This window comes from Lepisma saccharinum, chromosome 15, assembly GCF_977018435.1.
Source record: "Lepisma saccharinum chromosome 15, izLepSacc3.1, whole genome shotgun sequence".
Lineage (NCBI taxonomy): Eukaryota > Metazoa > Arthropoda > Insecta > Zygentoma > Lepismatidae > Lepisma > Lepisma saccharinum.
Window position 1 is genome coordinate 11,383,431 of NC_139243.1, and position 60,948 is coordinate 11,444,378.

Here is a 60,948-nt window from a genome sequence, read left to right on the forward strand (position 1 = left end):
GATTGTTAACGATACTTTGGACTGGACGGACCACATCAATGCACAATGTAAAAAAGCATATTTTATTCTGAGAAACCTCTACTGTTTCCAAGATCAACTACCTGAAGAATGTAAACTTAGACTACTTCAATCTTTAATTTTTCCACTATTTGATTATTGTGACACTATGTATGGGTCCAAACTATAATGTGAATGTTAACATAAGGTTGCATTTAAGTAAACAATAATAATAATAATTTGAAGATATTAATAAAATCCCAATAGTTACAGTTATCCAGGCCAAAAGTATATCTGATGCATGCATTTTGTGCAATTTGAATTTTTCTGCAGAGTTTTTTTTGCAAGTTTGAACCCATACATAGTGTCACAATAATCAAATAGTGGAAAAATTAAAGATTGAACTAGTCTAAGTTTACATTCTGCAGGTAGTTGATCTTGGAAACAGTAGAGGTTTCTCAGAATAAAATATGCTTTTTTACATTGTGCATTGATGTGGTCCGTCCAGTCCAAAGTATCGTTAACAATCAAGCCTAGATTTTTTGCTGAATTTTTACATGGAATGGCTTCACTATTAATTTTAAGTTGAATTGGCTCACCAACAGATTTTTTTTGCAATTGTTTCTTTCCAATTAGCATATAAAGTGATTTTTCAGGGTTTTTCTTAAGTCAGTTTGATATACACCATGTGTAATATTTAAATCTGTGTTGAGTGAGGAAATACTTATTTCTAGCGCTGTACGTAGTCGAAAAATACAGACATCCTACATTCTAGTTAAACTCTAGTCCCCCATTTGTCTTGTATTTTTGGTTATTTTATATTAATTGTCTTTACATTAGCCATCTGCTGTGATCTTAGCTTGCGTTAATTTGAAGAAAACCCTTAAAAGTTTTCAACGCCATCTCCTGGTGGGGACTTGCGGACCTCCTGGAGAGAAACTGAAGGTAAGGCGCTGTGCGCTCTCCCTAACGACGAGTATCAGAACTACGAAGAGTGCTCAGAAAACTAGCGGTGCTCAGTCAAGCGTGGTGAAGGGTGACGGCCGTAAGCGGGATTTCTCTGGGTATAAAATTATCTTCTCTGTGGTATTGGTAAATTTTATATCGGTATCAGCCAAAATTTCACACGGCCCATTCCTAGAATATGGATGGATATTCTTGAGAAAACGAAGACTAATTGATCGTTACTAAGAGCAAACAAGAATCTGTAGAATACAACACCTCTTAATGTGCAAATCTACTAGCTTTTAAAACCTTCTATGGATACCCGTTTTAATAATTTTTAACATGGCCATCTCCACATGTCATCGTTTTAATTTCCTTGAAGAAGCCAAGTGATCTTGGTAAAATATTGGATTCACAGACTGCTTTGGTTATTTTACATCACTTTTCTGCCACTTTTGGCTAAATGTGAAGATGAAAATGAGTGACAAGATGAAACTGATAAAGGGACACGAACAATGAACACCCATGTCCAGGACAGGGTTTGAACCTGGGACCACTGGCATCATAGCATAATGTGATAACCACTCCACCATGCAGTTTGGCTGTAAAATATTGGAGTATGCAAATGGCATAAGCCAGGCTTTAATAAGTTTTTGATGTTAGACTTCCACGTTCCATTACCTTTCTGTGCCAGTCAGCAATATTAAGGCGAAGAGGGACAATTACGCACCAGGCATGCATTTATTCCAATATTGTCGGAATGAGCAATGCTACTAAAAAGATCTCCGGCAGAAATGAAGAGTATGAATTTCTCCCCATGTGGCAAGTGGAAGCGGTTTCCTAAGTTGATTATTAAGCCTTATACGATTTTTGAAAAATATGATGAAAAATATGATGAATTAGTATTTACCGAATCCCATGTATTCCTTATGGGACATCAAATTCAACTTCAAGTTACGGCTCATCAAATGGGAGTTTCGACTTTCCCTACTGCTATGACATAGTTCTACGTGTCCTTTTTCCGTCCATGTACTTTTCTACGTCATCGGATGTTTGATATTCCCGAGAGAATGAATAAAATAATGGTCCCATAAGCCTAGTGCATTTCTCCTTGCCTCCTACGGCCATCCTGGCAGTGTTGCCAAACCTGATGTGCATAATAGAGCTAAATTTCACCATTAATATAGCTAAAGAGGAGTTTCAAGGAGCTAGATTAACGAAGGCTGCATAAAGTGCCTACTAGGGTAATTTTAGTTGTCAGAGGGGTAGGGGTGCTGCTATTACCGTTAGCTTTAAAGTGATGGCAATTTATTCTTTCTTAGTTTTCACCGCCTAGATTTGGTGGCATCACCCATCTCAATAATCCAATGATGTTAATATAAAATCGAAAATAAAGGGTTCCCGGATAACAAAATTGTCATCTTCATCTTAGCCACAGCGCTATATATAAAAATACATGGGGAGGAAACAAAAGGTGGGTGACGCAGCCTATAGCTATACGAATATCACGTCACGTGCAAAATGTACACTCATGGTAAAGTTGGTATTTTTGGGCCGGAGCTACTGGTGGCATCATGGTGGGGCAGAGGGCGGGTGCCACAGTTCATAGTCAAACGAGTGCACGAAAGAGCCAGATTTGGCTCCAAAAGAGCGAAGTTGGCAACAGTGATCAGCAGCTGCCCCAGCGAGAAAGACCAAGGGGAAATTGTCCCTCCTCGCCTTAACTTACACATTAATTGAGATGTTTCAGAGCACAAGTGGCGTAAGTCCATTCAAGACAGTTTTGTGAAAAAGGCACATTTAAGTAACTTAGTACTGTTTAGGTGTGGGAGCAAAAACAAAGTGGTGCCTCTATCAGCAAATATTTGAAACTTCTAGCACTGAAATATTGATACTTCACATTTAAGTTACACATGTAGCTTCATTTCCATGAAAAGTGGAGTAACGCAAAACAAAATTTGTAAAACTGCATGATAATTTTGGCATAATTCTTACAACCTTTGTGCTCCCCTTGTAAAAAAAAGTCACACTACAGGATATAATCACAAGAAAATTATATAGAGATCTTTATTTTATGGTATATGATAAACAATCTACAAACCACATACAATATTAAAATACTGAATAATTTATTCATACAAAATCATTTTTTTATATAAACTAAATACAAAGAGCAAGCTACAGATCAAATTGCTGAACACTTTCAATTGTCTACTCATTTGAACTGTACATCTTAAAAAATATAACAATTATTAATAAATTGCACTTAATATATTTACAAAAAGTATGGACTTGAATTATTGAATGTACTAATAGCAAGGACACTTGGTGAACATATTTTCACTTTCCAAAGTGGGATGAAAATCACACATATCCATTGTAACTTTCTGTCCACAGTACTCAATTCTTTAACCTTATCATGCTTGTTCAATCGTCACATGATCGTAAGTAACACTCTGAATTCAAAGGGGGTATGGTATAAAAAATGTGTGTTTCCCTAAAAAAAATTATGTACATCTGATAATATTTGTATCTCACTCTACCATGCTTTAAGAGAACTATGATGTATTAATAGCTGTGTAAGCCTATTATGCAGTGAACACAATTGTTGTCTGGAGTTCAGTACAGATCAGTGCAAAAATGCACATGATGATTATGACTGAGTTGATATTACTTACTGGTTGCTATTGATACTTGAACATTGTAACAATTTGAAGAAGCTCAGAATATTCATAAATGTTCATATGTACAGTGGAACGTGAACCCCAATTTTGTGTTCCTAGATTTTTCTTTTTCCTGACTTATACACTTTATTTTCTGGTCTAAATAAAGCAAAGCTTAAAAAAATTTCCATGGATTAAACATTTTCCACTTTATAAGTTTTTGAGCCACAATCTTCTCCACAATACAATTGAGGTTAAATTGATTTTAAATAGCATACATTTGTCAGTCCTGCAACAATCAAGAGTGTTTCCTCCAAGCAGGATCCAAGAGGCCTGCCTACCTCCTTCCTGAATGAGTAATATTAAATTTAAACATTTTGCACTATCATCCTTTAAACTGCCAAAAAAAATACTGGTCATTTTCTTGAAATTTTCAGTATTTTTTTTTTAATATTTTTACTTAATATGTATTTTTAGGTCATTAAATGCCTTGTCCTAATAAATTCAATTTTTTTTCAACAAACTAACCCCTTCACATTTACTACACCTACTACACAATATGTGGAAAAGGACTTTTGTCAAGGTTATGAAAAATATCCTTCAATTTTTTATTGCAAATCTGCTTTCCAAATTTCTTCCCAGAATACACCACGTGATGATGTCAAGTTGAATATCATCCATTGAATCATTAATGCTTTTCTAGTGCCATGGTATCTTGTGCAGATTGCAAAATTAATGATGCACACTTGATAAATATTCTGGGAATTGTGCAAAATAACAATTTATTTTTGCAATTCAAAGAGAGCAATTCTAATGATTTGGTTGTTTCATATGAATCCATGAGCATAAACAAATATAAATTAATATAATAGTCAGGGTGGGAAACTTGCATATTACTATAACAACTGTGAATAAATTTAATATACTACAATATTCAAGCATCAGTATCAATAAAACACAAGCTCTGTTTCAACTAGGTTTCAGTTCAGACCTAAGAACGATAACACATAAAACTACACAAAATTCTTCTCACTTAAAGGTTCAATTTTTTTCACCTGAAAAACTTCGATTTTACTATGCAACGGTGAAGAAATTGCACACATACAGCCAAAAATGTAATGCAGAGAAAACTTATTGTGTAGGTAAACAAATGTTTCTTGTATTTGGAAGTTTTCATTTGCGAAACCATAGTAGATAGAGGCATGCATATTTAATTTAACATGAAATGTGAAATAACACACTTTAATGTTCACTTTTCATGTTTTGACATGTGTGAGGTGTATTTTCTTATCATGTTTTGTCAGGAAATGAACTGCAAAATGCGAAATAAACTTTTAAAACACAAAATTTAGAGTTCACTTACCAAGATGACACTCTCTGAAGCCTGAATTATCCTGGGAGTTATGAAATTCACTGGAAATAGATTAATTTTGTGAAGAATTTATATTTGAGACAAAAATGGGCTCCTTTCCACAGGGTCTACTTTATGCACAGTAAGGTTAATTGGGACTGGACCTACGGTTTAAAGTGGGATCCGAACCACTGTGCCATATGCTTCCACCAGGTATCGAACCCAGGACCCCTTGATTACAAGGCGACAACCAGTGCACCCTTTTCCACAGGAATAAACTTAATACTCTGGTAACTACATAAATGTACTATTAGAAAGAAAATGTTTATTTTGTGTAGTAGGTGTAGTTTTTAAATCAACATTAGTCATATTCTCCATCTTAACACTGAAATGCTATTTTCTACACTGCATTTGATCCCAAAATGTGTCAAATTTTTGTACAGAAATTTTGATTGTTCACCATACATATGTGGCTCTAATAATAGAATTTACAATGAAGGAGAACTTATCAAAATTACTATGTAGTAAATGGCAAGCACATACTGTGCTAACAAAATGGATTTTTCAACCTTTAATCTCTCAAACATTACAGGTTGAGCACATGTATCACAATATACTTCTTCTTGATGTGTGTGGTATAGAGATACACATTCCACAAAGAGCATGAAATAGGAACAATATATCCTCAGAGAAATGTCAACAGAAAAAAATCTCCCTATCTGAATTTATTTCTGATCAACTGTCACGGGGGGAAAAAAATGGCCTTAGCAAATTAGACACAATAGACATACCTTATCCTGCAAATTTAGAAACTAGTCCTCTCCCAGACACTACACCTAACCTTTTCTACATTTATATACTTTACATTACTAATAATACATCATGTGTCTTGCAACACATTGCACAGTGCACTAAAAGTATTGTGATTTGCATGTATCCCTATGCTCTTAAGGTAATGGAAATAACGATTTCTTCTCTTGGTGTTGGTTACGTATCGCACCTCTTCCGATCTGCAAATAGTTCTCAGTGCAGGCAAATAATCTGTGGGCAGGCATTGCATGTCTAGTTGCACGTGAGGTGCCAAATACGAGGCAACACTGGAATGTTCTTCCTGGTACTTGTCTCTCCACCTGAAATAAGAAAATAAATATGTAAATTTTCCCAATCGGTCATTCCACCATTATGCATGTGACATTCATACATAAATGTAACGTTATAGACATGCAATGGAATTAAAATATTCATAATGAACTGATTTCATGGAATTGTGTACTTTGTGGTGTCTGCTAACTAATGAAAAAACTTGAGTATGACGACTAGGGAACGGAACTTTATGTGCTAAAAAACTCAGAAATATTTATTTTTTATGTGTTATAAATGTTAAAAATATGTGATAAAAACAGGAAAATATGTGACAAAAATAGAAAACATTTGATAACAAAAACAAAATATTACATGCATTTTAAACATCTGAAATCAGTTTCTAAATGCTTAACTCTTAGCGAGCTATTTTTTGGAAGAGTTGCAGTGGATCACCATAGTTTTTTCCAAATTCTCCATTGTAAATCTCTGACGATTATCTCTACAAGCATCTTATATTGTGAGAAAGATCGCTCCACGTCACAAGAAACAATTCATGCATATTTGAAGCATGAAATGCCACTAACGCTGAAGTTTTCCAAAGCTTCCTCTTCCTCTATTTCACTTGCCAAAACACGTGCAATTTGGCACAAAGTTTGAAAACCTTGGTTTCTCCCAAAAATTTATGTACATTTAGACATTAGCACTTGTGCGTTAGATCCAGTGGGGGTAATATTTTCCCCCAATAGGATCGTAGGCGAGGTGCCAGTGTGTTCAAAGACAAAACAAACGTAGCACTCTCGATATGAAAGAGGTGCGGAGAATAAACATTTTTCCTTCGAGGAAGCTGAAGTCAATGAGCAATTTTATGTATTTAAAATGAAAATTTGCAAAATATGTATTTACATACGGAAAACTGGAAAATATGTGTTTTTATGTAAAATAAAATTTGCTGTGTTGACATATAAGGCTATGATCAGAATTTTGGCAAAAACGAGGGTCTCTATCTTATCGCAGAAAAAACATTTATTTACCTAAATTTCCATTCCCTAATGATGACATAGCCTAAATGCATGAAAAGCATTAACAAAAATGTGTTACGCTTTAAAAATGTATCAAAATTTGACTTCATTTGTCTGTGAAGCAAATAGGCTACAGATGTTAATATTTTTTGTTGGTAAAATATGCAAATGGTACACATTCATAAACATATAAATCTAAATGCAATAAAAAAATTCATACTGAAATTCCTTCAGCTATCTGGAAATTTTCAATTACAATTATACATTAATAAACATTCTCAAAACGTACCTCTTATCATCATATGAAGGGCAAAACCAGTTGATATCCTTTTCCACGCTAACCATGTCTTTCGAATCACACGATTGTCCCTCACTTTCGATGGCAGCCAACTTGCAGCAACACCTTTTGATCACATTCTCGCCAAGCCAGTGAGACATCCTCGCACTCAACTCGTATTCACTGTACAATTTCTCTTCAACTGTTTCATCGCATGCCATACCTGGCTTCAGGGCCCACTTCCGCAATGGTGGCGTCGGCTCCATATTTTGACTCCCCACACCACCGCTGAGTAAATCTAGCATGCTCAAGTTATCCATTAAACTGTACAAAGAACCCATAGTTTGTTGCTCACGCTTACGTTCCTCCGGAGTTCTGGTCACCTTCTTCTCTTCAGTATCACCTTCACTTTTATTGTCCACTTTGATATCTTCGGTTGGTTTCTCGCAAACCTCATTTGGCTGGCTTGCGGCGGACACATCTTCATCCTCATCCGAATAGATATCCGAGAGAAAACCATTTAACCTGGATTTTGTCTGTGCAGGTCTCTGTACAGGGAACCTAGTGTCTCGTCTTATCGAGAAATTCAGTGAGAGAGGAAGCAAGTTGTGAATGTTGAACCACAAAGATCCCAAATCAAGTGGATACGGAAGATGGCAGGAGTCCTACAAAGATAAAAACTGGAAATAACCTCTGGGACAACAAAGACACTGAATTCAATGATTCAAAGGTCAGTCAAAATTTTATCACTAAACCAGTACACTGACTGTACCTATTATTGGCACATACCTACAGAGATTAATCTGTCCCATCTGTAATATTTAATATTCTCTTACAACCAGGTTGTCTGGTCAGCGGCAATAAACTGGGCAACAGCAGAATTCAGGGGTTCAGAGCACAAGTGGTAGAACTCCAATTTTCATGGAAATGGACTTACATGTATAACTTAGAACTGTGTATCAGCATTTCAGTGCTAGAAGTGCCATATTTACGGGTGTATAATGCGCACTCTAGTTTTTGATGGGGAAAAGTGACAAACAATTATATCTCGTATATAATGCACAATACAATCCAGGTTCAAGAAATGGCTTTCTTAGTTGGAGGTTGTAAAACTGTTGCTATGTCGATCAACAGTGAATGACATCATTCCTATTCTATAGGTTGCTATGTGGACCAAGAGGAGAACATTACATTACAAAGTGAACAATTGTGGCACATGGCCTTTAAACTTTTATAAGTGGTTTTTTGCTCATTTCCTCTTTACATTTTCTAAAAAAACTTTAAAATCTGTGACTAACAAAACATTTATAGGAGGCACATTCAGGACTCTCAAACTAGCAGTTAGCAGCAAATGATTTTGTCCATTAAGGCATTTACACACTCCATATATGCCATATTATTTGCCCAGTAATACAATTTAATTATTTTCTTTTCCCATATCTTTTTTTTCATACAAGTACCATAAAAATCAGAACGTTCCTTCATTTTGTAATAAGCTTATTTCAACCGCATTGCAAACAACTGTCCATCTTGAATGGAATACTGTTGCCATATTCAGAAACGGCAGAATTCAAGCTTTACAACGATATATACAGTGAAACCCCGATATTACGTTCCCGCATTTTATGTTTTCCCGCTTAATATGTTCATCCAGTCAGGCCCCGGCAAAAGGCCATGTTAGATAATAGGACATTCACCTCGATTTTACGTTCGCTCTAACTCCCGTTTCCCGCTTTATGCATTTTCCGAGCGGTGACGATGTCTTAAAATTTGGCAGAAACCTGTTCTGTTGACTACGCGACTTCTCCCTCCTATTTCTTGCTTTTGCAGCTGTTTCATTCACCACACGACCTTGAACTTCCAGATGTTAGGCTTTCGTGTGAGAGGAGCGAGCGAAGAGGCATGGTCAGTGAAAGGTGGGGGGGGGGGGGGGGGGCAGGGTACAACTTGCATTTGGCATACCTTCTTGAGGGACAGGAACGGAAAAACGGCACTTCTTGTATTCCCCATGAAGATGAAATGGACCGATCCTTATGCCGCAGGTTCAGACAACAAGAGCACTGTTGCCAAACCGATACTCTCTAAATGCTGCCTTCCCTAGAGTTTGGACACAATAGGTGTGACAGGTGTCTTCAATTGCCCTTCCCCTCCACAAAAACGCAAGTGGAAAATTGACGAGACTCGATCACCATATGCTTCTTTGCCCACACATTTACTGAATCCTTCCTAGTTGATGGGAACGAAAAAAAAGAGGGGGGGACTTGTTTGTAAAAACCTTTTCCTATCTTCTTGTTTTTTGTAACGTTGAAAATGGAAAAAATTAAGGATTTGCCATACTGGATGACAACTGCACTTTTTCTTCAATGGAAATTCGTTTAGATTCCTAAGGAAATATGATTGGATGTACGAGAGTTCGATTATTTTCAATCTGAAGTTTTTTCACGAAAGCTATATCATTTGGTTATCAGAATGAAGCTGAAAACGCACAAGCTAAAGTGATCATTTTTTTTTTTCTATGGGCAGTTATGGCAATATTTTACTCACTGACGGAAAAATATTTGTGTCAAATCAATTGTGTGGGGGGAGGGGGGGGCAAAGTTGGGATAAATGATTCTTCTACATGAGGCAGAGAATGTTTTCTCTATGCATATTGCGTGACTCGTATGTTGTAAAGTGATGGGGCCAGGAAAAATGAGTGAATAGACGAGGGGTGCGGCAATATTTTCTGAGAGCAGCCAAATTTAGTGCATATCAAAATGTCATTAAAATGCATATTTCAGCCAAAAGAATAAGGGAGCTGCATGGTGCTGATCACATCACCTTCAAATTGGCCCCAAAAAAAATGATATGTGGGGTAAAAGCAGCCGAAGCATGGTGCTGATCACACCATCTCCCACATCCCCCTACCTATATATGCATCACGGCATGGTGCAAAGTGCATGGGAAACTTTACCTTCACCTTTTTCTCATTTGCACGGGGGGGGGGGGGGGGTTGCTTTCTCATGCTCCCTATGGTATCATCATTAGTAGTGTTGGGCGATATATCGCGATATTGAAAAATATCATCCAGGCGATATCAACTAATATACGATATTTTAGCAATATATATTGTGTCGGCAATATATCGTCATATTTGGTGATATATATCATGTTGGCGATATATGTCGGCAATATATCGCCATATTTGGTGATACATTGTCAAGATATTTTAGATATATATATATATCATGTCAGCGATATATCGTCACGTCATGATATTTGGTAATATATATATCATGCAGACAATATATCGCCGATATCACGATATGGAAAAACTATAGTATCATATAATCTGTGACTATATTTTCTTGACAATATATCGCAATATCAAATTTCCGATATCATCCATCCCCAATCACTAGTCTTGTAATTACTGAAAAGTGCCAAGTATTTCTGCCCCGATTTTCTTGCTCTCGTGGAACTGAGTACCCTTACACGAGACATCTTAACCGATTAACATAAAGGTGAAAATACTTTCCTCTGGCATCTAAAATTATGCAGATGCTCTTCAACCTGAATACGTGCATTCAACGAACATAGCGTACTGGAAAAAAAAGATGTCCATCTTCCCCCACATGAGCTCATAACTCCAGCGTTGAGCAGAGCTATGCAGTAATTGAAGGATTCAGCCTCCTTCTCATTCTTTAATCCCCGCATCGGAAATCTTGTTCCTATGTCTGAAGCATTGACATGACAACATGGGAGAACTTCAAGCAGTGATCCTTCTCCCCTCCCCCCACTTTCCTTCTTTTTTTCCGCAACTTAGCCGGCTGGGAATAAGCACACTTCTGATAAAACTTGTTCAGCGCCTCTCCACCCTGTTTTTGTCCTCCCCTCTCCTTCCTCCCTTTACAAACCGGTCGGAGGGATGTATGCGAGCAGCAGGCAGCTGGCAACAGGCGCAAATGTTTTGTCTCGAGGGTCCAGAGCTGTGACTCATTCACTCGGCATCGTTTTGAGTCTTGCCTCGGAAGGTTGTTTTGCTTTGATGATAGGAAAGACGAGCACCAGATACAATTCTTGTTCTTCCATCTGATAAACACCTTGAACAATTAGAGCAGTGCAGGAAGGAAATGCACTTGATGCTAAGAATAATATAATAGCCGCTTTTCTTCGGAACCATTCACATGCTGAAAATAAATCATGCAATATTAAACGTTGACGGGAAGACAAAAAAAAAAGGAAACACGTTATATACTGGGAAACTACTGGTGGAAGGGGTGTTTGCCTCCGCAAGACTTCTAAATCCAATAATAAATCCGTCAATTAACATGGATGTAAACAACAATCAGTGGCATGCCCAAAGGGAGGTGATGGGGGTTTATGGCCCCCTCCCTCTGGCCAGTATTTCTAAAAAAAAAAAGGACGTCAAAGGCAGGTCAAGATGGCAAAGTGACGGCTGACCACTATAAAAAGTATACGTTACCCCCATTAACCCTTTCGAAAATCCTGCGCACGGCACTCATAATTTATTGCGTCTAAAAATGCGCAAGTTTGGCAAAGCTCGTTTTGTTCACTTCATGCTGTTGGGCTGATTGGGACTGGATACATATGCAGCTCAAAGTGGAATCTGAACCATTCTGCACATCTTCAGGACACTTTGATTACAGTATATAAAGATGCTTGGCATCCAGCTATAAATGCCCCCCCTCCAATTACCTGAGACTGCTAAAAATAGCAATTAATTACCAGTTTACAGAGTAAACGGAGATCTCACACGATCAGATGCATAAACTGAACCTAACAGGCAGCAGTTAGAAGCAGTCATCCACCGTTCCTACCCTCAAAAATGGGTCCTGTTAATCCGTCATTGACTTTTACAGCACGTCTTGCTTTGGTCCTTAGAAATTCATTATCATACTTCTTTCCTGTTGTTAAATAATGTTTGATACAATATACCCCCTAGAAAGTCGATTGTGTAGTCATTTCTTACTGACACTTGAGTTTCACCCCTCCCTTATGCTTTCCCGCTTTTTACGTTTCCCGCATTTTACGTTTCTTATTTATGGGCCCCTGAAAAACGTAAAATCGGGGTTTGACTGTAACATGATATGGTTCCGTAAATATTAAAAAATTATTCTGTGCATAATACGCACCACACTTTTTCGGGACAAAAACTTTGGGAAAAAGTGCGCATTATACATGATTTAAATATGGTAAATCTCTCATAAGTTTCAATTTCTTATTCATAAAGGCACCACTATGTTTATGCTCCAACAGCTAAACATAATTTAATGTTATCTAAATGTGCATTATTCTCAAAATGGTCTTGAATGGAGTTACGCCACTTCTGCTCTGAACCCCTCAGTTATTTATTGTGTTCTAAGCAAAAATTGAAAAAGTTGTGTATTTTTATGAACACCTAGTCTATCCTGTGAGGTGTCTAAAAGCCAAAACATGGTAAAAGAAATGCAACACTGCACGTAACAGGTACCTCCGTGATAGCTGGACGAATGCCTAGAAGGTTATCAGCCAAGCCAACATGGAGACGAGGAGGCTGAGATGAATCTCCTGATGAATCTCGTACACCATCCAAGGAAAGATCTTCCAAATCCATATCTACATTCTGGAAAATAAAAACAACCTTTAGTGGTGCTAAATTACTATCTGCAAAGAATGAATTCACATATATACATTGTTCCAGTGAGAGCCTAGCCACTGGATGGGTCACAGGCGGCAGATTGTGAAACCTCCCTCAGATATGACGGGGAGCTGCGAATAAGGGGAAACCTAGGGATGTGACGAAGCTGAAAATTTACCAATGCCGATATACTCACCGATAATTTTTGGAACCGATGCCGATATTTAACCGATTCTGATACGTAAGATTATTAAACAGAAATGGGATGTTATTTTCTGCATAACAAAAATAAATTTGCTATGTACATTTCTATTGCATATCATATGTATATACATTATATATTCTCAAGAGATGTGAATGTACATTTGCATCTACAAAAAGTTATGTGAACCTAGAGATTTAACATTAGTACACAAGCAGTTCTTTGAAATGCAAAATGAATTCCTGTTCTGCCAGATTAAACTTCAGAAACACGAGATTTGGAAGCACTTCAGGAAGTAACCTACTTCTTCTCTTATTGCAAATCTGTTCAGCAACACTGAACACTCAATCACTGAATACTGATGCATCAGGTATGCCCAAGTATTTTCTCAGGACTTGCTTCAGGTTTGAATACTCATTTTTGAATTTCCAATACAACAGCAACGTACTGTTTTATTTCCGATTTATAGTTAGGCTGATCCTCTGAATAAGAGTTTGCAATAATTTTATTACAAAAACTCTACAATAATGACTAATCATACCCAAATTTTCAATACATCTTACAAAATTAGAATATAAAACTTGTTAGAAGGTAAAACTCTAGTATAATCTGTACCGGTTTAAATATCGGATTTTTGCCGATTCCGATACCGATATGTCAATTTCTGCCGATTTTCATACATCTGTAATCGGCTTCGGTACATCCCTAGGGAAACCCAAAGAAGCAGTACCGGACCGAGGCAGCAAGGCTATCAGGGTGTGGAGGGTGTCCAGTGGCATGAACATACTCAGCAAATACCACAGACACCCATCAACAGTCTTGTGTCATGGCGAATAGACACCGCCATAAAAGTGTTTGCCCCCACTGCCTTGTGAGCCTGGAGGGATCTAGAAAGGCTAAGGCAGTTGAAACCCTGCCAGAAAACAAGGGTGTACAAGAACCCACAGGTGGCAGCCCCACCACTCAGGTGTATGATGTGACAGGCCCGATTAGCCAACAGGCAAAACCAAAAAAAAATCGAGTTAAGAAAGAAGCAAGCCAGACTGGAAATTGGAGACACGGGCTACGAATAGGGACATTCAATATTGGGGATCTAATGGAGCGAAGAGGTATCGACATCTTTTGAATGAGCAAAACGAAATGGAAAGGAAGAGGAGAAATGAAATTGAGGAAAGACTATAAACTGTACTGGGCAGGGACTGAAGAGGACAGAGGAAGTGGGATTGGATTTGTAGTCAGAAGTGGAATAATTGATGGGCCGATATGAAATTTTGGCCGATACCGATAAAGTACCGATATAAAATTTACCGATACCGATAACCAATATTCTACCGATCCAATATAAAATTAGAAATGGTCCTTAAGAACCTGAAAGGTTCATTGCCCTCCTTAATATATGTGTGTTTCAAGGCGACTGTAGTGCAAAAGGAGTTGCATATTTAGACATTTACTTTTTAGAAAGTAGGGCATGAATATTATCCATAAAAATTACAACAAAATGGCAGAATTTTGCACTAAATTATCAGATATTTTTTTTAATATGTCGGATTGGTAAAATAATTGGTAATTTTACCGATACACCGATATGCCTATATCGGCCGATACCGATAGAGTACCGATTAATCGGTCCCATCCTTACTAAAAATGAATATAAGAGGGAAAGTAATAGAAATAATTCAAGTGTATGCCCCACAAACAGGATGTACAAGGGAAGAAAAAGAAGAATTAGAAGAAGACTTGGAATAACACGTAGGAAAGGGTATACAGAAGTATTTGGAGCTGATGGATGTGGACAGAGGAATGAGGAGGGAAGGAGGCTACTGGACTTTTGTAAGAGAAACTGACTGTTAGTAGGTAATAGCTGGTTTAGGAAGAAATATTGCGAACAAAAGTGCCAAGAGATGAACCCAAAAGAGTAGAAACAGAATGGACATGATTTAAAACAGAATTAGTAGAAGCAGCCGAAAAGGTATGTGGAAGGACAAGCAAGAAAAGAAAGAAGAAAGAAACACCATGATGGAATGAAAGAACTAGAGAGGCAGTGAAAAACAAAAATGATGCATTTAGAAAGTGGTTTAAAGTTAAATCACAAAATGCACGAACAGAGTACGTGGAAGAGAAGAAAGAGGCAAGAACAGCAGTAAAGGAGGACAGAAGAAAGTGGATGGAAGAATGGGCCAAAGTGCTAGAAGAAGATGTAGATGAAAACAAGAAAGTATTTTATGGATTACTGAGAGAAAGGAGAAGAGAAAGAGGAGACAGCTGTAAGCTAAGGGATGAAAGGAGAAACATTGAAGAGGATGAAGAAATTAGGAGAATGTGGAGAAATCATTTCGAGAAATTGCTGAACATGGAAAAAGGAAATGAACATGAAGTATAAATACAGAAAAAACTAGTACTCACTTTTATCTGCGAAGCTGTGTTTTCTTCTTTTTCGATTAATTTCAGTGGCCACTGCCACCATCCTTGTCGGAACTTGCTGTACTGTTGCTTGGCGTGCGTCTCTTGTTCGTGGTTCTCCGGCTGCCGCTAGGTGCGCTGTTGTTAACTGTGCGTCTGGGTTTGTGTTGTCTGCTATTTCCGGGCAATAACAACTTAGTAGGGGAATCCAAGTGTGGTGCGCTTGCCCGCTATCGATGTTTAGCTCGTGCGGGAAGTGCATTATGGCATGCGGTTCCTTGATTCTCTTGTATACGAGCGTGTGGGCAGTGTGTCAAACACTTGGATTCCCCTACTACAACAGTTATCGCCCGGAAATAGCAGACAACACAAACCCAGACGCACAGTTAACAACAGCGCACCTAGTGGCAGCCAGAGAACCACGAACAAGAGACGCACGCCAAGCAACAGTACAGCAAGTTCCAATGAGGATGGCACCAATGGCCACTGAAATTAATCGAAAAAGAAGAAAAAACAGCTTTGCGGATAAAAGTGAGTACTAGTTTTCTCCGTATTTATATACTACCGCGTCTCTCTTTTCCCAATTATGAACATGCAGTAGTGAAGGAAGCTCTGAAGAGAATGGAGAGAGGTAGAGCACCTGGAGTAGATAAAGTGCCAGTGGAAATGATACTAGGAGCAGGAGTGATTGGTGTGCAGTGGCTGTACAGTGTTGAAAACAGTGTGGCAAGAGAGAGAAGTGCCAAGAGATTGGACAAAGGGACAAATAGTTCCCACATTCAAGAAGGGTGACAGAAAGGAATGTAAGAACTCCAGAGGAATAACACTTATGTGCTACTCAGCAAAGGTGTATGAGAAAATATTAGAGAAAAGAATAAGGGACGTAACAGAGCTGAATATGATAGAGGAACAGTATGGATTTAGAAGAGGCAGATCAACAGTAGACCTGATATTCACCATAAGGCAAATGCAGGAAAGGCACTACGAGCATGGAAATGATTTGATTATGGCAGTCCTAGATATAGAAACGGCATACGATAGCATGGACAGAACAAAGATTTCAAAGGCTCTAAGAGAGAAAGGAGTCGAGGAAGAGATAGCGTGTAGAGTGTAGAGCACATACAAGGCCAACCAAGCGTTACAACTTTTCTCCGAAGGTTTTCAGCCAGTGTATATGGGACTGGTGGTCACCCACTATTGTGAGGAAATTTGGAGCTATGAATACGTAGCTGACCACGTGTCACCCTGGAACTGGTTGGATGACCTCCCATCTCTGCTGAGGTTCGTTTGAGTGAAAGGGTGGCAGTCGGCAGGTAGGTTCAACTTACACAGTTATTATGACGTTACTATTTATGATAGAAAATCAGACACTGCCTCAATGTAATAAAAACTCTGGAAGTTATCTTCTCACTAAGTGGGCTTATGCTGCTTTGCCGCTGTTCCAGCAGGATCGCCAGTGTTGCAAAATGGCTAGTGAGCAGTAGAAGGTGTATTTTATCAAGAACTGATTCACTCACAACGTTGCCACGACATTTCCACATGCGTTTTGGTAGTAATGCACATGTTTCACCCTTCCGAAAGATTTACCCAAGTTACAATTATGAATTGTTAAGTGTCTTCGAAACCATGCATAATGACTTGCTGTCTCGTGCATAGCATGTACTTGATTATCGTTTGGACGTTTACCGCATTACACGTGCTTCCCATGTTGAATCTTTGTAATGTGAGTCATGTTAGTAAAACTTCCACAGTTTTACTTCATGTTGATGCCTTGTCTGAAAGCAAGACCCAGATTCCGGAAAGGTATTGCAGATTAAATCACAACCAAAGCTTTCAGATATCAATGCACAGATATATCAATATACAGGGTTGTTCGCTTTATATGCGACCATTTTTGACGGGTACTCACTTTAAGAGATACCGCGCCGCCACCACCCATCATGTTCTATTGGACCCCCAGCATTGTGGACTATCGGTCGGCATCGCAGTTTCCATTGCAGCAAGCTCCGGCACAGGACAGGCATGGGAATTCTGTCCCACTCCTCCCTGCAAGCTTTCCATAGACCATCCAAAGTGTGCGGGCGGCGATGTTGAAGACGTCGTTTCAACAGTCCAAATGCGCAAAAATCCATTGGACTGGCATCTGGGCTTTTCACAGGAATGTCTTCAAACGGAATGACAGGAATTCCTCATTTCTCTGCCATTTTCTGATAAAAACGTAGTGATGTTCTGGCGGTACAACTCGAAGCCTTGTCCATATGGATCATCACCTGGTTCGCGTCGACTCCATACAATTGTGGGATGTCTCTCCGATAGATAGGTGTCAGAATGGAGTCTTGGAAGTATCTGGCATTCACCTTCACGTTTTTGTCCACCTTGCGTATCATCAACTTACCCTCATTTCCGAATCCCGTCACAACCATAAAGCCACGAGGGAAACTTTCCCTGCACTGACAAACAAAGTTGCTGCGCCCCTTGCCGTCAATGTCACGGTATGTAATTGCCCCGAATGTGATCACCAGCAGTGACACTTTGCTTGCAGCCCTTCTCCTGGTGGTTTTCATGGGTGAATGTTTCGCAAGGAGAGCCTGTTGTGTGTAACGGGCCACAATAGCTTTTGCAGTAGTCACCCCGAGTGTTAACCCATTCTCCCGACAGGGTTTCACAATGCGTACGTATGAAAAAGGGCCATTACGTAACCCTTCCAATACCGGTTGATTTTCGGCGCCATTTGATAACATTCACTACCAACACTCATGCACCTACAAGGTCAGACACAACACTGCTCCCGCCAGCAGACCCATAGTTCCAGCATGATACACCAGGTGGCAGAACCGAATCGAAAATGGTCGGATATAAAGCGAACAACCTTCTGTATTGGTATCGACTCAGCCCTAAACAAGACATTACAAAAGTTACTACAGAGAGAGCATAATAATGCTGGCATCCATAAAAACCTGGCACATAATGCAGAATAAGCTCAAAACAAGAATCAAAGGGTTACCTTCTTCTCGTTTCCACCATCGTCCTTCTTGTCATCTTGTACTGACACACTTCTACTCCCTCCAGTTAACACCCAGTACTGAAGCTGAAGCATTGCTTTCCTTATGTCGCATTTATTTCTAGCAAGTATGCCACTAACAATGTTTTTATCAACCCAGGCACCTTCAGCTAGGCAAACCAACTGCAGCATGCAACCTGTTGAGAGAATAAAAAAACCAAATAGGTACATGCAATATTCGACAAGAGTCAACATTAAAAATTATTGAATGAAAAGTTATAGTGCAAAATGCATAATAACGCAATGGGCACTCTAAACTTACAATCACAATTGGTCATTTCCATATAGGAACAACAACTCAACATCAAAAGAGCAATTTTAATGCAGACTATGAAGTTCACTTTGCAAAGTCTTCACGTTCCTGGCCAGTATGGTGAGGGGTCCCCACATGAGAGTGACATCTGAACTCACAGCATCAGGGCTATCACGTGAATAACACTCATATTCCATTTAAATGACCGACTGCACTTCTTTTTGTTTTGTTTCCAGGACACATTTTGGAATCAAAAGTGGTATATAAACTGGTATTTCGGTGTCAAAATGGTGATTCAGGGTGGCTATTCTAGGGCCATGATAAAATTCAAGTATAATTCCCGGTTTTCAAGGCTAACTTTCCAAAAATTCAAGGCCACAAACACATATATTGAAAATATATAATTTAAGATGCAGAATTTACATTTGCCATTTCACACACTCTACACAGTTTCGATATACATCTACAAACACAAGTCACAAATGTTACGAGATAAATTAATTTACAAAAAAAAATTGCAAATTGCATACGAATTACAAACTCAAATTTACCTAATCAACTTCAGATATCTTAGTTTTCAATAATTTTCAGTCAGTTAGATAGATTGCTCTGCAAAGGACACTAACAAAGTAAAGGCATTTAGAGAATTCTGTTCTATTTTCCATTCTTAATAAAAAGAATGGTTAAATTGTGAAAAACTTGTTTCAAGGCATTAATAAATATGTATAAATTCAATGGGACTTGGAATAATAAAAGTTACAATTTTTTCCGTCTACGGAGAAAAATTCACGCAGATTTCCCGGAGCGAATAATTTACGCATTATTTCCGGAATTCAAGGAATTTCCAGTGTTAGCCACTCTGTGATTTTAATCACTATACCTGTTACACAAAATAAACATTTCCTATCAAATAGCACATTTATGTTGTTATAAGAGTAGTAAGTTTATTCCTGTATAAAGGAGTCCATTTCTCCTCCTGAAATATTTACAGCCGAATTAATTAATTGATTAATTTTGATCAACTCCCGGGATAATTCAGACTAAAGGAAGTGTTGTGTCGGTAAATAAACTAAATCTCATTTCTAAAAGTATAATTTTGCATTGTGCAGTTCATTTTGCATCAATTTTTGACAAAACATGGTAGGGAAACACACCTCAAGACTTTTTAAAGACAAAAAATAAACATTACAGCATGTTATTTCAGATTCTGTCTCTCAGTCAATAATGAAATATGCATGTCTCTACTTATCATTTCCCATGTGCTCATTTATAGGAGGGGCTCCTCTACTGCGGAAATAACTGTTTGAAAATGGTCACAAAATTTTGAAAAATCAACTGTGGTATAAATAAAATATAACTAACCATCTAGTATAATTTGGCCTAAAAATTTTTAGGATGGGCCTAACAATGATATTAGGTCCGGGTCTCCACACATATATACCCAGGCATAACACTAATGGATTAATCCAAGCCCATACATGACTTAAAACATTTTATCCACACTGTGATGTACACTGAAGTGCCACCTAATAACGAGTGGGACCCCCTCGAGCACGGCGAAGTGCAGCAATTCGACATGGCAAGGACACAACAAGTCGCTGGTAGTCTGCTGGAGGGATGTGCAGCCATGCAGTCTCGTTGCCGTCCACAATTCGGCAATTGTTGCAGGTGGAGGATCCTGGGCACAAATAGTCCATTCAATGACATCCCACATTTGCTCGATAGGCTTCATATCCGGCGATATAGGAGGCCAATTCATGCGTTGGAAATTGCCAGAATGTTCCTCAAACCAGTCGCGCACCATTGCAGCCTGGTGACATGGTGCACTGTCATCCTGGAAAATCCCATTGTTGACAGGGTACATGAAGTCCATAAAGGGTTGGAGATGGTCTCCAAACAACTGAACAAAGCGATGAGCATTCATTGTCTGATTCACGAGGACCAGAGGACCCATACCATGCCAAGTAAACATGCCCACACCATGACGGAGCCACCACCAGATTGCACAGTGCCTTGTTGACAACTTGGGTCCATGGCCTCATGGGGTCTGTGCCACACCCGGACCCTACCATCCACACGTACCAATTGTAAAACGTGATTCATCTGACCACGCTACACGTTGCCAGTCCTCTAAGGCCCAATGCACGTGTTCCAGAGCAAATGTGCATTGCCATCGCCAATGGACAGCGGTGAGTAGCGGCACACGTGTCTACGGTTGCAATACCGGATGGAGACCAAATTGCGTTGCACTGACCTCTGAGACATGTTCCTGGGACATCCTGCATTGATTCCTGCTGTCAGATCACGTACTGTTGCTCTGTTTGCCCAAACATCGCAGGTCACGGTCACTCATCATTCGTGGACGGCCACTGCATTGTCCCTGATGGGTCATAATGCCTCCAATGCGGTACTCACGGTCCACCCTTGACACTGTGGAGCAAGATAAGTTCAGTATCCGGACGACTTCCGAAATCGCATGCCCCATTCGTCTAGCACCAACTATCATCCCGCGCTCAAACACCGATAATTCCCGTTGGGTTGCCATCATAATGGTACAAGACGTTTCACTGCACTCTCAGAAGTCTACCTGACAACACTGCAACTGCTTTGCGACATTTGACTGGTATACCGCGATGTTACAGCGCCATCAACTAGTTCCCTCCCGCTATCCCATGACTTTTGGCACTTCAGTGTATCGTAGAGTCCAAATTATCCAATACATATTCTTTAGCAAATCATTCACAGTTTCAGAAGATCAATTTTCTTCTTCCTATTGAATTAACAACTTTAATGTTCCAAGAGTAACAAATACATTTCATTAAACAATTTAAAAATAATTGAAACCACACTTACTGCTTAGTTTCTGCGATGGTTCTTTCAGTTTAAGGAACATATTGTGGCCCACAAATCGCGACAAGTATGGATGATCACTGTCGCTTGTGGTGAAAACCATTGGCCGCTTTGAAGAGGACACTAGCGATGTTAAAGCTGATACAAATCCTTCGTCTTCATCCTCAAACACAACATCCACCTACAAACAAAAACAAAGTAATGTAAATTTATTACAAAATGTCAAAAGAAAGTAACATTTGCAGGGTGTCCACTCTAGATCCATGAAAAAATTCAAGTATAATTCCCAATTTTCAAGGTGCACTTTCAAAAAATTCAAGTGTACAAGCAGATGTTTTCTCTATTTAAACCTTACGTATTACCACCTCTCCCCCATCCCCAACACACACACACACACACACACACATATATATATAATGGATAAAAGCAAGGAGGGCCAAAAGGGCTAAGTAAAAATCAAAGGTAAAAGGAAACACTCACCGGACAGTAGAAAAATTCAAAATTTTCGCTAACTTCGTAGCATCATCGGTGTGAGGAGAAAGAGACTGATTCATTGGCAGATACCTACATTGGCAGAACCATTTGTACTGTCCAAGAACAGATTGATGAACACGTAAAAGATGCCAAAAAAGACACGCCAAAATCATGCCTTTCCCAACACCTCCACACCACAAACCACACCATGTCCTCCACATCTATACTTCACCCAACCGGCTCTTTCATAGAAAACACTGTCAAAGAAACCCATGCTATCATCCAACAGAAACCAGCACTGAACCTGCACAATGGACAGGCACAACCGACTTGACACCCCATCCTCAAAAAGATCCCAGATCAGAAAAAGAAAAGGTGCGGTACACATACTCGACCCCCTCCAGCCACGCAGGGAACAGGAACTGAACTGCACTAAACAGCACGGCCCAGCCCCCCAACCAGCACCCGGCAGCGCTACCTGACAACAGGAAGCAAAAAGCACAGCAGACGATGCAAACCAGGATACACACGCCAGCGCCGCTGAATGGGAGAAATTGCAACTACCACTGCCCGGGAACAAACAAAGCAGTGATGCGGTACCATCTCCGCTCCAGATGCCGTACCCTTAGTGAATGAAGACAGAGTCTTTGAAATTAATAGGATTTAACCATTAGATTGTGCAACACAGAAATACGAAATTTAAAAATTTCATGTAATTTTAAACCATGTTTACAGCATCCATCATGAAAAATGTGGGGTTTCAGATCTGCAATATTAGATGTAAAGTTAAAATGTTGTAGATATTGCAATCATTGAAGCTCTGTACGAGGTGCACACCAAAAGTATGTGCCGTTTTGTTCTGAAGTCAACATTTTTTCTCTTTTCAGGGAAATAACTATGGCATCGGAAACTTCCATCCTTCGTCTTCAAGCAGTGTCAGTTTTGTGTGCCAGGTGGCAGTAGTTGAGTGACAGTGCCTGAAGGAGTAAGACGTGTTTCTGATACTGCCTGGGGAAATGGAATTTCAACTTGAAGAGCAACGGGTAATTGTGAAATTCCTTACCGCAGCTGGACGTTGTGCAGCCGATATTCATCGCCAACTGGAGGCCGTGTGGTGATAGTGCTCTTGCAGAAAACAATGTTAGGAAGTGGGTGCGTGAATTCAAAGATGGACGAACGAGTGTGAAAGACGAGCAGAGGTCTGGACGTCCGAAAACAGCATCAACTGATGCTAACATTGACCGTGTTGAACATTTTATCATGGAAGATAGGCATGTCACCATGCAGGAGATTTGTGATACCCTGGGGCTAACAATGGGAACAGTAGAACGAATAATCACCAAAGATTTGTGCCTAAAGAAAGTTTCCTCTCGCTGGGTTCCACGATTGCTTAGTGACGATCAAAAAGATGCTCGCGTTCGATCCAGTGTTGCAAATTTGACACGACCTCATTCTTGGCTGACCACGGTATTGAACTTCTGACACATCCACCATACTCTCCAGATTTAGGCCCGAGTGACTTCTGGTTGTTCCCAAACCTCAAGAATTCTCTTCATGGGCGCCATTTGGCCAATAGATCATCCCTGGGAAGTGCTGTTTTCCAGTATCTAAAACATACCTCCAAATATGACTATGCCACATGCTACACAAAATGGACTGAGCGATGGCAACTATGTATCAATAAAGAGGGAGAGTTTGTTGAAAAATAAACACAGGTTATTTCATTGTAATTCATTTTTCTTGAAAATTAGAATGAAACGGCACGTACTTTTGGTGTACACCACGTATACAAATAGACTATATTTATACACGGTAGCCTGAAATTTTATATCCCTCATCACCTTGCTATTATGATTCTTTACTTCAGTATCTGTATTTACTTTGTTTGAATTATTGTTTCAAGTCCACTTTATGCACAGAGAGGCTAATAGGGACTGGACCTACAGTTTTAAGTGGGATCCGAACCATTGTGTGCCTCCACCAGGTATCAAACTTGGGACCCTTTGATTACTCAAAGGAGAAAATGTAGAACACTGTAATTAGACATTTCCAGTTGTGTTCCAAAATATATATATATATATATATATATATATATATATATATATAATGGATAAAAGCAAGGAGGGCCAAAAGGGCTAAGTAAAAATCAAATAAGGTAAAAGGAAACACTCACCGGACAGTAGGAAAATTCAAAATTTTCGCTAATTTATAGCATCGTCAGTGTGAGAAGAAACAGAACTTCTGTTTCTTCTCACACTGATGATGCTATAAATTAGCGAAAATTTTGAATTTTCCTACTGTCCGGTGAGTGTTTCCTTTTACCTTATTTGATTTTTATATATATATATATATATATATATATATATATATATATATATTAATATTATATATATATATATATATATATATATATATATATATATATATATATATATATATATATATAAAAATTCGAAAATTTGAAGTTTTTTTGAGTCCGGTGAGTGTTTCCTCTCTCCTCTTTCACTTTTTATTTAGCCCTTGTGGCCCTCCTTCCTTTTATCATATATATATATGTATTAAATTATATATACATGTTTCTTCTCACACCGATGATGCTATAAATTAGCGAAAATTTTGAATTTTCCTACTGTCCGGTGAGTGTTTCCTTTTACCTTATTTTATTTTTACTTAGCCCTTTTGGCCCTCCTTGCTTTTATCCATTATATATATATATATATATATATATATATATATATATATATATATATATATATATATATATATATATATATATATAAAGTGAAAGAGGAGAGAGGAAACACTCACCAGACTCAGAAAAACTTCAAATTTTCGTGACGGTATGTCACATCTTCAGGAGTAGAGACACATTGTAGAACTTTGTGACAAGAATGAAGAGTTAGCGTGACCCGCAGTGTTGCCAGGTCCCAAAAAAAAGTGCTGACAGTGCCACAAAAAATATAGGTGGTTCTTTCGCCAGGCTTGCCGAAAACTGTGAGTGGTGGGGGGAAGGTGGTGGTGAGGGTGAGGATTGGGGATGAGGGGCGTTACTGGGTGGCCTTGTTCAGGCCTGGGGGTGTGGTTGCATTCATGGTCGATATGTATATATAAATGTGTGTGTGAGTGACTATGTTATTACCTTTTGTACATTCTAACATGGATTCCAAAACAGAACACCTTTAAAAGGCACTCCTCAGCAGAGAATGAACAAAAAAAAAACAGGAAACCACAGACTATACATTAATAATCCCTTTCATGTACAATGGCTGTGCTTACATGGACAATCAGTAAGAACTTTACACACACTAATTGTAACAATAACGCAATCATGATCATACTTACGTCCTCTACCAGAATCAGTGACATCTTATGCTGCTCAACTTGCTCTTCAACAGCCTCCTGTTTCTTTCCCTTGCTTGTGGTACCTGTTGGGAGAAAATGCATTTCATGACATTCACATTATTAATATAAATTCTACTTATATCTCTGTTATTTTTATGTTGCCTTTCTGCCATTTTTGGCTAAAAGCAACTATGATTAAATGAAGCTGGTAAAAGGACAGTCATAAAAACACCCATGGAGGTTCAAATCTAGAACTTCAGTGGCAAGATCCAAAGTTGACCACTTCATAAGATCAGCCACTGAGCCAGTTGATAAAAATTTACCAAGAAAGAGATATATTATAACTAGGGCTCGGAACTTTAAGACATAAAAAAAATTGACCCCTTAAAATTATTAAAAATGACAGATGAGACTGATTAATCAGTACTCTATCGGTATCGGCCGATATAGGCATATCAGTGTATCGGTAAAATTACCGATTATTTTACCGATCCGATATATCAATAATTATCTGATAAATTAGTGCAAAATTCTGCCATTTTGTTGTAATTTTTATGGATAATCTCCATGCTCTAATTTCTAAAAAAATAAATGTCTAAATATGCAACTTCTCTTGCACTGCAGTCACATTGAAACAATTTATTAAGGAGGTCAATGAACCTTTCAGGTTCTTCAAGGACCACTTCTAATTTTCGGATCTGTAGAATATCGGTTATCGGTATCAGTAAATTTAATATCGGTACTTTATCGGTATCGGCCAAAATTTCATATCGGCCCATCCCTACCTAAAAGTTTCAAAAAATGGCATACAAATCATCGCTCTTAAACTGCAAACTTCATTTTTTCATAAATTACAAGAGACGGGATGTGAATTGGGAAAAGAGACACGTGGTAGTATATGAATACGGAGGAACTAGTACTCACTTTATCCGCAAGACTGTCTTTTCTTCTTTGTTCTATTAATTTCAGTGGAACTTGCTGTTCCAACGAGGATGGTGGCACTGCCACTCTGTATTTACAAGAGACTAGTTGAATAATTTCATAAAATCTGTTGTTTCGTGGTTTAAACTGTCGAAGCAAAGGAAAAAAGCAAATTAAGTGCTAACATAGTTTTCTATATTTTTTAGGCAGCGCATCGTAGAGAACTGTCGCTTCACAATTACGGAGTTGAGTAGCCTTTTTCCGCAGATATCGCGATCCGTGTTGCATGAGATTGTCATGCAGCGCCTGCTGTTCAAAAAATTGTGTGCCAGGTGGGTGCCGAAAAACCAGACACCCGAACACAAAATGAAACGTTCAGGAGCAGCACCGACATTCCTGCAACGGTACTATGATGACGCCGATGATTTCCTCAACAGGATCGTCACGGGCAATGAGACGTGGATTTCGAACTTCAACCCGGAAACCAAGCAGCAGTCAATGCATTGGCGGCATAGTGGATCTCCGGTCAAGAAGAAATTCAAACAGACGCTGTTGGTACAGAAAGTGATGTGCACCGTGTTTTGGGACAGGAAGGGCATTTTGCTCATTGACTTCCTCCCCAGAGGTGAAACGGTGAACGCTGACCATTACTGTGAAACACTAAGGAAATTGCGACGTGCCATTCAAAACAAGAGGCGGGGCATGCTTACTGCAGGTGTTGTGCTCCTCCATGACAATGCTCGTCCACATACGGCTCGGCGCACAGCAGCTGTTTTGACGGAATTTGGCTGGGAGTTGTTTGATCATCCACCTTACAGTCCTGATCTGGCTCCCAGCGATTTTCACCTTTTCTTGCACCTCAAGAAATTCCTGTCCTCCGGTGAGCGTTTTGGCAAGGACGAAGAGCTGAAGACGTCTGTCACATGCTGGTTCCATTCACAGGCGGCAGAGTTCTACGACAGTGGGATCCAAAAGTTGATACGACAAGTGTCTCAATTCTGGTGGTTGCTATGTTGAAAAATAGCTGAACCTTTGCTGTACCTGTTGCCAATAAATGTTTTCCTGAAACTGTGTTGTTGTTTTTTTTTAAAAAAATAGGGAAACTTACTTTCTGGATGCGCCTCGTATATACAGTGTTTTCACGGTCGAGTAGTCCGTGGAGTGGCGGCTTGCGTGCCAGGAAGTGAGATCGCATCTGCCAGTAAATTGGATGCAACATCCACGTATCTGGAACCACTAGCTATGTAATGAAATAAGCTCGTACAATCACACTGAGAGTTACAATTAAAATGAGGACGTATCTTGTTACAAGAGGCGTTGGAAATGTTGTCTTCATCCACACATTTACAGCATCTTCTTAGGAAATTTTCACTAACACGTATCAGTTCCTCTTCCGAAATTGCTTCAATTTCTCTCCTGATATTTATTTCCAATTATTCTAATATGGCTTCAGGTATAAGCTTGGTAGCTCGCCACGCAGACGTCATGAAAATGTATGTTTCTTGTGCAAGGCATCGGGGGGATTTTTGAGGAGTATGTTCCAATCGTGCTCCGTCATAGAGTTTCTCCTTAGTAATCACACGCCGTTTTACCCTTCGCTTCTTATCAAGAACAGACCCTGATTCCCTATATTTGTTCACAAGTATCCGAACACTGTCTCTGTGTGGAACAGATACATCTGAGAATTGTGCTGCAAAACGAATTCTAACTTCCCTACAATAATTCGTAATGACATAAGAGTCGTAAATAAAAAAAAATGGTTGTTTTTAAATTGTACGGATAGCATGGCATTATTAGACTGCAGGAAAGAACCAGTAATACGTAAAATAAAACAAAATAATCTAAAACACTTCATAATCACGTGCAAACTGCACACCAGCTCTCTGGACACTGAAGCATCCAGTGGCAAGGTCAGCGTACAGCTGAGGGTCTAAAAGCCGGCAGACACGCTATCAGTACCCGGCACTCTTAGCCGCCACTCCACGGACGACTCGACCGTGAAAAGCACTGTATATAACTGTGTGTGTGATATGCAATTTGCATATTAACTATCCAGTCCCTACTTATAAATACCGTATTTACTAATGTATAATGCGCATTTATTTCCAAAATTTTTGTCCCTAAAACTGTGGTGCGTATTATGCACGGAATAATTCATACAGTCAACATAAAACCATACAGGGTCATTCCATGATTTTGTGACACCTGCATTGATTTTTTGTATTTACGGAACCCTATCATGTTATATATCTTTGTAAAGCTTAAATTCCGTGTACTTTCTGAATATGGCAACAGTATTCCATTCAAGATGGTGACACTAATGTGCAATGCGGTTGAAATGAACTCATCACAAAATGAAGAAACATTCTGATTTTTATGGCACTTTGGATGAAAAAAATATTAAAATGTATTACTGGCCAAATAATAGGACATATTTGGAGTGTGTAAATTCCTTAATGGAAGAAATCATTTGCTGCTAACTGCTAATTTGAAGGTCCTGAATGTGCCTCCTATAAATGTTATGTTAGTCATGGAAAAAGTATATATTTTGAAGGTTTTTTTTAGTAAAAGTAAATAGGAAATTACAAAAACTGCATATAAAAGTCTAAAGGCCATGTCGCACAATTTTTCACTTTGTAATGTAATGTTCTACTATATTAACAAAAGCAGTCCCTTCTGGCAGAAATCATGCATGCACTTTGTACAAGTAAGAAAACTATTTCTTGCATCTGAATTATACTGTGCATTATATACGAGATATAATTTGTCATTTTTCCCTATCAAAATCCAGGGTGCGCATTATACACGCGTAAATACGGTATTACTATATTAGGGTTGTAGAAGATAATTGTTACTCTATTGATATTGGTCATTATGGAAACAATATTTCTATAAACAACTGATAAATTAGTGTAAATTAATGTCATTTTGCTATAACTTTAATGAATACAAAAGAATAATTCATGTACCCTGGTTTTACAAAGTAAATTTCTAAGTACAAAGTTTGTTATCCAAATGGAAAACCCATTACAATCATCTGTTGCACATACAGTATTAATTAAGGAGATGATTGAACCTTTAAAACATGTTTCACTCTGATAGTCTCCCTGCTGCATTTTTTAGGAAATACCTTACATTTCATTAAAATGTGCTGTGATGTCAGTTTTTATTGCAAAATGGACAGCAGGGCTAGTGAAAAATTTGAATAATTTCATGTCACTTCCTTCAAGGACTTGTTCTTTGTCAAAAATAAACTTTCTTTTACAATAAATGAATGCAACTTAAACCGAATGATACTTACTTGACATTGTTGAATCTTCTTTTACAAGGAAATTATTTAAAGAAGGTGTGCCTTCGGATGCAGACACTTGATGGGACAACGTGGCTTCCTGAAGCTCTGTTAGGAGAATCTTCCCAGTTCGTTTCATTGATGCGTTGATCTCGAGGACCTGAAAGACGCATAGAACAAAATCAATATGTACAGCAGACCGATAGATTTGAAGATTTTGCTGCTATAGCTGAATTACAATACAAAGTTACAAATGTTTCTTGAACATAAATGGTTTGTTAACATTAACACGGTGAAACCTTGATTTTAGGTTCTACAGTTTGACATGGAACTCAGAGGTTTTCCTGCATTTTAAGTTTTTTTCATAATGGTCTCCTGGAAAATGTAAATTCAGGTTCCACTATATGTGTAATGGGTTGACTAAAACTGGTTTTACCTTTGGAAAATAAAATGTATATTTAGAGATTCAGTTTTACAAATTCATGGTATATATTTATTAGGGATGGGACAGATTAATCAGCATATCGGTTTACTGGCAAAATTACCAATTATTTTACCGATCTGATATCGGTATCTACAAATATCTCATAATTTAGTGCGAAATTCTGCCATTTTGTTATAATTTTTATGGATAATTTAAATGGCCTACTTTTTAAAAAAGTAAATGTCTAAATATGCAATTTCTTTTGCACTTCAGTCACCTGGAAACAAACATTTATTAAGGAGGTTAATGAAATATTCAGATTCTTCAAGGACCATTTGGAGTTTTATATTGGATCAGTAGAATATCCATTATTGGTTTCGGTAAATCTTATATTGGTACTTTATCTGTATCTGTTAAAATCGGCCCTTCATCAATATTTATAGAAAAACATTCATTAAAATAGTAACAAAATTACAGAATTTTACAGTATATATAAATATATCTGATCGTTAAAATTATCAGTAATTTTTTTCCAATAAGCCAATACACCTGTATCAACCAATAGTGAAACAGTACCAAATGTTCCATTTCTAACCTGATACAATTTCCAATTATTTCAGCAAAACCAACTCCCTAGATTTTTACACAATTTTAAATCAAAATCTCCAGACCATTCTGTGGTGCTTTAACATGCTAATATCCGAGTTTTAAATGTTAAAATTCACTTGATATTTAAGAAAACAAAATTTATTCACTCTGTTAAAAATAAATGAACAAAAATAAACTATTCGTGATGTGCACTGTAAACATGGTTCTTAGCATTGTACACTTCTGTTCATAGCGGCATATTCTTCAACTGTTCAACCCTATCAAGTGTGCCACTTTATATGAACAGAAGTGTACAGGAACATACAGAGCATTGATGTTCCATATTTTCAAGTTGCAACTGTAATTGTTTTTCTGATTAATTTCAAAGGACCATAATCCTGTACAATAATGACAATGACAAAGTTTTGTCCTATTTTTTAAGGTTAACCAATTAAGTTCCTTTAAGTATGGGGGAAATATGTTATCTTATTTTGATATTCCGCATAAATTTATACTGCCGTTTTGAAGTTTCTGTAGCCTGTATTTCAGGGTACTGTTTATGTTTATAGATACAGGGGAAGCATTATCAATTTTTGGCATTACAAATGTGTTGCGTAGATGAGTTTTCATTTCCTTGCTTAACATGTGTCTGAGAGAAAAATGTTATTTTTAGTTTGGACACTGAATTTTTTTAACTGTTTGTGTGACACAAGAAGTAGATTCTCATCTCATTTTTTGCAGGTGCTGACTGAATTTTTTTAACTGTTTGTGTGACACGAGAAGTAGATTCTCGTCTCATTTTTTGCAGGTGCTGACTGAATTTTTTAACTGTTTGTGTGACACGAGAAGTAGATTCTCATCTTTTAGCAGGTGCCAACTGAATTTTTTTTAACTGTTTGTGTGACACGAGAAGTAGATTCTCGTCTCATTTTTTGCAGCTGCTGACTGAATTTTTTTAACTGTTTGTGTGACACGAGAAGTAGATTCTAGTCTCAATTTTTTGCAGGTGCTGACTGAATTTTTTTAAACGGTTTGTGTGACACGAGAAGTAGATTCTAGTCTCAATTTTTTGCAGGTGCTGACTGAATTTTTTTTAACTGTTTGTGTGACACACAAAGTAGATTCTCGTCTCATTTTTTGCAGCTGCTGACTAATTTTTTTTAACTGTTTGTGTGACACGAGAAGTAGATTCTCGTCTCATTTTTTGCAGGTGCTGACTGAATTTTTTTAACTGTTTGTGTGACACGAGAAGTAGATTCTCATCTCATTTTTTGCAGGTGCTGACTGAATTTTTTTAACTGTTTGTGTGACACGAGAAGTAGATTCTCGTCTCATTTTTTGCAGGTGCTGACTGAATTTTTTAACTGTTTGTGTGACACGAGAAGTAGATTCTCATCTTTTTAGCAGGTGCCAACTGAATTTTTTTAACTGTTTGTGTGACACGAGAAGTAGATTCTCGTCTCATTTTTTGCAGCTGCTGACTGAATTTTTTTTAACTGTTTGTGTGACACGAGAAGTAGATTCTAGTCTCAATTTTTTGCAGGTGCTGACTGAATTTTTTTAACTGTTTGTGTGACACGAGAAGTAGATTCTAGTCTCAATTTTTTGCAGGTGCTGACTGAATTTTTTTTAACTGTTTGTGTGACACACGAAGTAGATTCTCGTCTCATTTTTTGCAGCTGCTGACTAAATTTTTTTAACTGTTTGTGTGACACGAGAAGTAGATTCTCGTCTCATTTTTTGCAGGTGCTGACTGAATTTTTTTAACTGTTTGTGTGACACGAGAAGTAGATTCTCATCTCATTTTTTGCAGGTGCTGACTGAATTTTTTTAACTGTTTGTGTGACACGAGAAGTAGATTCTCGTCTCATTTTTGCAGGTGCTGTTTCAACTTTCTGTATTCTTGAATTATTCAGATAAGAGGGGCTTCTGTTGCTTGTCACTTCAGTCTGAAAGCTCCTGTAGGGTAAACAGAAAAAAATGTACATACTGCCATACCTTGTACCCAAACTCATTTGCCACAGAATACACAGCCGACGTCTTTCCACATCCAAGAGGACCAACCAGAACTGCTGTGTTGGGAAGGGACTTCTCCTCGTCTTCTGAATCGGAATCCGCAAAATCACTACCACTACTGTCCCTACCTAAAATTCAACAATCACGTATTAGCATTACAATAGTAAGAATTATATAGAAGTATGGTAACAAAAGTTCCTCTAAGATTACAAATGACAGTATAGCTAATCTGCCATGAAAACTTAAGCATCCCAAAATTTCAAAACCAATTGTCTACATATATTCTGCTTCTTCAAACAAACTGGACAATAGTAACCCAATTTTTTTCATTTTCCCGTATCATTATATAATAAATCTTCGTATTCCTGGATTTCAAGTTTTTTATCTTAGACCCACCCTCCAAAATGTAAAATTGAGGTTCCACTGTATAATACAGGGTGTCTCCAATTTCGTAAAAATAAAATTCCCTGACCAAGAACCAAAATTTTCCAGACTAAAGCAATATTTACACATCCATGTAAAAAGGTCACTACATCTTAGCCAACACCACACTTAGAATCCACTTAACCAAGTTTTTTAGAATATTCACACAACATGTAAAAAAATTTTTAATGGCACAATTGACTTATGACTAACACAGAATTCTTTTTAATACAAAATCATAACCAGGGCTCGAAAAACACCGGTTCCCATGGGGACTAAAAATTTCAGCCTGGCGACTGTAATCTCTTGCTGTAATATTGCCATTTTTGAAGTTTGCATGAACGAAATTTTGAACATCCTAAGTTCAAATTGAAGTATAGCGTAAGTTAGCAAATGATTTTTTTTATCAACATTGTGAACATTCCATAGAATCAGTAACAATTTCTTACTCTTTGTCTCGCAACCCCCTCTCCCCCCCCCCCCCATTTCCCACTTTCTCACATGATTTAGCGATGTTTTGAATAGGGTGATGCTCAGATTGTTATAGTATGTGCAGTTGCTAGTAGGTGGGTTACCTGGCGCCTAGCTCTGAAGAAGATTTTTCGAGCACTGATCATAACAATTATATCATACATAATACATATAATAAAATTAGTGATCTGTATTAATTCTAATATCTACCAAACTTGACCAAACAACTGCAACAAGAAAGTGCGACATTGCAATAGCCACTTGCACATGAAAATAGTTCAAAACATGATATTCCATAGTATTTCACATAAAATTTCTACTGCAACTACTGTAATGCTCAGTACAATAAATTTAACATATCTTACTTGTCCTTTCTTTCTTTGTTCAAACACCTACTTCTAGTGCACTACTACAAAAATTTTGATTTTTCCAGAAAAAATAAATTTCTTGACTTCCAGAAAAAGTAAATTTCTTGACCTTTCCAGAAAAAGTAAATTTTCAAATTTTATCTAGATATAGATATCTTTCTATATGGATTTCAAATATCTGGATATTCCATCTGAACTACCCAGATATCAAAATTGTCTGAATATTCTGGATATATGAATTATCCTGACATTTTGGATAATCCACATTATCTGGAAATCCAGATATCCAAATGTGTAGTTTTATCAATTGACGATCATACATTTTACGAGCTATCCACATATTCCTTCATTAGTCACGTTTGTATTTCACTGTACACATTTCCTACAAATCCTTAATTAAATCTGTACTATCCGGATGTCTTATCTGGATATCTGAATTGTCAAGATTATTAGTTGCATCCAAAAAACATATTGGATAATTTGATATCCGTTATCTATATTTTGTGGACATCCCTAAGAGACACCATGATAATACTAACAATTAGGGATGAGCCGATATGAAATTTTGGCCGATATTGATAAAGTACCGATATAAAATTTACCGACACCAATAACCGATATTCTACCAATCCGATATAAAATTAGAAATGGTCCTTGAAGAACCTGAAAGGTTCACTGACATCCTTAATAAATGTGTGTTTAGACGTGACTGCAGTGCAAAAGAAATTGCATATTTAGACATTTACTTTTTTAGAAAGTAGGGTATGGAGATTATCTATAAAAATTACAACAAAATGGCAGAATTTTGCACTAAATTATCAGATATTTATCAATATATCGGATCGGTAAAATAATCAGTAATTTTACCGATACACCGATATGCCTGTATCTGCCGATACCGAGAGTACCGATTAATCAGTCCCATCACTACTAACAATGCAAATCCAACAATAATAAAAAATATGCACTAAACATTAGCACCTACCCTTACTAAAGGTTTCTTTCTGTCTTGACCTTTTCCTCCTAGTCTTCTTCGAATCATCATACTTCTTCCAAGCTTTCAACCATTCCTTCAAACGGGTTATTTTCATATTGTTTCCAACCACCTCTTCGGAATGTAGTGGCTTGTACTTGTCAGGCCACGTTTCATAATGTTCCACATCCAAACAGTCTCTATGTTCCAAGAGATTATCACCGTCAACACTTTCAACGCCACGTTTCCTATGAAGCAGCCTTCGGAAAGTACGGTTCACTGGACAATCTGGGAACGAGGCTTTTATCCTTGTTAAAATGCAGCGTAGCTGGGAGGGTACATACCCTTCATTTGGGGTGAGTGTGAACGAGTTCCCTGCGACTATATGCTTGTGGCATTCAGTAAATTCACCAGCAGCCAATGCTGTCAATGGAGCATCTAGTACTGAAACACTGTTTACATCCACCATATAAAAGTCCACAACTGGTAAATCCCAGAAAGAATCCTCTGTCCTTTGTTGCACATGACTCACAGAAGGAAATAGTGCATATTCTTGCTCTTCCAAACTAGAATTATAAACACTTACTTAAATACTATGTTAAAAGCGGTATAATACAAACTAATAATCATTTACAAAGAATGGTGAACAAAAGATTAAGATTTTGATGTAAAAACTGGGCACATTTCGAGATCAAAAGCAGTATATAAAATGGCATTTTGGTGTTAAAGTGGTGAATCCTCAATATGATTTAAAAAGCTACACTTATTGAACAAAATAAGAATTACCTTTCTAATAGCACATTTTTGAAGCTACCAGAGTATTAAGTTTATTCTTATTAAGGAGTTCATTTATGCTCTCAAATATTTACAGCAGAAATAATCAAATTTCTGTGATTTGCATAACTCTAAGGATAATTCGGTAAAGTGCTATGTCAGTATATAAATACACATTAAGAGTATTTTTCACAGTTTGCATCATATCGTGACAAACCATGGGAGGAAACATAACTGAACATTACAGTGTGTAATTTCACATTTACGTCAAAAATTAAATATGCATGCCTCTAATAATTTAAAAATCAATTTAGAGGAATTGATTCATGAACTACAGTGGTTAAAAACTCCAAACAATTCATCACAATAGCATTTAGTGTGTAAGATGTTAAAATACCAACCTCTTTTGTGCTTCCAGCATTTTCTTCACTGCCTCTGGTACACCACTCATTAGGAACTGCTTCCGAGCCAATAGCACAGCTGGATCACACTTCACCTTTTTCTTCTTTAGGAATACAGGAGCCAGTTTTTCCAATGAACCTATAAAACACAAGCACAAATTTGTAGAACCAAGCCTAATATTTTCAAAACTGGTTTAATTGCAACCACAAACAGCTCTGAAAACCATGAGAAGTAATAAAGCTCACTGTTCTATCTGACTCTATCTCAAGGAACTAAACTGATGGTATACCCCCCACTGAGGGCCAGGTACAGCCAAGCGGCTTAACATTGGATGTGTGGTCATCATAAAGAGTTCAATGGCCTGGTTGTGGACTCTGAATAATCATTGAACCTTGTTCTGGTATCACATAAAAAAATTGAAATTACAAATAAAGGATAAAGAATAAAGATAAACAGAGGAATCCAGTTAACATTTTTTGTAAAACTGACGTTCCGTTATAATTTAAGGCACCGGGACAATAGTGCATACCTCCAAATGTATACGGATGGAGGGGGCATTTTTCGGGGTTTTCCCCCTTTTCATTTTTTTCTCCTAGCACCTTACAATACTGGGTTAACAATGAAATTTTCAGGGCTCCAACAGAGAATCGAACCTGGGAAAACTAGCAACAAAGGGGAAAATTAACCATTTGGTTATGTGATGAGGGATGAGATATCTATCCAGCTGGGATAATTTTGGACAATTTCAAATCCTGGTCCTGAGCTAATGCATATGATTTTTTTTTTTAATTCTAAATTTGTGTCATGGTTGTGCCACATTAAGCTAACTGTGACAATGAGGATGAATTACACAATGTCTTTAATTAAGCATGTAACTGGGTAACTGCAATACATTTTTCCTTAGAAATTACTTCATAACAACTCCAAAAAAATTGAAGCCCGGATTTATAAGAACAATCAAACAGTAAAATACGCAAGTTAATAAGCACAAAAATGAAAAAATAAGCACCAAAATAAGCATAAACAAATACAGGAAAATCTGAAAAAAATATTTGTTTATTAGATCTATTACCTTATTCAAAGCTGTTACAATATGTAAGGAAGGTCATCCTGAGATTTTATTGTGTGAAGCTCCTGTGTCTGTTAGTGAAGAATGATTTGTACAGTGAAAATGTTCTTTCCACATCGCATGACAACACAGGTGCAAGTGAAAAACACCACAGTTCTTCTTCGGTGAATTCCTCTTTAATGTCTTAAATTTGACAGTGTTTTGTAACCGGGATTTTTCAGTAATACCTGACTGATCTTGTCGGACACAATTTTAGCAACACTGAGTTTCTGAAGACGTTACAGAAATTTCATCAATCAGAGAAAGTGAATGTTGCAATGCATTATTTCGAGCTTTCAACTGTGTTATAATATCAGGTAATTTGGAAAAATGATTATGCCATTTGAATTTGAATTTGAATTTAAAATTCTGGGAGCGTCAGCACTTAGGCTAATTTGCTCCCGTCACATTATACGGGGTCCAGCCCCTTACCATTACAAATAACAACTCTAACGTTGCATAACTAAAAATTTTAAAACCTTAAAATGTTCTGACTTCTGTTAAAAGCTGAGGCTGTAAACGCGCACTCAGCACACAAGGACATAAAACAGGACAACACACAAAAAAATATACTGGCCATAGTGCCAGTCGCCAAAGCCTCGTTAGTCTCTTGTCCAGGGTGCACTACGTGGAAGTGAGGTTGACTTTCGGGCACCTATGTGGAAGGTACCCCTTACACCCCAATGATTATGCCATGTACTGTATCTTTTCTTGGATGCGGTTTCTCCCATGCATTGCTCTCATCATCCTGATGCCATCGTGTGATTGAAATAGGATTGAAATATGGCAGATTTGGGTAAAATAAGCTATTTTAAACCAAAATCATAAAATAAGCAAGCATAACCGTTTCCTGCAGAAATAAGCATTTATAAGCACTTTCAACATTAGTTAAATAGCTCATCAAGGTATGTAATACAAAGTATAACCTTTCTTCTTACCATTAGAAGTCTCGAAAAGAATATGCATTTCCCTTATAAATCCGGGCTCTAGTAATCAAGGACTCCAGGGTTTGATGCCCGGTGGAGGCACATAGTGGTTCAGATCCCACTTTAAACTGCACATCCAAACCCGATTAGCCTTTCTGCACATAACATGGACTTCTAAACAAACTCAAAGTGGAATCGTCATTACTGTTACCAGACATTCCTTTCCTTTTACCAGACTTGTTGTATACGAGGCATCAATTTATCTGCATTTAGAAAATACGTCTTTCAGTTGGAGAAACAGAAAAGTGGAGGAAATATGTCCAGTCCAGTACATGGAAAACAATGAAAGTGCATAAATGTCGTCCATGAAAGAAAAGTGCAGTGGAGTACGTCAGTATTAACACCAACCACATCTGAAACATTTCCTTCTATATACAGTGGAACCCCAATTTTACATTCAACCTTGATGGTCCCAACATAGCAAATTGTTAAGAAACTTTCCTCGGTTTCACATTTTCCCGCATTTTTATTTCTTTTCAGCTTGATCCCCTGAAAAACGTAAAATCGAGGTTCCACTGTAATTGTCAACACCCAGCACCAACATGCACATAAAAAGGGTAAAAGCTACCAGCAGAAGAAAATCATTAAGTACCTTTTCCACTTTTTAGCCGTTCCTTCTCAGTCTTTCGTTTCTTATCACCTGTCAGTCGCTTCACTGTGTTGATCTTCAGCATCTTCTTAGTCTTCAGTGCTATCTTTGCTTTCTTTAGAACCACATTTGCAACTTTTTGTTGAATGGATTTTACTTCCACGGGTTTTTTCAGTGCAGCCCTAAAAATACAACATTGAAAATAATATATTTATATTTATTTTGCTGTAGTTTACGGTTATTAAAACATAAGAAAACTGTTTTTTGTTGTGACGTTTCAGGAGACCCTCCTTCATCAGACATTTATTTTCATTTTGACTAAAGATACAGTTATAACAATAGTTAGCAATTTCTTTTAACAAAAAGAATCCATTATATAATGGATACATTGTTGTAATATAGCAACTTAACTGTAAAAAGAAGCAGTCTGTTTTAATTTTATTTCAGATAAAAAAAATTTTGATCACATTATTTTTTTATTCAAAATTATGAATCCCAAATATCATCAGGTATTTCAATAATTGTAATAACCATAAACTACAGGAAAATAATTCTACAATGCAAGCAATGTGTATATACAAGAAAAACTAATATATTTATAGCATGCTGTTGTTAAATGTTTAAATTAAATTGATATTCAGCAATCAACACAGCAGCATATTTAAAGAAAATATATTTGGGTCTTGGCTCCAAAATATTCTCAACACTAAACAATTATTATAGGCATCATCTACAATTGTATGGAAAATATATATCACCACTATACCCCTTGGATTCAACCTAGCCAATCAATAATCCTTTCCCCTACTTCCCGAACTCCACCTGCCGTGCAGTAAATACTGGTGAAAGTATGTAACATCAGCTACCTATCAACTGTTTCTCTTCTTGTGAATTCATAAAACTTGCTATTCAAAGTTCTTAGCAGACATTAAATACTTGTTTATCCAAAACAATTTTTAATAAATTTTTAAAACAGCACTACAATCAACATTTGGAAGCAAATTCCATGATATGTAACATTGTAAATGCCACTGTAAATTTTAAATGTACTTCACGTGTTTATTACAATATCTTCTGGATTATTTGAAATTATTTTTACTGAAATGGGTATGCTCACATTAAATAGACAAAAAATAAGTTTCTAGTGTACAGTATAATACACTGCACTTATATCTTGCACAAATAGGCACGTAAAAAAAATTTCTTTAACGGGTATTCTACAGACTTTAATGACCACAATGCTGTCACATGACTATCACATGCTATATGGCCATAGGATCTGCGAGGCTAACAATGGAATGTGCAAAGTGGTAATTGCATGTGATTCAGTCATATTTTGCACTACCTTAAAGTGAACTCTTGCAGAGTTTTCCTTTAAAAAACATCATACGGTATGCGCCAAAATATACAGTACTGAAACTCGCGCACCTCGAACGCGCAAGTGCGTTTGTCGATGGGGCATAGCTCCAGCCGCTCGTGTTCTCAGTAGTGAAAAGGAAGTTATAACTCGCTAATAGTGTGCATGTAGTGTTTCTTTCAGGATAAATAAACTCACAGATGACAACAATGTAATGTTCGTCTTTTAATTTCAGTACTGTATATTTTGGTGCATACTGTAGTTGACATGACAGGAAAATATAAGGACATTACAGGACATATATTCTGATGAAGGGAGCGCGTGTTCTCCTGAAACGTCACAACGAAAAACTGTTTTCTTATGCTTGTAATAACCATAAACTACAGGAAAATAATCATAGTTGCACCTAAGAAAATTACTTAATCACAAAATTCATCTCTTCTCTCAATGAAGTTGCCAAAATAATGAGAATTAAGCATTTAGCGTTAATTTCCAGGATATCTAAAGTACATGAAAGTGTTACACGACATTTTTGCAGACTCTGCGAGATACTTGTTTTCTGGAAAAGTATCGGCAGGTATTGGTGTCTAATTTGCACTGATGTTTATACCACCGGTATCATCCAATGACATCAGTTCAGACCTAGGTTAAAAAATAAAATGTCCTCTGCATAATGATACAGGCATATCAGTAAAATGATATATAACTTTACTAATTCATTATTTCTAAATAATATTTATTTAATAATTAAATAAAAGACACTGAAACAAAAAGTCTTCAGGGGACAAGCATTAATTAAGGAGGCAGAGGTGCCCATCCCCTCAGGCCAATGGCACTTGGCCCTCCCCCCACTTCATGTCATAATCCCCATAAATTATTTATTTGGATGGACAGAATGCCTACCACTATCCCGTTACTAAAAGACACCTTTTAAAGCTTTACCGAACACTTTTACTTTATCTGCCCCCTGCTTCTAACAGATTAAATATGGTGGATCTAGTGCCTTGGAACCAGCTAAAGTACATGAATTACTAAGGAAATATATTCTGATTAGCCTCGCCTCATCGCACATTTTTAAACATGGTGCCAAGGTGTAAGCTTTCTTTTTTAACATATACTTTAGAAAAATATATACATGTTGATTTTTATATTATTTTAAGAAAAAATCAACCCCTAATTGTGATGACATGGTCTACACTATTATATCCTATGGACAGCGCTCGAAAAATCTTCTTCAGAGCTAGGTGCCAGCTCTGAAAATCAGGCACCAGGAAATCACCTACTAACAATTGTGCATACTATAAGAAGCTGAGCATCACTGAATTCAAAACCTGGCTAAATCATGTGAGCGTTTAAATACGAAGTGCTTGCCAAGAGAAAGCGGGAAGATGGGGCTGGAGACAAAGAGTAACAAATTGTTACTGATTCTATGGAATGTTCACAACGTTGATAAAAATAATTATTTACACTGTACTGCAATTTCAACTTAGAATCTTCAAAATTTCGTAAATGCAAATTTAAAAAACGGCAATATTACACCAAAACATAACAGTCGCCAGGCTGAAATTTTTAGTCGCCATGGCGACCTGGATTTTTCGAGCTCTGCCTATGGGCACACCTGTAAGGAGGTATATAATTCAATCAGGTTCTTCAAGTGTATATTCTACCTTGATATTTTTGGCTTGGGAACGTTCCAAGAAATCTGAACAAAAATTCATCAGGGTAAAATTTTCATTACATTTTTATTTAAAGCTGAAATGTTTCAAAAACAACACATAAACATAGTGTGCCAATAATTATCTATACCAGCATTTGGTCTCTCATCAATATTTGTTTACATTACATCCCATTACATACCTCAGAATGTATCTTCCCTTTATTATTACACCCGGAGTCATATCTTTTGATGCATCTTCTTCTGAAGGCTTCTTAATTTGGTCTTCTGCTTTACATAAAGGTTCATCGTTCTTCACAGGAGAGTCTTCAAAGTCGTTGGAATCTAACGACGACGTGGCATCCTCTGGAAAGTATTAAATACTTTGAGGTGAACGCACCCACATTTAACAAACCAAATACACTAAATTAACCTAAGTAATTTTTTTCTAATCTTCAAGGGAACCATTTTTAACTATCAAAACTTTAGCAATATAGGTCATGTTTTGGTTCATTGATTTGCTTCGCATTTTGTGCCACTTTTGACTAATTTGCGAAGATGGGGATGAGTGATGATATGATGAAATTGATGAATGGACACTCACAAACATCCATGCCCAGGCCAGGATTCGAACCCGGGACCCCTGGCATCGTAGTGCGATGTGCTTTGGGCTGATTGTGAATGTTGATATAGGGGCTCACAAAGGACTCCTGGCTTTGTACCAATTGTGCTAACCACTTTACCATGGAGCAGTGGCAGCGGCAGGATTAATCATCTAGGGGTGCTGAGGGTGTGCGGAAAGAAATTTAGGGGGTGCGATGCTTAAAATAAGGAAAACATGAAACATGCATGCAACCTTTCAAAACTGGGGGACCAAGGTGCCAAAATGGGGGGGAGGCATGGACAGTTTACTTCCCCTTGGTAGATAAGGTTTAGCATAGTGTGGGGGCAAAAATAGTAAAAGCGGGGAGGGGCACTGCACCCCTAATCAACATAAATTACTGACAAATGAAATTATATGTGTGAAATATAATAACTTTAGATTGACATTCATTTTCCAGGGATGCTCCCCCTGGACATCCATGATGATATGTATTAAGTCTTCTACTCCAAGAAAGTAGTCATACATACAGTGTAAACATTCAGATACAAGTTGCAGTCTTATTGAACTATGTAGTGAAATACAAAATGAAATTATCCTTGTCTTTAAAAACACAATTTTTGAACCTTTTTGAACCCATGGAGAGAATGCAAAGTACACAGCAATTTCATCTTCGTTAATATCCCTTTTACCGCACTATCCCCAACAACGAACTGTAAAATTTCTTCGTGAACATTGGGCCTCTTCCTAAGCCTGAAATGGTACGTTTACTAGACATGTTACTTGGGTTGGAACAAATACACAGAACATATTAACAAGAAAACTACCCTTCACGTTACAACTCACAATAAATAATTTCCCAAGCACGACTTGGTGATAGTACCTTGAAAGCAGCTGAAATTTGTGCTCCACTGTGAGGAAGAACAAATAGATGTAAAAACAGTTTATCAACAATGCAAAAATGAAAAAGGAAAAAACTAACATTAAGCTGTAGGCTGTTGCATACAATAATAACGGTCTTACTTCAATACTTAATATTTAGCGCTCCATATGACATGACATAATATGATACTCTAAGGATTAGTGTTTTCAGTTGAACGTAGGGGGTGCTGAAGAAAATTAAGGGGTGCACAAGCACCCTCTCATGCCCCCCTGGCACTGCCCCAGCCATGGAGCCTGGCGAGTGTGTGAAAAATTACATTCACTCATCATCCCTCCTCCCAAAACAAGCAAACCCAACAGTTGCAAACCTTACGCTTATTCTGGTCAGCGATCAAAGTGCCTTGTACTGACATCGTGTATAAGCTCAATCAGGGAATTGAAGCAACTCGACCTGAGAGCACACACTCCATGTAAGACTATCATCATGAACAAGCTAGGTTGCCAGAAAATAAAACTCTCTTACTTATATGGAGTTCCAACTGGGTAATAATTTTTACAAGTTCCACAGGAGGATACTGAAGGGATTTGAAATAATGGGAATGAGTGTGCAACAAAGTTTGAAATTTTGAGAATCTAATTCATGGATTTGGCAGTCACAGGAAGCTGAACACTGTGCATGTGCTACCTCTTCGACATTTTACTGTACTTTAAGCAGCAATGACGAGATAGCTTGCCCAAACTCAGCATAATGCTCAGTTTAAAGAAGGCAAAGTCTACCCTAAATTCACTCCGCACTCGGAGCTCGTATCGCACATTAACATCGCAAAAATGGAAGATAGATATTATCTACATTTGATGAGCATGCTATATAAGATTGTAAAAAAGTAGACTCTATAGGAACAGCATCTGCATTGTAAATATTGTGTGGCTCAAATGAGAACCAGACCAAAAACCGGTTTGTTACGTCCCAAAATCTAAAACAAACCATGTAAAGTCATCTCCGATGTGGAAAATGGACAGGGTGTCTATCATTTCATAAAAACAAAATTCCCTGACTTTTCCAGGTTATCCAGACCAAGTCATTACGACAATTCTTGTATTTACATGTGTGTAAGAGATGGTCACTATACTTTAGCAAAACATCACACTTACTCAACCATGTTTTTAGAATATTCACATGTTAAAATCAATACTGAGAAGAACAGAAATTGACTGTCTGATGGAAGTATCAGGTGAGATTTTACGAAATACTTGCCACATATTGACTAATGCTTAACAAAGATTCTCTTTTTATAAAAAATCAAAACCATTATAGCATAAATGATACATATTACACAAAAATATAGTAAAATTTAGTAATAATTCATTAATCCTAATATCTACCAAACACAATCATAAAATTGCAATAAGAAAATTGAAAATTTCAATGGCTGCTTAGTGTAGTATATTTAGTTTAGTTCAGAACATGATCCCTTTTCTAGAGTATTTGCTACAAAATTTTTACTGTAACCACTGGTAATACTCAGTACATCAAACTGAAATGTAGTTTCCCACAACCAATTTATAATTTCTTACCTTGTCCTATTTTTCTTTGTTCAAAAAAACTATTTTTAGCATGCTACTACAAAAATATTGATTTTTCCAGAAAAATAGTAAACTTCCCTGACATTTCCAGAAAAAATAAATTCCCTGATTTTTCCAGGTTTTCCAGACTGGTAGACACCCTGTATACTGAAGTAGTGGTAAATGATCCAGGGTTTCATATAAACAGCATGTCGTCGCATTTCATCAAGAGTCCTACTGGCGCAGAAGAGAAAGGAGTGAGGAGTTTGTCTGCTACGATTTTTCTTTATGAAATTCCCTGACATTTCCGGGTTTACCAGTCCAAAAACGAAATTTTTCCAGACATGTTTACCATCATGATTTATGCTTTTGAACCTTGTGTTTTTCAATTAAATATATAATCAATTAATTATTATGAATATTCACTTTCACAACTTTATTTCTCGCAAATTTCATTCTACACACACAAGAACATGTGAAAATTTGAAGAGCAAAATGTAAAATTACAATCGGCATCAAATGTATTGGGTGCTACAATCACGTGCATCTAGCCTTCAGGCTAAGGTAACAAAGGTACATTATTTCACCACTAACAGATCTCCACAATATAAAAACAACAGAAAAAGTTCATAAACCATACACAATTTTCCATTTTCTGGCAGATTTATAGTGTCGTAGAAAATGCTGCTTTCATGCTTACATTTATAATTACACAGCTTCTGGAGAAATTGTTGTTGCATATAGGAATTCTATAGGAAATGCCAACAAGACTAATATCTATAAAATAATACACGATAACCTCATCTTCAACAACCTTTCAGATTATGATCATATTGTCAATGTACTTTAGTTATCAATCTGATATCTGTACTGCAAGTTTTACTTTGATATTCTTTCTAATATCTAGTATTATAAAAGTGAAAATTTATTACAGATATTAGAAGGAACCATAATTTTGCACAAGACTGAGATCATAAGAACGAAAGAAACTGAATCATTTTTGGGACTGGAATTACAAGAACTGAATCGAAGTGGAAGTGAACTGCTTGTTCATTTTGCAATGCTTTCTCTTGCAGACTCCCAAATGCACGTAAATTCCAGACAATCTGCAAAATTCCATGACATTTCCCTGACAAGCCAAATTCTCTGACATTTCCCAGTTTTCCAGATGCATAGAGATATTACGAAATACTTGCCACATATTGACTAATGCTTAATAAAGATTATCTTTTTATAAAAAATCAAAACCATTATTGGATAAATAATACAAATTACACAAAAATATAGTAAAATTTAGTAATAATTTCTCTTGCAGACTCCAAAATGCACGTAAATTCCAGACAATCTGCAAAATTCCATGACATTTCCCTAACAAGCCAAATTCTCTGACATTTCCCTGTTTTCCAGATGCATAGCAGCCCTGAATTAGTGACTCCAAAACAATTTATGTGGTAAAACTTCTGTAATGCACAAAATGTATGTATGCTACAATGCAACAATGTTCCGTGACATCATTTATCTAATAAATAAATAATAAAGTAAGTGTTAAATGGATGGGTAAAACCTGCAGTTTATACACAAAATGTTCACGATTATATAAAAGAACTCCAATAATATTTTAAAAAAATAATACTCACTTTCTGTTGTTGTATCCTCTGACAAAAGTAACTTAACACGGAGTTGCCATGTCTGACCAGGGGAACTTCTTTGGGTACTAGTGCTCTGCACTTTTGTAATGCTTGGTGTCTTGTGTGTTGAAAATCTTAAATTCTCCCTTTCAACGCCATCACTTTTCTCTGGCGTCACTGCTTCTGAAGAAATAACTTCTATTTTGTCAAAGTCCTCCACTGAAGGTCTACTCTTCGCTCTTTTCCTGGATCTAGTTACGCTGCGTTTACTTTCAGGAGGAGTTGGCTCCTCACACGTTGATGTCCGCTTCCTCTTCTTTGACGGAGGTGTGTGAACCAGGGCCTTCACTTCAATTTTGCTCAAAGATAACATGGACTCGCTCCTATCAACTTTATTGAAGTAATTGAAAATGCTGTTTCTCTTCTTCGCGTCCTCAGGCGATTTCATAGTTTGATCCTGAGTTGAGCATGTTTCAGTGTCACTGTCCGGCACAATATTTGACTTTGGTTTTGACTTTCGTGCAGGATTCTCGTCTTGGAAATCGTCGTCGCTCTTTGCTGACGAATCGGTGACTCTCGTTTCTTTCTTCTTCCGCTTCTTCACTTTCTCCACAGCGTTTCCTTCACCCGCCTCACTCTCACAACTTGCCTTTGGTGTCGTATCTCGATCGTCTTTTACCTTCTGTCTCTTCTTCGTCTTTGGTTTCTTCACGAACGACTCATCGCTGAAAGAGGTGTCATCGCCAGGATCTGCCGATTTGGCCTTCTCATTTGAACTAGCGGTCGAAGACTTCCGGCTGGACATTAGGAACTTAAATGCATCCTTTTTCCCAGTAGTGCTGGGTGAGGTCACCTCACTTTTACATGGCGTTGAATTCAATTCAGGCAAAGGATCACAATCGTTGGGAATTTTTTTATAAGTTCCTTCATCAGAACTAGAACCATGACTGTGGATATCGTTCACCTGAAGAGCTCTTTTACTAGATTTCTTGGCAGTCGACGATCGCTTTTTTGACACTCGGACATTCACAGGCTTATCGTCAACTTTATTCTCCTTTTGGCTATCGACAAAATTCTCATCAGAATCCTCCACCTGCTTGTCAACTGTTTTAGCAACTTCACAATCACTTACATTCCCATTTTCTTTAGGTTTCACCTTTTGTTTCACCCCCTTTTTATCCGACTTGCACTTTCTTTTAGCCTTTGCACTTGTCTTAGCCTTCGGCTCTTCCGCTTCTGGCGGTGTCTTGGAACAAGCTTCATCCGCCGACTCCACACACGGACCATTACTTTTTTCAGGTTTATGAACTTTTGATTCCTCACTACTCAGACGCTTCTGTTTCTTTGATTTCCCACTCGAACTGGCACTGGTCACTTCTCTCTCTGCTGACTTTGAGTTCTTATCACTTTGAAAGTAATCGAACAAATCACGTTTAGCAGGCACTGTCTCTTGCACTTTAGCATTCAAGTGGAAGTAATGTGTTATATCCTTCATGGCAACAGTTTCTGGAAAAATAAACGGAAAAACAATTAATGAAACAAGCACCATATCCAGGTGCACATATTAAATGCACACACACTCAAGTATCAAGAAAACAATTTGATACATTACTAATATAATATGCTAAAGTTCTCCCCATTATTTATTAATATACGAGGAGCATTTCAAAAGAAAGGGCCAATTATTTATAAAAAGTGACTGGCAACAATAACCGGATCACGCCTGCACAGTAACATCAACTTTTCCATTGGCGACTGTGGTGAATCGAGATTGTAAATTACATATTTATCCAGGTCTCGCCACATTCTTTGCTCCACCCTGTATGTGAAAAGGAATTAGGCCCGCTGCCTTGCGATTGTTTCCGCTCAAATAATTTGTCTGCTCCCAGAAGCTCGTTCGAGACTGACGCTGCTGCCACCTGTCGGGGCAGATTTTCCTTGTTCCGCGAGTTGGAAGTACACTTCCTGCTGCAACCCAGAGAGAGTTACCTCGTGTGCAACAGGCTGCCTTCCTCGACGTGATAGCCACCCGAAACAATGCGGCGTGACTCGGCCAATTTCCCTGAACATCCGGGATTCATCAGGAATATGTTCGAAGCTTTCTGTAAAGTGGAATCAAAGGTGGGCTGGTAAAATAAGAAGTTAAACTAAATGTTTAATTTATTGTCTTAGTATTTTGGGTTTAAGCAATCTCACAAAGTCCTCCCCCCCCCCCTTTTATCAGATTCAGGATAGATCACGAGGAAGCAACAATGATCGTTTATAGTATGAGGTTAATTCCTAAAGTATGAGAGAGATGATTGTGTGTCAAGTTATCATATATATAAAAGAATGTTGGATCTTAGAAAGTGCAAATGATCGACGTAGATCGTCGTTACAGATTATTAATGTTAGCATATCTTAAATCTTGTGTGTGTGTTGTTAAAGTAAAGAGCAGCTTGAAAGCAAAGTTATAAATGTTACAAACACACTTGTTATTGTTATTTAAATGATGAGAGATTAGTATCTTGACGTGATTGTCTATTTTGTTCAGAAAGGTAGTGTTACGAAAAAATCCATGACTATATTCAACAATTGCGTTTTCAAATACGACTTTAAGCAATAAAACCAAATATTCTGAAGATTAAATATCTTTATTTTGTTGTACGAGTTTAGGGGTGCATGACACCAATTAGGATTAGTTTCCCCCTTCCTTTTTGTACATATTTTGCTGTGGGAAATTTCTGTGAACAATTTGGTTTCTATTCCAGGGTCGTATATGCGTTATTTCGTCGGGAGTGGGACTAGACGAGCCCAAAACAAACTCCCGACCAATTAGCGCTATACGCAAGAAGGACCGGATCAGACGCACGTAACTAAATTTAAAAACTGGGTATTAGTAGTTTGTGCGAGTTGAAATTATTTTAACTTTGCCTATGCTCGACCTTTTTTTATAGGTTAGTGGATATCTTTTTGACTGGGAATATTATTCTCCTGCCTTGGTTGAGATATTGCGTGCATAATAGAATTATACAAGCAGGAAATATTTTGGAAGGGCTAGTTCTTTATTTTCAGTTGGATATCCTAAGATGCACATACTTCCTAAAACAGAAAAAAAATACTAAAATGTGACGGATTGCAACTAATCAACATCGAAGTATAGCAACACATCACAAACTATATGGTAGCAGGCAGGGCCACGTTCTATGAGGTGCTTTCAATCCGGATGTGGATTTTCCGATTTTGACCAACGGTAACGAGTTCAGTTTAACAGGTTTGCAGTGATGGTTGTTTTTTTGTGTGTGTGTGTGTGTGTGTGTGTGTGTGTGCATCGAATTTATTTCTGTTGGGTTGCTGCCTGCCGATTTGCTTTTGACGATATGCAGCACGTGCCTTGTTTACCTAATTTATGTGTCTAATAGATTTTATTTTCAGGGTTCCAATTTGTTAAATTTCATTTGTAAGTTTCTAAATTTGGTATGACTTGAGATGTCCGGACGGACCCCTCTCCGATTTTCTTCATATTTGACATAGTTACTAATTGAGGCCTGGTAATCACGAATCTGAAGTTAAAATTTGTTGGAAACGTCTAGATATTGCAAAATAATTGCGAACCATTGGCATGTGGTTAGGTTAGGCAAAGATAGTTAAAATTTGGTGTCGTGATAGTATCAGGAATATATATATTTGCTTGTGAAACAAAAAAATTTGCGAAAATAGACGGTTTCCATTCTGAATACTAACGCCTTATTTTTTGTTATTTTGCAATTTCTAGACGTTTCCGACAACTTTTAACTTCAGATTTGTGATTAGGAGGCCTCAATTAGTGAGTATGCCAAATATGAAGAAAATCTGAGAGGGGTCCGGTCATCTCAAGTTGTTCCCTAAATTTTTGTGGGTCCCTCAAAAAAAAATCTTTGTATTTTGTTGACCTTCTGGATATCATGGCTCATATTTTTGAAACTAGTTTCAAACTAGAAACTGAAGTTTTCCAAAACCTAGTTAAAGTTTGGCATAAAAGGATAACCAGATATGATCCCCACCGTCAGTCTGTTAAATTTAAACCAGGTGATCTGGTTTTATACAAAGTCTGTCCAAATAAGTAATGACTTAAATCATGTTGGTGCTAAGTTAATGGAACTATGGGCAGGTCCCGCAGATATTTTAAAATGTTTAGGCTTTTAATTAACACAGAAACTGAGCTCTTTCTTCGAAAAATGCATGTTTTGCACCTTAAGGCAGGGCATGAAATTTCAAGTTTGAAGTCAGTCGCCGGACTAAAATCTTTGGTCGCCAGTATTTTATGTTGATAAATAATAAATATATGAGCAATTATTAAAAAGTTAGGAATTAATGTTTGTGTAGCGCTGTCGTTCTGCACTGAAGTACCACTTATCAATCGCAGCTGCTAGGTCAAACTCTGACAGGGAGGACGGGGAGGTCCGTTTACGAAAACTTTGAGCAAATCCTCCAGTGTCTCAGTCTTCAGAGAGTTCCTGTAAGTAGTCTTGAGTCTGTTGTGACAGTTGAAACCTCCCTCACATGAGGCTGTGCTCATTGGTAGAACAGCACAAAATGTCAAAATCTGGAGCAAATTGGGGAATCTTGCTGAACACTCTGCACTGTGGATCTTCTCCAGCGTCTGATTCAAAGCTGGAGAAGGAAACAAAAGTTTGTATTCTGTCCATTCTGCTGACAGAACATCCATTTTCTCATTATAAAGGCTCGGGTTCAAGTATATGTAGAGCTTCTTTATTTCTTCTATCCCAAACTGAAGAATATTTTCTTTGGGAAGCCAACCCAAGGTGTCGAAAACATGCAGAGATGCAATCGCATCTGTTGACATAGACGGCAATGTTTCTGTGATGTACACCTTCGCATTGTTAATTAAGTTTCCTCTAACAGTCTGAAACTCTTGCACATCCCTGATCTTCCCTGAAATGGATACATGGTCCAAGAAATCTTGTTCGCTTGGCCCAACATTAGATTCCAGGTCAGCCAAAACTGAAATACAGTGTTCAATTCTTATTTTCAGAGATGAAATCAAAAGATTCTTATTTTGTAGTGCCACGCTTAAAGGGTTAAATTTCCTGTAAAAATCCAAAAGGAAGTACAGAAGCTTAACAAATTTAAATTGCTTCAAACTTTTCAGCAAATCCTTAGCTTTAGCGCCATCATTGCCTCTTCTATGGGCCACCTGTTCAAGATGGGTCACAACAGCTTTCCATGATTGCAAGAGAGCTCTTATTGCACGTTCTTTGCTGGCTAACCACCTAATAGTGTGGATATCACTCAGTTTTAGAATTTCTTCTATAACTTCTGCCGTTTCTCTCAAGAGGTGAAGTCTTGAAGCGTGTTTGACACACATTTGAATAAACGAAATTTTAGTCGCCAGCCCAAAACTTTTGGTCGCCAATGGCGACCGGAAATTTCGCGCCCTGCCTTAAGGCTTATCATTCTCGGGAGGTGACTGATTTGGATGATGTTCTTTCAAGAGCCGGTTCAGATGTTGCCGCTTGTCTTTTCAATTTAACTTCTATTGATGAAATGTCTCCTATGGAGCGAAAATTTCATAGCACTCCGCCTTCTGATGAAAGATCTATGGATAATATAAAACATGGGTTAATCACGACACATTCTGATAGTCAATTGGGTTCAGGCACCAATGTTAGAGGTGGTAATTGTAATATTACTAGTGTACCTAGGCATAATGTACAATGCCGCTGCTGTTCCAAGTGGGGGCATGTTCACGTTACTTGTAGAGTACGTATGCCTAATGAGCTTCAGCACAATGTTAGACAATAAGAGCAGTTAAGTTAAATTTGTATCTATAACATAAAACATTGTATTTTAGCTTAAGAAAGAGCTTACTGCTTTCATTCAAGCTACAAGCAGGATTTTCCATTTTTCACAAAGCCAGGTTTGCTGTGTAAAGCAGAGATGAAAATAACCTTTTACAAACTTTTATTTCTGAATTTCTAATCAGCAGTAAACAATTATGAGGAGGGCCTTGGTAGGTCTCTTTCACCTGATTTATACTGAAAGGTTCAGATACAGGAATTTACGGAGAATGCCCTGATTGTCTCGAAGATTAAAAAATGTAACCATACAAAAAAAATTAATACAAAATAGAAGCTAATATACAGATTGAGAAATACGAGGTGTGGCTAGAAAAAAAACGGACTGTTGCTACCTTTGGAAATAAAAAAACGTCGCACGGAGTGAGATCCAGCGAATAGGCTGGATGTTCTAACACTTGGATCCCATGCTTGGCGAAAAAAGCCTAGACTGACAATGCTGTGTGGGCAGGAGCATTGTCCTAATGAAGAATCCATGTCTTGCTTTCTACAAACCAGGTCCTTGTCATCTTACTCGCTCACGAAGGGACATCAGCACCGCAATGTAATAATGTTGGTAATTTTGCAATAGCTCGAATACTTAAGTGACGATCTTTTCAAATCAATTCACCGACATTTGCAGTGTTTGATTCAATTTTTGATGTGCAAGGCCATCCAGGACGCGAGTCGTCCACGATCAGTTCTCTTCCACCTTTAAACCTTTGAAACCACTCAAACACTTGCATGCGTGAGAAACACTCATCTCCTTACACTTCCTTCATCAAACTGTAAGTTTCTGTGACGGATTTTCCGAGTTTCATAAAAAACTTCACATTGATGCGCTGTTCAAATTTCACACAACATTTTTCTGACGCAGCACAGATGTACGGTTCACTTCCTCCACAAGCTACAGCAGAACTGAGTGCCGCGCACCCTTGGAAATCACACACTCGATAGGCAGGATATCATGTTATACACTCATGCACCGCTTGACCTTGACGTGCCTGTCGTTGGTCTACAGCAACATCAATCCAGTTTTTTTCTAGCCACACCTCGTATTACTCACGGTTGTATAGTTCAGAGCTGTACTTTTAACTCTGTAATGATCGACACTAAAAAGGCCATATATTTGAGAGCTCTCAACACTTAAACAAGACTCACTATCGAAAGCACTTATAATCTTCAACTTCTGGTTAGCACTTCCTCTTCATTACTCCTGTCTGTATCCTTAAAAAGTTGCCGTAGAAGCCACCTCTCGCTGATCCATCACACTACAAGTCTTTTCATCTTTCAAGCTACGTGTTCACCATTCGTGTTCTCATTTTGGGCTCGAACTATCATGCCTTTTTGTGTCTCACTGTGACATCTAAAAAATGTCAACAGCTCAAACGACTGCAAACTTTTCGCGTTTTTCCAGCAACGCGCACGCGAACATCAACCGCAAAGACGAGACGCTGTAACTCTCTCTCGCAGACTGTTGCAACAAACCCACCCCGAAATTCACAAGCGCTTATTTTCATTGTCTTTGGGACTCAGTTCTTATTTAAGAGGGGAGTGGAGCCTTTTTCATCCTCATTCGTTCCGAAGCATAAGCCCTACAACAATCGGTTAAATATGTATCGAACTGTAGAATCTTTTCAACTGTATCTGCTGTGGCATATTATTATTTCCAGTGTGTGTATATATATATATTTTTTTTTTCTAACCTGTTCTATATCTTTTCTTCCTTCTTTCTTCACTAGTTATATAATTTTGGTTATTTTATTTTACATGTATACTCCCTGGAGACTTTGTTTTGTTGATGGCCGCGGTGGTTCAGTTGGTAACACATCTGACTACCATGCTCAAAAGGTCCCGGGTTCGATCCCCGGCCGGTTCAAATCCAGGAACTTTTCTAACGTTGGAAGCGCCACTGGCACCCACCCAGCGTCGAATGAAATGGGTACCTGGGGGGTAAAGGCAGTCAGGGGTGTGATGCTGATCACATCACCCCCACTCATGACCCGATCAAGAAAGTGTGTGGCGTTACCCCCTATATGCCTTCATGGCATGGTGCTAAGCACAGGGGAGCACTTTACCTTTTTTTGATGGTGTTGTGCCTATTAGCAGTTATCAGTGCCCGGTTGTCACTAGATTCTGCATGCTATGCTGCATTTTTCCACCTGTTTTACTTGCCCCTGCTATGGCTCTTATTCAGTACTGCTGTACGCCTTTGGTTTAACTGGTATACTGCCTTGCAAATGGAAATTGAACTTGGAATGAACTTCTTGGATCTCTGGATGCAACTATATTATGGTGATCATGGATTGCACCAAATGGTTTTCAGAATACAGGTACGTCTCGAAGAGTGTCTTCAGTGTGGATATTGGATCATCTCCTACTTGCTGCAAATGTGCATATATTTATCGCTACGACTAGTTGTTGCTTTGCAACTTGGCCCTGCATTCTTGGCCATTTGATGTTTTGGATTTGCCCCTTCCTTGTGTGAAGGATCTTCAGTAATGTGAATTGGAAGTAACTCAACTGTCTTGTCTACTTCGACGTGGGACGCACGAAGCTTGACTGTTTCCAGCACATTTCTTGTATTTCTCTTTGAACGTCACTTCTGCATGGATACTTCGCAAGATGAAGCCGTAATTGAATGTTTACTTTGATGCAGGATGTGCGAAGATGATGGTGAGAATGATTGAATCTTCATGTCTTCAACCTTCGATGGACCTTTCTTCGTCGCGTCATGTCTTAATTTGGATTGGATGTCGACCCTGTGTGTGTGTGTTTTTGTGGTCACCGCAAGAAAGTTCTGAACCTTATTTTCATGCAGAAACTTTAAGGTGGACTGGACACTTCTTTTTCAGGTGGATTGTGCTTTTTCTATGCTGTTGGTATATAATAAAACCTAGTTGTTCTCATTTTTGAGCTTTTCCTTTTTTGAAATTGCTCCAGGAAAATAATCTTTAATCAATTTATGTCATAGGTGTAATCTTTCAGATTTTTCATGATATATTCACTTGTGAGTGGTATTCCAAAATTAATTTATTTACAAGACCGACGTAACAATCATATTTTCGATAGTCAGCTGTTGGTTATTGTGCTAGTTAGAGCATGTTAACATGGCTGCGCAATTACACAATCCTGCCAGTTGAGAAGTATAATCTGCTGTCTCGATTTCATAACGCCAAACGTTATAATGCTGACGAAATTTACAGAGAATTGTGTGAAGTGTATGGTTCGATGTAATGAGTGAATGAAAAGTACGGCAATGGTGTCTTGCGTTCACACCCACCACAGGAGAAAAATTCAAGCAAACTCCATCTGCACGAAAAGTCAGGGCAGGGCAACTGTGTGCTTCTGGTGGATTTCATGGAACTGGGGAAAACAATCACATTGCAGGTGTACTGTGAAACGGTATCAAAACTCTGACGTGCCAAACAAAACAGACGATGTGGAATGCAGCGCTCAGGGACTGTTCTTATCCATGACAACGCTAGACCACACACTGTTGCCCTCATCATTCAGAGGTTCGAATGGGAACTTTTTGATCACTCCTCGAATTTTTAACTTCTTCCTGCACCTCAAAAAGTGGCTTGAGTCTCAACAATTTGAAGAAACTGATGTGTGGGAAACGGTTGTGTTGAATTGGCTGTACTCCCATGCAGCAAATGCAGAGGATACAAAAAGCTTGTTAAACGGTAGCCAAATTGCTTGGAAAATAATGGTGACTATGTTTAGAAATGAAGTGGATACGTAGAAAGAGACAAAACTGAAACAAATTAGAATGCCAAATAGCAAAGATTCCAATGAATCGCAAACCCCATACGTGTTTGTACCTCTAATACAGTTTGTACACTTCTTTTCTTTTCTGATATAATCAATTGCCCCTTATTTTTTAATTGCACCTCGTACCACACATTATTACAGTCATGAATGGATGGAGTCCAAAAAAAATGGACATTACAAACATACCAAAAATTAGGGAAAATACTTTCTCCGCCACAAAAATGAATAATAAACAATAACACCACCATTCTGTGGTAAATTTATAAACGCCATATTACTTTGATTGCCATACAACAGAGTGCATAAATATCATGGTTCTTATTTTAAACAATATTTTTTGATGATTTTTTTATTTAAGTCAGTTTCCAATTTTGTTTTAAAACATGCATAAAATTGCTTGACTATTTTTCAGCACTGTACTTATCTATATATATATATATATTTAGGTAGCTGTTCCACATGTTTAATAATTTTTCGCAAGTTTTATTGGAGTATTAGGAAGTGCTTTAAAATATTGGAAACTGTTGGAGAAACTAATGTGCACAGTAAAAAGCTTCACTAAGTTTTAGTTACTAGAGAAATTATTATTTTCCTGTAGTTTACAGTTATTACAAGCATAAGAAAACAGTTTATCATTGTGACGTTTCAGGAGAACACACGCTCCCTTCATCAGACATTTATTTTCATTTTGACTAAAGATACAATTATAACAATGGTTTGCAATTTTTTAAACAAAAAGAATATATATGGATGTTGTCAATGTTACATTGTTGCAATATAGCAACATCCAATATATAAGGGATTCTTTTTGTTTAAAAAATTGCTAACCATTGTTATAACTGTATCTTTAGTCAAAATGAAAATAAATGTCTGATGAAGGGAGCGTGTGTTCTCCTGAAACATCACAACGATAAACTGTTTTCTTATGCTTGTAATAACCGTAAACTGCAGCAAAATAATTCTACAATGCAAGCAATGCGTACATACAAGAAAAACTATTAAAGAAATTATGACATGAAATGTGATAATAATAATAAATTTATTTACGAAGCGAGTGAGGTTTCAGATGCCACCTAACACTAGCCAATGTAAGGTTACATGTACGATAAACTGCATATGGAGCAGTAAGCTACATGTAAAATAATAGATATATACTTGTAAGTGTGTTTCAACGAAGTGTTTAAAGACAAAATAATAGGTAATAATAAAAATACAATTTCATATGGTAACTTGATACCTTCAGTATGTACCCGCGACTGATATTGTTCCATTAACAGTAAATGTAGCTTGAACAAGCAGGCTTGCTTAGGTTACAGTCAACTCGGACACAAGTTTTTGCAGATTTCCATGCGAGGCTTGAAGGGGATTTTATGCTTGAGACCAGATATTAAGTCATAAGGTGTATAAAACATTTAGGGGAATTACTTTCCTGCTAAGAACTCTAAAACCTGACACACCTAACCTAACAACGAAAGGATCTAGGGATATTTTATCAATGCTAAGAGCTTAAAACTGACCTGGCTAACCCAACAAGGACAGCATGTAGAAACAAAATATCCCTTCGCATCCCATGCACGTGAAGTACATGGCGGCAGCTGTCTGTATCCATATAGTAACCAAATGGCTACCCACAAGTAAAGAATCATGTAGAAGTATACAGAAGGGAAATTCGTTCTCTCAAAAACATGCAGTATCTAATCACTAGACTCTGAAGTATGCGTTAGCAGACATAATTAGAAATTGAACCATGTAAAAATTGCCTGTGCAATATGATAAATTCGGAATTAAACAATTGAAAATTGAGTCCATATATAATTTCAAAGGTTGTTTAAAATGCTCTCCAATGAGCCACAAATAAAATCTTTTAACTACAATAGCAACTGAGTTATGACCATTTAAAATTGACAAGACACTGTCTAAAAAATAAAACTCTCCCTTCCATAAATTGAAAGCTCTCATTACTTTGAGGCTGGAATTTGGTATCTATGTTACACCCGTTGCAGAGAACTTATGTGCAAAAATTCAGGAAAACTGGAGAGGATAGGGTTGTGGATTTTGATTCATTGATCTGTTTTATTTTACTTCGCCTTTTGTGCCACTTTGCAAAGATGGGGATGAATGATGATTTCATAAATAGCCAGCCCCATGAACCATGCATGGCAAGGTTCGGGTAGGCAAACATAGTTAAAATTGTCATGTTCTTGCAAAACAACGGCGTGGTTGGAAACACTGCCCGGGGGTTACATCATCGAACGCACGCAACATTTGGTTCATGTAGTGGAAGGACATAGAGGCAACAGCTTTCGTGCATTGGAGACACATTAATCTTCAAAAATACATGATTTACCGGCGAAATAAATTAAGCGATGGGAAAAACACTTCCACGACCTTTCAAAAGTGTATGGAGAGTCAGTTCGGTATTTTCTCCTTTAAATTGAAGAAATACGTTTTGCAGATATCAAAATTTTACCCCAGAAAACTGTTGGGAGCAATTAATTGAGCAGGAAATAAAATAATGTTTCCTTATCCCAATAAAATATAAAGGAAAACAAAACTGAATTGTTAATGACAGGAAAGCCAACGCATTTTATGCAGTAGTATTCTAGTTGAAACTATTCCATATACGTACAACACATCTACCAGAAAGTGAGAAATGGTTTATAAATAGCACATTAATGTTGTAGCAAGCTTGAATAGATTACTATCGGATCCTGCCACAAGCCTTCCATCTGATTACAAATAAAATGACAAATGAGAATTATAAAATTGTGCGGAATTAGGCGGGCATCGTATGACGTTAGCAGCATTCGCCGCTTTGTTACTAACCTTGTACTCCACTTCTCCATGTGAATTTCATTAACTTGATTTTTCAAAAGAGGTATAATTAAAAACTAGTCCAAATATAGGGTGACCAGACATACTCTTTTTAAGAGTAATATACTCTTTTAGAGGTTCATATACTCTATACTCTTTTCAATTTGCAAAAATCCCCAAATATACTCTTTTCCTTGCTATTTAATTTCATTAATTATTTTACGCGTAAAAATGCCTTAAAATCCACAGAACGTAAAACGGCAAGATGTCAACAAACAGAAGTATTTACTCCTTGACTCAAGAATTTCCTATGAACAATTTCAAGAGTCATTTTCATATTCCATCAACAAGCAAAACATATTTCAAATTCATTGGAATTTCATGATAATGATTAGGGCTGAGCCGATTGAACCGATGCCGATACTCTTACCGATTCCCACCGATAATGATACTTGAAAATTGCAATAATTAAAATTTGTTCAAAATATTGATCAATAATGGTGTGTAAATATTCTTCTCCAATTATATGCATCAACATACAGTACCAAGAAATTTGCTTTAGAATATTCAAGAATTGCATCAGAATATTAAAATATATATTATGTAGTCACAAAATATAGTTTTTCGTGCAAAATTAGTGTAAAATAAAAGGGAAGCTTTAATTTTGCATAAATTCCAGGATACTTCCATTGTCAAGAAGTCGCGCGGGATTTTTGCGGACCCCGTGAAAGACCAAAATGCCGGAAAGTATAGGCTGGTATCGGTAGCTGAATCCCAACCGATACTTTCCGATACCGATACATCGGAATCGATATCGGCTCAGCCCTAATAATGATATTTTTGAAACTTACTGTGCAATTTCAAAAGCCGTTGAAAAACATCTTGAAGATTGGAGGGAAAGAAAAGATTCAATGATGGGTAAGTGGTGGTCAGTGTGCAAAGATTTAGTACAGGCTGGGTCAAATTTGAAAGTGATTGTGCCTCTTTTAAAATTCTTGTTTACTCTGCCTGGTACAAATGTTGGTTGTGAAAGACTCTTCGGTGTTATTAAAACTTATTGGCGAGAGGGAAAAAGTACACTCCTGGTGTCAACACTCGAACAAGTAATGAAAGTGAAATTCAATGTGAAGAGTTTGGACTGGCAATAAAGAACGATTTAAACATACTCAAGAATGCAAAATCATCCCAGAAGTATGAATGATGGTGGCCATTGGTGAGGAAGTATTTGCAATTAACTAATTACATTACACCCATAAGTAATTTTAATCTGTAGAGTGTAGGCGTATTTTATAGGGGCTATAATAGAAGCAATAACAAATAGCCACCCTTATTTTCGATTTTTTTTAATGTTTTGTGCATGCGCACCTTCAACCTAGACCATACTCTTTTTGGTCAACAAATATCTGGTCACCCTACCAAATATCATTCAAGGAATTAAAATTACTTACAATTATGAAGCATTTATCATGCGAAATACAACCGACGAAACATATTTTGGCGGGAGAATCTAATTGCTTCACCAATTACTTAGAAAATTGTTCATTATCAGCATTTCGTTCCTTAAAACACAATTTAAAATTCCACACACACAAATGAATATGTCAGCACAATTTTCACTCAATCATAAAATCCTAAAGAATTAGTAAAATTTAAATAGAAAATTCCTCAGCGGAAGAACAAACGTCTCAGATATTTATACGTACGACCACAGACTACTCCATCTTCCCATTGTTGCCAAAACAAGATTATGTGGGTGAACTCTCCCGAAATATCACTACAGCGATCTAGAAAAAATCCCTTTCCGATCCAAACAGCAGAAAATTATTTCTTGACATTCCGAACAGTCGGAAAATCCCAAATGGTCTCGGTGTTTTCTGCACTATAGGCACTCTGCTATACGATTATGCAAGACAAAATAAAATAATAACTCGAGGAAAAAAAGGTGTATGAAAAGGTGGTTTCAAAGGGGCAAACAACACAAAGTCTA

At 37.5% G+C, this 60,948-nt stretch overlaps 1 protein-coding gene across 1 annotated transcript; it reads right to left on the reverse strand.

The window, feature by feature from the left end:
• Nucleotides 1–4,173: 4,173 nt before the first annotated feature.
• elg1 (enhanced level of genomic instability 1) lies at nt 4,174–60,661 on the reverse strand. The gene is made up of 14 exons (XM_083136605.1): nt 60,410–60,661; nt 46,564–48,060; nt 42,084–42,246; nt 38,873–39,051; nt 36,186–36,324; nt 35,019–35,576; nt 32,758–32,899; nt 29,760–29,907; nt 25,538–25,620; nt 21,725–21,902; nt 18,562–18,755; nt 12,809–12,940; nt 7,348–8,000; nt 4,174–6,086 (listed from the first exon to the last, which is right to left on the reverse strand). Exons 2-14 carry the CDS (start codon nt 48,047–48,049, stop codon nt 5,837–5,839), a joined length of 4,305 nt encoding a protein of 1,434 aa, XP_082992731.1. The 5' UTR covers nt 48,050–48,060; nt 60,410–60,661; the 3' UTR covers nt 4,174–5,836.
• Between the last annotated feature and the right edge of the window lie 287 nt (nt 60,662–60,948).

Coding starts and splice junctions, on each gene's coding strand:
- elg1 (XM_083136605.1), bottom strand. CDS start 48,049: ATGAAGGATATAACACATTACTTCCACTTGAATGCTAAAGTGCAAGAG. Junction 42,247..46,563: donor AGAGGATACAACAACAGAAA/GTGAGTATTATT, acceptor AATACTTTCCAG/AGGATGCCACGTCGTCGTTA. Junction 12,941..18,561: donor ATGGTGGAAACGAGAAGAAG/GTAACCCTTTGA, acceptor TTTATTTTCCAG/AATGTAGATATGGATTTGGA.